At 43.8% G+C, this 72089-nt stretch overlaps 1 protein-coding gene across 1 annotated transcript; it reads left to right on the top strand.

Moving 5' to 3' along the window:
- The first annotated feature begins 13077 nt into the window (after positions 1-13077).
- Positions 13078-65984, top strand: LOC141270599 (uncharacterized). The gene is made up of 10 exons (XM_073680679.1): positions 13078-13149; positions 16949-17098; positions 17222-17401; positions 17484-17607; positions 17691-17788; positions 17987-18077; positions 29908-30765; positions 48772-48782; positions 50637-50643; positions 63528-65984. The coding sequence occupies exons 2-10, from the start codon at positions 17042-17044 to the stop codon at positions 63992-63994; spliced, it is 1893 nt and encodes a 630-aa protein (XP_073536780.1). The 5' UTR covers positions 13078-13149; positions 16949-17041; the 3' UTR covers positions 63995-65984.
- The last annotated feature ends 6105 nt before the right edge of the window (positions 65985-72089 follow it).

The following is a 72089-nucleotide window of genomic DNA, read 5'->3' as shown; positions in this document are numbered from 1 at the left end:
TGGTTTAGTAGTTGGGTTTTTGTGGACGGGAAAACATTGGTTTTATTACCTGTGTTTCTGTTGTACGATAGGCTAACCTTGCTTATATATTGATCCGCCTCGGCGTCTTTAGGTATTGCTACAAAATATACTTTTTATTAGGCCAGCCGGCCTGCGGAAGCGTATTGTTCGTATACATTATAATACAAAATAAAGAAGATTGTTAAGATATAGGTTAAACATCCTTTAATATTATATTTCTTTATTTTATATATATATATTTATATATATTTATATATATTTATATATATATATATATATATATATATATATATATATATATATACTGTTCAAAAAAATAAAGGGAACACTTAAACAACAGAATATAACTCCAAGTGAATCAAACTTCTGTGAAATCAAACTGTCCACTTAGGAAGCAACACTGATTGACAATCAATTTCACATGCTGTTGTGCAAATGGAATAGACAATAGATGGAAATTATTGGCAATTATCAAGACGCCCTCAATAAAGGAGTGGTTCTGCAGGTGGGGACCACAGACCACATCTCAGTACCAGTGCTTTCTGGCTGATGTTTTGGTCACTTTTGAATGTTGGTTGTGCTTTCACACTCGTGGTAGCATGAGATGGACTCTACAACCCACAGAAGTTGCTTAGGTAGTGCAGCTCATCCAGGATGTCACATCAATGCGAGCTGTGGCAAGAAGGTTTGCTGTATCTGTCAGTGTAGTGTCCAGAGGCTGGAGGCGCTACCAGGAAACAGACCAGTACACCAGGAGACGTGGAGGGGGCCGTAGGAGGGCAACAACCCAGCAGCAGGACCGCTACCTCCTTTGTGCAAGGAGGAACAGGAGGAGCACTGCCAGAGCCCTGCAAAATGACTTCCAGCAGGCCACAAACGTGCATGTGTCTGCACAAATGGTTAGAAACCGACTCCATGAGGGTGGTATGAGGGCCCGACGTCCACAGATGGGGATTGTGCTCAAAGCCCAACACCATGCAGGACGCTTGGCATTTGCCACAGAACACCAGGATTGGCAAAGTCGCCACTGGCACCTTGTGCTCCTCACAGATGAAAGCAGGTTCACACTGAGTACATGTGACAGACGTGACAGAGTCTGGAGACGCTATGGAGAGCGATCTGCTGCCTGCAACATCCTTCAGCATGACCGGTTTGGCAGTGGGTCAGTAATGGTGTGGGGTGGCATTTCTTTGGAGGGCCGCACATGTGCTCGCCAGAGGTAGCCTGACTGCCATTAGGTACCGAGATGAGATCCTCAGACCCCTTGTGAGACCATATGCTGGTGCGGTTGGCCCTGGGTTCCTCCTAATGCAGGACAATGCCAGACCTCATGTGGCTGGAGTGTGTCAGCAGTTCCTGCAAGATGAAGGCATTGAAGCTATGGACTGGCCCACCCAGACTTGAATCCGATTGAGCACATCTGGGAAATCATGTCTCGCTCCATCCACCAACATCACGTTGCACCATAGACTGTCCAGGAGTTGGCGGATGCTTTTGTCCAGGTCTGGGAGGATATCCCACAGGAGACCATCCGCAACCTCATCAGGAGCATGCCTAGGCGTTGTAGGGAGGTCACACAGGCACGTGGAGGCCACACACAATACTGAGCCTCATTTTGACTTGTTTTAAGGACATTACATCAAAGTTGGATCAGCCTGTAGTGTGTTTTTCCACTTTAATTTTGGGGGTGACTCCAAATCCAGGCCTCCATTGGTTAATACATTTGATTTCCGTTGATGATTTTTGTGTGATTTTGTTGTCAGCACATTCAACTTTGTACAGAACAAAGTATTCAATGAGAATATTTCATTCATTCAGGTCTAGGATGTGTTATTTGAGTGTTCCCTTTATTTTTTTTGAGCATTGTATATATATATATATATATATATATATATATATATATATATATATATATATATTTATATATATATATATATTTTTTTTTTGTATATATGGTGGTGCCAGAATTCATGTTCTTGTCATAATACCATGTTGGTTTCTCCTTACTATGTACTTCCTAGATATTTTGGCACAATTAATTATCCTCAAGCTCCTCAGGTATGTGAACCATGCCATCCATCAGTGCTTTGCACTCACTGAAGTGCATCTTTGATGCGGTCAGATGCTTCAGTGTTGCTAGTAGACCATCTGGCCTCACTGATACGTCTCTGAAGATGGACACTCCTACAATGGTGATTACTTTTCATGGACATCTGGGTGAAGACCACCATGTGGATGCTTTGCTGATTACACAACACGGCTGCACTATGTACGCCTGCTTCCTCCCCAAGGGGATCACACAGCATCCGGTAATTATCTTTTAATTTGCTTTGCTTATATAAAGCCCACAGAACCTTTATTGCCTAGCACTTTTCCTGATGAAGCTGTAACAATATCCATAAAAGATGGTGCATTATTATGCAGTTATGTCTACCTTTTGATATGCCACCTTGGCCCATGTTTGCATCTGACTATGTGCAGTTCAGGTTGTTCCATTGATATTTTATATATTTTTATACATATACACCAGTAAAACTTGTTTTTACTTAGGTGTGCGCAGCATTAGTGTATTGCTAATTTCTCCCTCATGTCATATGTTCCTTGATACACGATGCAGCACCCTGTAGTGGTTATTCAGGCTGTGCACTCATTTTTTTTTTGTTCCTAACTTGGTGCAGATTAGCCCAGTCGTTTGGTTATGCATAACAAACAGACAACAGAATTTAATTTATTTAGTCATGACCAAAAGTGTTGACACCCTTGTCATTGTTTCAGAAAATTAAGTATTTCTCCCAGAAAGATATAGCAACTACAAATGTTTTGTTATACACGTTTATTTCCTTTGTCTGTATTGGAACAACACAAAAAAAACCTGAGAAAAAGGCAAATTGGACATAATTTCCCACAAAACCCCAAAAATGGGCCGGACAAAATTGTTGGCACTCTCAACTTAATATTTGGTTGCACACCCTTTGGAATAAATAACTGCAATCAATTGATTCCTATAACCATCAACAAGCTTCTTACAACTCTCATCTGGATATTTGACCGCTCTTCTTTTGCGAACTGCTCTAGGCCTCTCTTATTTGAAAGTGCCTTCTCCCAACAGCAATTTTAAGCTGCAAACCCAGCTTTCTCACACTGGGCACTACATTGTGACTAAAAATCCATTGGTAAAATTCAGATTTCATGATGCACACAGTCAAGGCACCCAGTGCCAGAGGCAGCAAAGCAACCCCAAAACATCTTTCAACCTCCACTATATTTGACTGTAGGTACTGTGTTCTTTTCTTAGTAGGTCTTCCGTTTTCGGTAAACACTCCAAAGACATACTGATAGGGTATTTAGATTGTACCCCAATGCGGACAGTGCTGATATTGTCTGTGAAGCGCTGTGGAATTAGTGGTGCTATATAAGTGAGTAAAATAAATAAATTCTCTTCCCTCTCCTCTCCAGAAGTACAATCCCCACTCCACAAACTTGCACACCCTTGTAGAAGTCTCAAACACCTTAATTTACACTCACTTTCTGAGTCCCTTCTCCCTCTTGGAAACATAGGTTCCTTACACAATGCAGATACTACCACTACTTTATATAACACCACAACAGCTCTTGAATCAGTGGCCCCCCTCACACATACCAAAGCTTGCACAATCAACAGGCAACCTTGGCACACCAGCCTGACTAAAGAATTGAGGCGGGCTTCCAGGGTTGCTGAGCGAAGATGGAAAAGATACCATTCCAACGAGCACTTCATCACATTTAAATAGTCCTTCACCACTTAATTCCACACACACTGCAGCTAAACAAAGCTACTAGCTACTACAAACTACTCATCTCTCATCTCGTCCCAATCACACAACCCTAAACAGCTATTCAACACTTTCAATTACCTCCTCCGTCCCCCAGCACCCCCTCCCTCTCCTCTTATCTCAGCTGAAGACTTTGCCTCATTCTTCAACCAGTAGTTTGATAACATCAGAGAAAGCTTTGGCCTACAGTCCCCACAGCCCCTCCTCATAACTACTCAGCCCTCCTCCTCCAAAACCAGCTTCTCCATCATTGCGAAAGATCAATTTTCCTCTCTCCAGATCACATCTCACCACCTGTGCACTTGACCTGATCCCATCCAACCTCATCTCAAACCTCACCACAGTCCTCATCCAACTCTAACCCATCTCATTAACCTGTCACTAACAACTGGTGTCTTCCCCCTCATGCTTCAAACATGCCTCGATCACACCCACCCTCAAAAAAGCCCTCCCTTGACCCATCCTCTTTGTCTAACTATTGCCCCATATCACTTCTTCCCTATGCGTCAAAGCTACTGGAACAACAAGTCTATCTTGAACTGTCCTCCCACCTCTCCTGCTCCCTCTTTGACTGTTCTTCCTGCTCCCTCTTCGACCGCTTACAATCTGGCTTCCGACTGCATTATTCCACTGAAACTGCCCTGACTAAAGTCAGCAATGACATACTAATCACTAAATCCAAGCGATACTACTCTGTCCTCCTCCTCATGGACCTGTCCTCTGCCTTTGAAACAGTGGAACATTCCCTCTTACTACAGATTATCTCATCTCTTGACATCACAGACTTGGCCCTATCTTGGATCTCTTCATACCTAACAGTCCGGACATTCAGTGTCTCCCACTCACACACCACCTCCTAATTTGTGTCCCTAGGTTCAGTTCTAGGACCCTTGCTCTTCTCCATTGTTAACAAGTCACTAGCAAAGTACTGGAGAGATATGTATCACTGAGGTTGTTAGCTTCAGTGATACGAACCTCTGTAAAAAAAAAAAAAAGCTCCAGCACACTTAAGTGCTGAGAGGGGTTAATCAGCCATGTTAAGGACTGCATTTTTTTTGTGAACACCTCGAGAGTGGGTGGAGTTTAGAAGGTAAATGATCAGCTTTCTGAATCAGTGGGGGAGTGGTTTGTCTGCAGTTGAGAGCTCAGAGCTGGATGTTTGTGTAAAGGAAAGCTGAACCTTTATATGTTGGTTCCTGAGCGGGCGGATCCCCGCAGGGACACAGACTGTGCGATACATTATGTTTTCTTGTTAGGCCAGAAAGGCTGTGTTTATTTTGTTAACCCTGCACTGGTCTATGCAGTATTATTAATACACCAGTGGAAGATTTAAAAAGACAGAGTTCCTGTGTCTACCTCTATATGCAGCTGAGTGAGCCAATGTACCACACCATCTACATCTTCGGCCTGAGACAGTTCATAGAGTCCCATGGCTTTTAGTATCATCTCTATGCTGATGAAACACAGATCTACCTCTCTGGACCTGCTATCATCTCCTTACTAACCAGAATCCCAAAATGTCTGTCCGCTATTTCATCCTTCTTCTCTGCTAAATTTCTAAAACTTAACATGGATAAAACAGAATTCATCATCTTTCCCACAACTCACTGAACCCCCTCAACAGACCTATCCATTAAAATCAATGGCTGCTCTCTCTCACTAGTCCAGTAAGCTCGCTGCCTCGTAATAACCCTTGACTCTGGTCTTTCCTTCAAACTACATATCCAAGCCCTTTCTACTTCCTGCTGACTCCACACAAAAATATTTCCCAGATCTGTACATTCCTTAATCAAGAATCTGAAAAAACACTAGTGCATGCCCTCATCATCTCCCGCTTTGACTACTGCAACCTCATGTGCTGTAGCCTTCCATCTAACACTCGCGCACACCTCCAAGCTATCCTAAGCTCTGCTGCCTGACCAATCCACCTATTCCCCCACTTTTCTTCTGCCTCTCCTCTCTGTTAATCCTTTCACTGGCTCCCCAATGCCTAGAGACTCCAGTTCAAAACCATATCCATAACATACAAAGCCATCCACAACCTGTCTCCTCCATACATCTGTGACCTAGTTTTTTGGTACTTACCTACATGCAACCTCCGATCCTCACAAGATCTCCTTCTCTACTCCCTTGTACTCCCCTCTACCCACAATCTCATACAAGATTTTTCCTGTGCATCCCCCTACTCTCTACCCCAACATATCAGATTCTTGCCTACTGTGGAAACCTTCAAAAGGAACCTGAAGACCTACCTCTTCAGACAAGCTGGCAACCTGCAGTAACCCTCGTTCCACCATACCGCATGACCAACCCTCGTTCCACCAAAACCTAAGACATACAGCTCCACATGGCATTGGTTGCCATGTGGAGCTGTATGTTCTAGGTTTTGCCGTTTTTACTTGCACTTTACCCCCTTTTTTGTGCTTGTCACTATTTATAAATAAACTTTGATATACCTTCTAAAACTCAGAGGCTTCTCTATCGTTGTTTGTTTTGTGTTTTTCTCACCCATCCCTTGTAGACTATGAGCCCTAACGGGCAGGGACCTCTCTACTCCTGTACCAGTTGGTGACTTGTAATGTTCTAGATTATTGTACTTGTTTTTTAACTGCACACCCCTTTTCACATTTAAAGCACCACAGAATAAATGGCACTATAATAATAAATAATAATAGTACTTTTATGTCTGTCAGAGGCCGTAGTCTCAAAAAAGACTACCTCTACTAGCCACTCCATCTGTCAGATTCCAAAGGAATCCCAGCCTTTGACAATTAACCCCTGTACAGGGATCTGGTGTTACAGCAGGGTCCAGTGGATTGTTTCCATGGGGGAGCTGCTGTCTGGAAAAGTGAACCAGAGGCAAGATAGCCGGGTCAGAACCAGGAGGACAATCAAGGCACACAATCAGAAGACAAAGAATGGTCAGGAAACAGGCCGTGGTCAGACAACAGGAATTCAATAAGCAAAGCAAGAGCAGATAGCACAAGACAAAGCTCACAGAAATGAGCCAAGAATTAAAGGGAACCCGTCATGTTCTATCTACTATGTAAACTGCCCCCATAGCGTTGTTAGTGATGTAATGTGCATCACTAACCAGCTTTTTTCATTAAAATTGGTGGTAATATAATGAGTAGTGTTGAGCGAGTATGTTCTATTAACCCTTTCGCCGAGTATGCTCAGGCCGAGCTCCGAGTATTTACAGCTGCTCGGTGATATGGTTGAATCGCTCCCGTTCCCGTGTGCATGATTTGCGACTGTTTGACAGCTTTATTACATGGGAGGAATGTCTATTTCTTACACATTCCTCACATGTAATAAAGCTGTCAAACAGTTGCAAATCATGCACACGGGAGCGATTCAAACATATCACCGAGCAGCTGTAAATACTCGGAGCTCGGCCCGAGCATACTCGGAACAGAACATACTCGCTCAACACTAATAATGAGTCTATAACATTTTATATACTTATATCCTACCTGCTCGTTTCAGTCATAGGGATGTGATCCTCGTATTCAGTCAGGGGTGGCGCTGCATCAGTCAAGGCTGGCGCCACCCATGCATTTGAATTTTGCTCCTGGATAGTGCTGATGTACAGTACAGACCAAAAGTTTGGACACACCTTCTCATTTAAAGATTTTTCTGTATTTTCATGACTATGAAAATTGTACATTCACACTGAAGGCATCAAAACTATGAATTAACACATGTGGAATTATATACTTAACAAAAAAGTGTGAAACAACTGAAAATATGTCTTATATTCTACGTTCTTCAAAGTAGCCACCTTTTGCTTTGATGACTGCTTTGCACACTCTTGGCATTCTCTTGATGAGCTTCAAGAGGTAGTCACCGGAAATGGTTTTCATTTCACAGGTGTGCCCTGTCAGGTTTAATAAGTGGGATTTCTTGCCTTATTAATGGGGTTGGGACCATCAGTTGTGTTGTGCAGAAGTCAGGTGGATACACAGCTGATAGTCCTACTGAATAGACCGTTAGAATTTGTATTATGGCAAGAAAAAAGCAGCTAAGTAAAGAAAAACGAGTGGCCATCATTACTTTAAGAAATGAAGGTCAGTCAGTGCGAAAAATTGGGAAAACTTTGAAAGTGTCCCCAAGTGCAGTTGCAAAAACCATCAAGAGCTACAAAGAAACTGGCTCACATGAGGACCGCCCCAGGAAAGGAAGACCAAGAGTCACCTCTGCTTCTGAGGATAAGTTTATCTGAGTCACCAGCCTCAGAAATAGCAGGTTAACAGCAGATCAGATTAGAGACCAGGTCAATGCCACACAGAGTTCTAGCAGCAGACACATCTCTTCAACAACTGTTAAGAGGAGACTTTGTGCAGCAGTACTTCATGGTAAAATAGCTGCTAGGAAACCACTGCTAAGGACAGGCAACAAGCAGAAGAGACTTGTTTGGGCTAAAGAACACAAGGAATGGACATTAGAGCAGTGGAAATCTGTGCTTTGGTCTGATAAGTCCAAATTTGAGATCTTTGGTTCCAACCACCGTGTCTTTGTGCGATGCAGAAAAGGTGAACGGATGGACTCTACATGCCTAGTTCCCACCGTGAAGCATGGAGGAGGAGGTGTGATGGTGTGGGGGTGCTTTTCTGGTGACACTGCACTGTTAGGGATTTATTCAAAACTGAAGGCATACTGAACCAGCATGGCTACCACAGCATCTTGCAGCGGCATGCTATTCCATCCGGTTTGCGTTTAGTTGGACCATCATTTATTTTTCAACAGGACAATGACCCCAAACACACCTCCAGGCTGTGTAAGGGCTATTTGACCAGGAAGGAGAGTGATGGGGGGCTACACCAGATGACCTGGCCTCCACAGTCACCAGACCTGAACCCAATCGAGATGGTTTGGGGTGAGCTGGACCGCAGAGTGAAGGCAAAAGGACTAACAAGTGCTAAGCATCTCTGGGAACTCCTTCAAGATTGTTGGAAGACCATTTCCGGTGACTACCTCTTGAAGCTCATCAAGAGAATGCCAAGAGTGTGCAAAGCAGTCATCAAAGCAAAAGGTGGCTACTTTGAAGAACCTAGAATATAAGACATATTTTCAGTTGTTTCACACTTTTTTGTTAAGTATATAATTCCACATGTGTTAATTCATAGTTTTGATGCCTTCAGTGTGAATGTACAATTTTCATAGTCAAGAAAATACAGAAAAATCTTTAAATGAGAAGGTGTGTCCAAACTTTTGGTCTGTACTGTAAGTGGGGCCCTTACGCAGTTTTACATGGCCAGCTGCGGCTCCCTGCACTTTTTTCAGTGAGGCTGTGTAGTTCCCAGCTTCACTGAGCATGCGCTGTGACGAGCGGCTTCGGCCGCACACAGTGAAGCTGGGAACTTCATTGCGCACGTGCGGGGAGTCGCTCATCACAGTGCATGCGCAGTGAAGCTGGGAAATACACAGCCTCACTGCGCACGTGCGGGGAGCCACTCGTCACAGCGCATGTGCAGTGCAGCTGGGAACTACACAGCCTCACTGCGCATGCACGGGGAGACGCTCGTCACAGCGCATGCGCAATGAAGCTGGGAACTTCACTGCGCACGCATGGGGAGAAGCTCGTCATAGCGCATGCGCAGTGAAGCAGGGGACTACACAGCCTCACTGCGCACGTACGGGGAGCCGCTCGTCACAGCGCATGTGCAGTGCAGCTGGGAACTACACAGCCTCAGTGTGCACGCACGGGGAGACGCTCGTCACAGCGCATGCGCAATGAAGCTGGGAACTTCACTGCGTACGCATGGGGAGCCGCTCGTCATAGCGCATGCGCAGGGAACTACACTGGCTCCCTGCGCATGCGCAGGGAGCCCCGACTGGCCATGTAAAACTGCGCAAGTGCCCCACTTACATCAGCGCTAGCTAGTCGCAAGATTCAAATGTGTGGGTGGCGCCAGCCCTGACTGATGCGGCGCCACCCATGACTGAATACGAAAATCACACCCCTATGACTGAAACGAGCTGGTAGGATATAAGTATAAAAAATTTTATAGACTCATTATATTACCACCAATTTTAATGAAAAACATTGCGCCACTAACAACGCTATGGGGGCAGTTTACATAGTAGGACATGACCGGTTCCCTTTAACCATTTATAGGATCACACTTGGGTACTGTCCTTGTTATGACAGGAATCTTTGCATGAGCAGGACAGAGATACATCTGTACATAACAGTGCATTTCTACGTACCTGTATTCTAGAGGGGAAATAATAGTCAGATTTTGTTCTACCTAGATTACTAAAAATAATGAAAAACAATTACAAAAATGCCATTTTTTCTTCTTTTCTTGTGACTTGGCCTCACCAGAAATTGAACCCCCAACCTGTATCATTGCATCTAAAACAATAAGCCACAACCTGCACTAATCAGTATGGGAGAATTTGGTGTATTGCAGACTCTGAATCCACAGGCAGATTATACTGCACATGGAGATGCACTACTATATGCAATGTACAGTATATCTATGTCCCTGCATACTTGAGGTAAAGAAAAAGTCTTGATTTTTTTTTTCTTCCTATAAAATTACCAAAAATATTGAAAAACAATAGTCATTTTAATGTGCTTTTTTTAAAAAAAAAATAATAAACATCACAAATCAGCAAATAACAGACATATATGTGTCCCTTTTATTGTAACAACCTGCACAACACAGCGATTAGATTATTTATGGTGATTGGTAAATGGCGTAAAAAAATTACTTGATTGATTTGTTGGTTCTTATATGTGACCTATGAGGCTTGAAGCTTGATGTGGTCCATGGTGGAGATTCCCAAAGAATGAAAGATCTGCCCCAACAATTTTTAAGTCGGCTTAAATACCATTTCCCCCCATAGACTTACAGTACATTAGTTACTATTTTTTGTTGCCTCATATGATGGCATGCTTCTGTCCTGGTAACTGCTACCATATTAGAAGAACTCCACTGACTTGTGCAATATGCATTTTAGTTATTTGCATATTACACAATTTTGGAACATTTAAAACCTATAGCTATGACCTTTTGAGTACTGTATTTGTTATCCCCAAATAGCCATTTTGCCATTTGAGTCCTATAGTTCTGACAAACAGAACAGATATCTCAGAATAAGGCCATGTTTACATGTTCAGTGTTTGGTCAGTGTTTTACATCAGTATTTGTAAGCCAAAACCAGAAGAAAGATGCAGAAGCGGTCCACCTGTTTCTATGCTACTTTTCCTCTGTTCCACTCCTAATTTGGGCTTTCAAATATTGATGTAAAATACTGAACGTGTCCTAACTCAGTCACTTACTAAATCCAAAAGTATTTGCTTGAGACCCTAAGCATGTTAGATTTTAATACTGTATATACAGGTGCTTCTCACTAAATTTAGAATATCATCAAAAAGTTATTTTATTTCAGTTCTTCAATACAAAAAGTGAAACTCCTATATTATATAGAGTCATTACAAACAGAGTGATCTATTTCAAGTGTTTATTTCTGTTAATGTTGATGATTATGGCTTACAGCCAATGAAAACACAGAAGTCATTATCTCAGTACATTAGAATACTTTATAACAACAGCTTGAAAAATGTTTTTAAAATCCGAAATGTTGGCCTACGGAAATGTATGTTCAGTAAATGCACTCAATACTTGGTCGGGGCTCCTTTTGCATCAATTACTGCATCAATCGCACACACGCGGCTCCGCACACCTCGTACACACACGGCTCCGCTCCGTACACCTCGTACACACGCGGCTCCGCTCCGTACACCTCGTACACACGCGGCTCCGCTCCGTACACCTCGTACACACGCGGCTCCGCTCCGTACACCTCGTACACACGCGGCTCCGCTCCGTACACCTCGTACCCACGCGGCTCCGCTCCGTACACCTCGTACACACGCGGCTCCGCTCCGTACACCTCGTACACACGCGGCTCCGCTCCGTACACCTCGTACACACGCGGCTCTGCTCCGTACACCTCGTACACATGGCTCCGCTCCGTACGCCTCGTACACGCACGGCTCCGCTCCGTACACCTCGTACACACGTGGCTCCGCTCCGAACACCTCGTACACACGCGGCTCCGCTCCGTACACCTCGTACACACGCGCCTCCGCTCCGTACACCTCGTACACACGCGCCTCCGCTCCGTACACCTCGTACACGCGGCTCCGCTCCGTACACCTCGTACACACGCGGCTCCGCTCCGTACACCTCGTACACGCGCGGCTCCGCTTCGTACACCTCGTACACGCGCGGCTCCGCTCCGTACACCTCGTACACACGCGGCTCCGCTCCGTACACCTCGTACACACGCGGCTCTGCTCCGTACGCCTCGTACACACGCGGCTCTGCTCCGTACACCTCGTACACACGCGGCTCTGCTCCGTACACCTCGTACACACGCGGCTCTGCTCCGTACACCTCGTACACACGCGGCTCTGCTCCGTACACCTCGTACACACGCGGCTCCGCTCCGTACACCTCGTACACACGCGGCTCCGCTCCGTACACCTCGTACACACGCGGCTCCGCTCCGTACACCTCGTACACACGCGGCTCCGCTCCGTACACCTCGTACCCACGCGGCTCCGCTCCGTACACCTCGTACACACGCGGCTCCGCTCCGTACACCTCGTACACACGCGGCTCCGCTCCGTACACCTCGTACACACGCGGCTCTGCTCCGTACACCTCGTACACATGGCTCCGCTCCGTACGCCTCGTACACGCACGGCTCCGCTCCGTACACCTCGTACACACGTGGCTCCGCTCCGAACACCTCGTACACACGCGGCTCCGCTCCGTACACCTCGTACACACGCGCCTCCGCTCCGTACACCTCGTACACGCGGCTCCGCTCCGTACACCTCGTACACACGCGGCTCCGCTCCGTACACCTCGTACACGCGCGGCTCCGCTTCGTACACCTCGTACACGCGCGGCTCCGCTCCGTACACCTCGTACACCCGGCTCTGCTCCGTACACCTCGTACACACGCGGCTCCGCTCCGTACACCTCGTACACACGCGGCTCTGCTCCGTACGCCTCGTACACACACGGCTCTGCTCCGTACACCTCATACACACGCGGCTCTGCTCCGTACACCTCGTACACACACGGCTCTGCTACATCCACACTGTAAACCCCTCCTGACCCCACACATAACCTTCCCCTCATCCAGCACCATGACAACCAGCACAGCAGAGTCCTGCATCCACTGAGGCCCCTGATCATGTGACCCCTGACTCCTCCCCTCCTGTGACCTCATCACAGGTCCTGTGCACAGAACAGCCATATATGTGGTGGCGGCTCTGCAGGTGGAGGTATGTGGAGACCCCGTTATTCTCTGTCAGGATTAGCCGTTATTCACACTCGGCCATTTTCCTCAGTATATAATAAATGTCCTTTATCGTCTTTGTGATGTTTAGTTTTCCATCATGTTTCCCTGTTTTCTCCTTGAATAAACCCGTCCTCCCCTCCCCCAGGTGCTGGTCGCTGGGGTCTGACCTGTGGACCCCCAGAGATCCTGAGATCGGGCTCTGCAGTCTTGGATGGATGGGAGGTTTGTGCTCGGCCTCCCCTCCCCCAGGTGCTGGTGGCTGGGGTCTGACCTGTGGACCCCCAGAGATCCTGAGATCGGGCTCTGCAGTCCTGGATGGATGGGAGGTTTGTGCTCGTCCTCCCCTCCCCCAGGTGCTGATTGCTGGGGTCTGACCTGTGGACCCCCAGAGATCCTCAGATCGGGCTCTGCAGTACTGGATGGATGGGAGGTTTGTGCTCGGCCTCCCCTCCCCCAGGTGCTGGTCGCTGGGGTCTGACCTGTGGACCCACAGAGATCCTGAGATCGGGCTCTGCAGTCCTGGATGGATGGGAGGTTTGTGCTCGTCCTCCCCTCCCCCGGGTGCTGATTGCTGGGGTCTGACCTGTGGACCCCCAGAGATCCTGAGATCGGGCTCTGCAGTCCTGGATGGATGGGAGGTTTGTGCTCGGCCTCCGCTCCCCCAGGTGCTGATTGCTGGGGTCTGACCTGTGGACCCCCAGAGATCCTGAGATCGGGCTCTGCAGTCCTGGATGGATGGGAGGTTTGTGCTCGGCCTCCGCTCCATTCATTATGGGACTGCAGGGAACGGCCGAGTGCTGCAGGATTCTCCGGGGTTGCACCATTAGGCCACGGCCCCACTATCAGTATTTGGTCAGTATTTTTTCTCAGGAGTGGGAACCAAAACCAGGTGAGGAACAATCAGAAAAAAAGTATAATAGAAACAAGTCACCAATTCTGCATTTATCACCCACTCGAGCGCAGTTTGATGTTTCATAGACTTGTATGGATGCGTGTGATTCGCTTATCGTAGCAAGCTTGAATTGGCATGAGAAAAAAAATTGCAGATCTGCATTGCCCCATAGTATAACATTGGGCCGAGTGCTATCCAATAAAACATCGGATAGCACTCGGCCGTGTTATACACTCATGTGAGCGAGCCCTAATAGTTGCCCTGTGGACAAATTCAACCTCCTGAGCTGTGGTTATCTGCAGCTTCTCCAGCATGACCATGGGTTTCTTGGCTGCTTCACTAATTAGTCCTCTCCTTGCTTGGGATGTCAGTTTAGGTGGACGGCCAGGTCTTGGTAGGTTTGCAGTTGTGCCATACTCCTTACATTTTTAGATGATGGATTGAACAGTGCTGCGTGAGGTGTTCTGAGCTTGGGCTATTTTTAATATATACCCTAACCCTGCTTTACTCTTCAACTTTATCCCTGACCTGTCTTGTGTGTTACATGGTTTTCATGATACTGTTTTATCTCTAAAGTTCTCAAGCAAATCTCTGAGGCTTTCACAGAACAGCTGTAGTTACACTACCGTTCAAAAGTTTGGGGTCACCATTTTCTGTTTTCCATGAAAACTCATACTTTTATTTATCAAATGAGTTGCAAAATGAATAGAAAATATAGTCCAGACATTGACAAGGTTAGAAATAATGATTTTTATTTGAAAGAATAATTTTCTACTTCAAACTTTGCTTTTGTCAAAGAATGCTCCCTTTGTAGCAATTACAGCATTGTAGACCTTTGGCGTTCTAGATGTTAATTTCCTGAGGTAATCTTGAGAAATTTCACCCCATGCTTCCTGAAGCCCCTCCCACAAGTTGGATTGGCTTGATGGGCACTTTTTGCGTACCATACGGTCAAGCTGCTCCCACAACAGCTGAATGGGGTTGAGATCTGGTGACTGCGCTGGCCACTCCATTACAGATAGAATACCAGCTGCCTGCTTCTTCCCTAAATAGTTCATGCATAATTTGGAGGTGTGCTTTGGGTCATTGTCCTGTTGTAGGATGAAATTGGCTCCAATCAAGCTCTGTCCACAGGGTATGGCATGGCGTTGCAAAATGGAGTGATAGCCTTCCTTATTCAAAATCCCATTTACCTTGTACAAATCGCCCACTTTACCAGCACCAAAGCAACCCCAGACCATCACATTACCTCCACCATGCTTGACAGATGGCATCAGGCACTCTTCCAGCATCTTTTCAGTTGTTCTGCATCTCACAAATGTTCTTCTGTGTGATCCAAACACCTCAAACTGTGATTCGTCTGTCCATAAAACTTTTTTCTAATCTTCCTCTGTCCAATGTCTGTGTTCTTTTGCCCATATAAATCTTTTCCTTTTATTAGCCAGTCTCAGATATGGCTTTTTCTTTGCCACTTTGCCCTGAAGGCCAGCATCCCGGTGTCGCCTCTTCACTGTAGACGTTGACACTGGCGTTTTGCATGTACTATTTAATGAAACTGCCAGTTGAGGAGCTGTGAGGTGTCGATTTCTCAAACTAGAGACTCTAATGTACTTGTCTTGTTGCTCAGTTGTGCAGCGGGGCCTCCCACTTCTCTTTCTCCTCTGGTTAGAGCCTGTTTGTGCTCTCCTCTGAAGGGAGTAGTACACACCATTGTAGGAAATCTTTAGTTTCTTGGCAATCTCTCGCATGGAAAAGCCTTCATTTCTAAGAACAAGAATAGACTGTCAAGTTTCACATAAGTTCTCTTTTTCTGGCCATTTTGAGAGTTTCATAGAACAAACAAATGTAGTTCTCCAGATTCTCAACTAGCTCAAAGGAAGGTCAATTTTATAGCTTCTCAAATCAGCCAAACCGTTTTCAGCTGGGCTAACATACTTGTGCAAGGGATTTATAGGGTTTTCTAAACATCCATTAGCCTTCTTACACAGTTAGCAAACACAATGTACCATTAAAACACTGGAGTGGTGGTTGTTGGAAATGGGCCTCTATACACCTATGTAGATATTGCAATAAAAACAAGACGTTTGCAGCTAGAATAGTCATTCACCACATTAACAATGTATAGAGTGTATTTCTGATTCATTTAATGTTAGCTTCATTGAAAAAAAAAAAGTGCTTTTCTTTCAAAAATAATGAAATTTCTAAATGACCCCAAACTTTTGAACGGTAGTGTATATTTAGGAGAAATTACACATAGATGGACTCAATGTACTAATTATGTGACTTCTGGAGGCAATTGGTCACTCAGGATTTTATTTCGGATAATCAGATAACAGGGAGCTGAATCCAAATGCAGGTCACAATTTTTAGATTTATATTTTTAAAACAATTTAAAAAACATGGGTCATTTCCTTTACACATCACAAATACTTGCTACTTTGTATATCACATAAAATCCATTTAAGTTTGCGGGTGTAAAATAAAAAAATGTGAAAAATTTCACCGGGTACAAATTACTTTTCAAGGCCCTGTATGTAGTGCTGCCTTATATATTACCAAGGGGATGAAACCATAAAATCACAGAGGTTGTTAGGAGGTTTCTGAAGCAATTCCCAGCAAGCAGTCTGTAAAAAATGAGTAGCACACAGATGCCACCTAAATGCTGCCCATTCTTTTTTCAAATCCATTCATTTGAATGGCCAAGTTTAGTCTGCAAACTGGCCCAGAGTAGAATATTTCTTACTCTTTTTTTTTTATGTGAACAGGGCATAACTACATTGTTGCATCATTTTTGCTGCAAGTAATTTAATATAAAGTCTCCAGTAATTGTATTATTGCAAGAGATTATTTATGAAGTTACATATCAGCTTATCTTCTTCTTTTCATTCAGATATCTACAATATCGTATTCTCTCAGTGTAGATCTTCTGTATAAGAGAATTTTTTTGATTGACCTATCAACGATCGAAAGGAAAACTGACAAGATGGCAGAGAGGCTATTACACCTGACCCTAGAGATCCTCTTTCAGCTTACTGGAGAGGTGAGAGATTCTGATGACGTCACATTACATCATTCTTAGGAATAACAGATGGACAGAACTGGAGAGGTGAGGACTCTGGAAATATCTGTAGGGAGATTTATTAATGTGTCTCTCCATAACCAGGATTACACAGTAGTGAAGAAGACCTCTAGTGAGTGCTGTCAGGACCCTGTGTCTGAGAGGTGGGGAAGACCTCTGAGCCCAATCAGGGGGTCTTCACCTCACCCCCTGATACATGAGGACTTCAATGACCAGAAGATCCTAGAACTCACCTACAAGATGATTGAGCTGCTGACTGGAGAGGTGACACTGCTGGGAATGCTGGGACATTATACTGTAACACTATGAAGGGATCGGGGTATGACGATATCATTGTATATGTCAGGTTCCTATAAGGTGTCAGGATGTTGCCATCTATTTCTCCATGGAAGAGTGGGAGTATTTAGAAGGAAACAAAGGTCTGTACAAGGACGTCATGATGGAGGTTCCCCAGCCCCTCACATCACCAGGTAATAGACAGGACTGAATACACGCGGCCTATAATTATCTGTATGTAAAGAATGAATTCAGTCCCTGTATGTGTTTCCACCAGTTCTATCCAGTAAGAGAACAACACCAGAGAGATGTCCCCGTCCTCTTCTTCCACAGGACTGTAAACAAGAAGAACCCGATGTTCCTCAGCATCATCAGGTAGATGGAGAGAAGGTGTCATGAGATCTCCCCTATGATGTGTAGACAGCTGTGAAGGTCTTGTTCTCAGTCTTGTTTTATCCACCAGTATTATATGTTTTATACTTGTGTAATGAGAACGGTGGAGATGGCCGACTTAGAGCTGATCATAGATGTGACTTCTCCATCTGTCTGTGACTTTTACAATATTTGTTTCAGGGTGAAGAGTTGAACAATATTGACACTACAGAGACATATGTGTGTGGAGATGATTGGTATAAAGTGGAGATTCTTTCAGTTGACAGCGCAGGTGAGTAATTGCATCTACATTTTTCTTATTCACTGATTGGTACAAATATGTGTTTGATTCTGTTGAATTCGTACTATGTTCTGCATTGCTATGTATGCCAAATGAAAAACAATGCTTAATTTTAGCTGTGAGAAATACAATTTTTTGGGGCATCTGTTAATGTTTTGCTTATTTTTCATTCTGTGCTGGGTAGGCATTACTTTTGAGAGGACATTGGGAGTTGTGAAAAAGCAATGATTCCTTTTAACCGTCCAAAAATTATCCCTTTCTGGGAGTTTTTTGTTAGATGTATCCTGTGCAGGGCAGGGTTCCATCTCTGGGGCAGCGCAGTATGGAACATAACAGACAGTCAAAAGATTTCTGGCCGTTTAAGGATATTATCAACAGCAGTAGTACAGTTTGAAACATAATGGACAGGCAGGAGATGTCTTTAGCACTGGCTGTTTATTCAGTACAATTTGGATCATGATGAACAGGCAGGCATTGGTAGGTGCATCATTGGCTTGTTGATCAAGAACCAGTTCCCCATGTCCCCACTGGTAGATCTAATCATTGGAGATAGCTCTGTCCTGGCCAAGCTTGGCTACCTTTCCATACGACCGCTGCCCTTTGCTGTGCTCCGCTTCCGAGTTTTAAAAGTTGCCTGATGCGTCTCTGTGACATAATTTTCCTAGGCCAATTAGGGTATGTGCACACCGTCAGGAATGGTAGCGCTTTGAACGGAGCATACTTGATGCTACGTTCAAAGCGCTGCAAACAGTTGAAGCCGCATGTGTTTATTGAACACATGCGTCTTCACTGCATCCTATACATTGCGCTGGTAGAATTTCTCTTGCGAAGACCAGCATCTCCACAAGAGAAATTGACATGCTGTGGTCTGTCAAGACGCGCCGCATGTCCGTCTCCGCGGGTGAGTCACAGGAGCACGGGAACGCATAGTGGGCATGGGATTTGTACAAATCCCATCCACTATGCTGTAACATCTGGCCGCTGCAAGTGTGCTGTGTCCAATCTGCAGCGTTTACTGATCATCTGCACATACCCTTAGAGACACATCCTAGTCTTAGTGTTCAGACTTCAGAGTTCAGTTGACTGTTCATATTATGCAGTTATTTTTCAACTTTCCTGTTATTCCTGCAGCCTCTCAGTCCTGACAGTTAACCCTCTACTAGCCACCTGGATTAATACTTTGGTTGCATTAAGCATACAAACTGTCGTTGTTCATATTGTGCATTTATATTTGTAAAGTGCTGGTGGTTCTTCTACCTCCCTGTGTGTTACTTTGGAATAGCCATTTCCCTCTGTTCTGGGTCTATGGTCTACCCTGAGCCCTCCAGCCGACTGTGCCAACGCTTTGGGTCCGTGTGCCCACCTTGACCTGCGACTTCCTGAAACTACCTTATAAGTGAGCGGAACTAACTGTATGTGACAGAATTGGTGGAGCATTGACTCTGCAGGAAGTGGAGAGGGACCTGCAGGTCAGACATACAGACAGCAGGTATCTGCTGGGTGAAAGCTACCGCAGGCTCAGTATACAGCTTATCCTGGTAATACTTAAGGTTTTCCTTCCTTTCAAAAGCACTAAAAATTCTCATATTTTGCTTTTATAGCGAGGGTCTAACGGCATGGACATATCCATTAGTTATCACTTCGCTTGATACGAAAGTTACACCTTTGCAACATAGAAGCCACCAGTGTGACTAAAGACCATGTGAATTCACTCTCCTCCTCAGTATAGGACATGTAGTCATCCTAGTCAGTGTCTTCATTATCAAACTTAAAATGGGTGTAAGCTACATTGCCTGCATGAGCCTGGGACAACTCAATGTTGGCATGCAAATCCACCTGTTACTCCTAGTCCTCAAGTCCTAGTTCCTGATGTCAATTGTACTGCAAGGTAATTTCTATAAAAAATAGTGTTAAAACAATTACATATTTTGGCTAATGTCCCACAATGATTTTTTGATGATGTAAGAAATGCCGTGTCTTACATTTCCAGCAAAGTGGATAGGATTTATAGAAATCTCACGCTCACTGTGCTTTTTTTTATTATTTTTTTGCATCAAAATTTGACCTGTGGCGCATGTTTCTAATCTGCAATATGTCAATTTCTATTGCGGGTACGCTGAGTATTATGTGCAGAGTTTCCTCATAGGATAGAATTAAATGTGGAATGTCCGAAGGTAAAGAACACACATGTTTTTTTGGGAGTTTCCGCTTGCTTGTAATCCGCACATGACTGGCTTTGACAAAATTTTATTAATACAAATACCAGGAAGTATCAAAAACTAAGCAACTTTATTTAATCTTGACACACCGAAAAGAGACGAAAACCACAGTGTTAAAAACGCACTAAAAACGTACAGTCATGGCTGAAAATGTTGGCTCCCTTGAAATTGTTCCAGAAAATGAAGTTTCTCCCAGAAAATTTATGCAATTTAGACATGTTTTGTTATATTCATTTATTTCCTTTGTGTGTATTGGAACAACACAGGAAAAATGCCAAATTGGGTTTCACACAAAACCCCCAAAATGGGCCGGCCAAAATTGTTGGTACCTTTTTAAAATTGTGGGTAAACAACATTGTTTCAATCATGTGATGCTCATTCAAACTCACCTGTGGCAAGTAACAGGTGTGGGCAATATGAAAATCACACCTGAAACTAGATAAAAAGGGGAGAAGTTGACTCAATCTTTGCATTGTGTGTCTATGTGTGCCACACTAAGCATGGAGAACAGAAAGAGAAGAAGAAAACTGTATGAGAACTTAAGGACCAAATTTGTTGAACAATATCAACAATCTCAAGGTTACAAGTCCATCTCCAGAGATCTTGATGTTCCATTGGCCACTGTGTGCAACATAATCAAGAAGTTTACAACACATGGCACTGTAGCTAATCTCCCTGAATGTGGACGGCAGAGAAAAATTCATGAAAGGTTGCAACGCTGGATAGTCTGGATAGTGGATAAGCAGTCCCAATCAAGTTCCAAAAAAATTCAAGCTGTCCTGCAGTCTCATGGTGAATCAGTGTCAGCGCGACCTATCCGTCGTCATTTTAACTAAATAAAACGCTACAGCAGGAGGCCCAGGAGGAACCCCACTGCTGACACAGAGACGTGAAAAAGCTAGATTGCAGTTTGCAAAAATGTACATGAGTAAGCCAAAATCCTTTTGTAAAAGCGTCTTGTGGACAGAAGAGACCAAGGTAGAGTTTTTTGACAAAGCACATCATTCTGCTCTTTACTGAAAACGGAATGAGGCCTACAAAGAAAAGAACAAAGTACATACAGTCAAATATGGTGGAGGTTCAGAGATGTTTTGGTGATGCTTTGCTGCCTCTGGCACTGGATGCCTTCACACTGTACAAGGCATCATGAAATTTGTAGATTACCAAAGGATTTTGGGTTGCAATGTAGTGCCCAGTGTAAGAAAGCTGGGTTTGTGTCCTAGGTCTTCCAGCAGAACAATGACCCCAAACATACCCTGAAATAGATGGAGATAGATGGAAACAAAGTAATGGAGAGTTCTGAAGTTGCCAGCAATGAGTCCAGATCTAAATCCCATTGAACACCTGTGTTGAGATTTTAATATTGCTGTTAGGGGAAGACACCCTTGAAATAAGAGAGACCTGGAGCAGTTTGCAAAAGAAGAGTGGTCCAAAATTCCAGTTGAGAGGTGTAAGAAGCTTGTTGATGGTTATAGGAACCGATTGATTGCAGTTATTTATTCCAAAGGATGTGCAGCCAAATATTAAGTTGAGGGTGCAAACAATTTTGTCCGGCCCATTTTTGGGGTTTTGTGTGAAATTGTCTAATTAGCCTTTTTTTCTCTGTGTTTTTTAGTTGTTCCAATATTCATAAAGGAAATAAACATGTGTACAGTCATGGCCAAAAGTTTTGAGAATGACACCAAAATTATATTTTCACATGATCTGCTGGCCTCTGGTTTTTATTAGTGTTTGTCTGATGTTTATATCACATACAGAAATATAATTGCAATCATATTATGAGTACCAATAGGTTATATTGACAGTTAGAATGAGTTAATGCAGCAAGTCAATATTTGCAGTGTTGCCCCTTCTTCAAGACCTCTGTAATTCTCCCTGGCATGCTCTCAATCAACTTTTGGACCAAATCCTGACTGATAGCAGTCCATTCTTGCATAATCAATGCTTGCATTTTGCCAGAATTTGTTGGTTTTTGTTTGTCCACCCGTCTCTTGATGATTGACCACAAGTTCTCAATGGGATTAAGATCTGGGGAGTTTCCAGGCCATGGACCCAAAATCTCTATGTTTTGTTCCATGAGTCATTTAGTTATCACCTTTGCTTTATGGCAAGGTGCTCCTTCATGCTGGAAAAGGCATTGTTGGGCGCCAAACTGCTCTTGGACGGTTGGGAGAAGTTGCTCTTGGAGGACATTCTGGTACCATTCTTTATTCATGGCTGTGTTTTTAGGCAAGACTGTGAGTGAGCCGATTCCCTTGGCTGAGAAGCAACCCCACACATGAATGGTTTCAGGATGCTTTGCAGTTGGCATGAGACAAGACTGGTGGTAGCGCTCACCTCTTCTTCTCTGAATAAGCTGTTTTCCAGATGTCCCAAACAATCGAAAAGGGGATTCATCAGAGAAAATGACTTTGCCCCAGTCCTCAGCAGTCCACTCCCTGTACCTTTTGCAGAATATCAGTCGGTCCCTGATGTTTTTTCTGGAGAGAAGTGGCTTCTTTGCTGCCCTCCTTGAAACCAGCCCTTGCTCAAAGAGTCTCCGCCTCACAGTGCGTGCAGAAGCACTCACACCAGCCTGCTGCCATTCCTGAGCAAGCTTGGCACTGCTGGTAGTCCGATCCCGCAGCTGAAACAGTTTTAAGATACGGTCCTGGCGCTTGCTGGTCTTTCTTGGGCGCCGTGGAGCCTTTTTGACAACAATGGAAGCTCTCTCCTTGAAGTTCTTGATGATGCGATAGATTGTTGACTGAGGTGCAATCTTTTTAGCTGCGATACTCTTCCCTGTTAGGCCATTTTTGTGCAGTGCAATGATGGCTGCACGTGTTTCTTTAGAGATAACCATGGTTAACTGAAGAGAAACAATGATACCAAGAACCAGCCTCCTTTTAAAGTGTCCAGTGATGTCATTCTTACTTAATCATGACTGATTGATCGCCAGCCCTGTCCTCATCAACACCCACACCTGTGTTAATGGATCAATCACTAAAATGATGTTAGCTGCTCCTTTTAAGGCAGGACTGCAATGATGTTGAAATGTGTTTTGGGGGTTAAAGTTCATTTTCTGGGCAAATATTGACTTTGCAAGTACAGTAATTGCTGTTAAGCTGATCACTCTTTAACATTCAGGAGTATATGCAAATTGCCATTACAAAAAATGAAGCAGTAAACTTAGTAATTTTTCCAATTTGTCTCATTCTCAATACTTTTGGCCATGACTGTATAACAAAACATATGTAATTGCAATAATTTTATAGGAGAAATATTTCATTTTCTGGAACAATTGCAAGGGTGCCAACACTTTTGGCCATGACTGAATGTAAAAAAAAATCAGTTGAAAACGCAACAAAAAAATGCAAGTAACCTAATTTACCTAATTGGTGCAGAAATGGTAATGCTGAAAATCTGCAACATCAAATGCTCTTCGTGGGAACATAGCCTCAATGTCTTGTTTATCATTGCTACCCAAAAAAGAATTAAATAGTGATGAAAACGTTTCATATACTACAAAATGAACTATTGAAAACTACAGCTTGTCCCAAAAAAAAATAAGCCACCATACATCTCTGCTGACTTAATTGTAAGACTTATGGCTCTCAGAATATGGCAAAACAAAAACTATTTTTTTTTTCAAGAAAGTATTATTTGTACAAAAGTAATAACACATAAAACTGTATAAATTTGGTATTGCCATATTCGTACTGACTCACAAGTAACACTTTATTTGCACAACACGGCGAATAGCGTAAAATTTAAAACGCAAAAAAAAAGTGGCAGAAGTGTTTTTTATTTTATATTCCTTTCCATTAACACCTTTCCGACATGGAGCGTATTAGTGCGCACCACGTCGGAACCCCAGGTTCAGCGCGGGCTCCGGCGCTGAGTCCGCACTGAACCGGGCACATATCAGCTGTATGAATCAGCTGACATGTGCCTGCAACAGCCGCGGGTGGAATCGCGATCCACCTGCGGCTGTTAACCAGTTAAATGCCGCTGTCAGTCTCTGACAGCGGCATTTAACTCGCGCTTCCGTCACTGACGCCACCCATCGGTGACCCCGGCAGGTGATGGCAGGTCACCGATGGGTTGGCATGACAATCCGGGGTCTGCAGCAGACCCCTGTGGTTGTCATGTCTAGATTGCAGTGAGCGCTGCCCAGTGGTCGTCGCTCATAGCAAGTGAGCATTTCTGCTAGATACAGGTGATCTGTATGCAGTAGAAACGATCAGGAAACTGCAGCTGCTAGTCTCCTATGGAGACTATTGAAGCAAGCAGAAAGTGTAAAAAAAAAAAAAAAAAAAGTTTTTAAAAATATAAAAAAAATATAAAAGTTTAAATCATCCCCCTTTTGCCCCATTCAAAATAAAACAATTAAAAAAAACACCTACACATATTTGGTATTGCCACACTCAGAATCGCCCGATCTATCAATATAAAAAAAGATTCAGTGAACGTGGTAAAAAAAATAAAAAAGAACAACTGTGGTATTGCACTTTTTTTTTTTGCAATTTCACCGCATTTGGATTTTTTTACTGGTTTTCCAGTACACGATATGGTAGAACCAGTGATGGCGTTCAAAACTGGCTGTGACGCCAAGGAGTTAAAATAACTTTGTACCACGAAATCCATGATATTTGCCATGCAGAGAGATTGTTTTAGATTGCATGTGGAAAAGGTGGAGAAGTGCTGCCTGTTAGAACCAGACCTGCTCAATCATGGAGATGTCATTATCACCTGGCTTCATTGTGGTTTATCATCATCATTGACCCATGGCTGTAATCCAAGGGTGCAGTGTTCTGCACAGTGTAAATTCTCCACTGAACATTTCATTAGAAAAATTTAGTGACAAGTACATTGAAACATAAAGCTATAAAAGAAAAAGTTAAGCATTAGAAGACAAAAAAAAATTGTACAACCTCTTGGCTTAATATCATAATATATGATTCCTTGCATTGAAGACTACAGTTTGAACACCTATCTTTGGCAGCTAGTAATTGAATTTTAATACAATTTGTTTCCAAAGACAGGATTTATGAAAAACTGTAATATTAGCTAATCACCGCGCTGGCACACTGAGTTCCGGAATGGTAGAGCAATACATTACCTTAAGATAGTGTTTATTAAATATATTAAAAATAGTATTAGACTTACCGGTAATTCGGTTTCTAATAACCCACCACGACAGCACCAAAGGAGGATGTCACCCCACCCTAATAGGGACAGGAAACACAAAGAGGTTAAATAGCCCCTCCCTCATCCTCCCTCCTGTGTTTTTATAAAGGACCACACAAGTATGGATGCTTCAAATTATATTTATTCAAATTAAATGATTGGCTAACCAAGCCTGGGAGGGAATTACCAGTGCTGTCGTGGAGGGTTACTAGAAACCGAATTACCGGTAAGTCTAATTCTATTTTCTCCAATAACCCCACGACAGCACCAAAGGAGGAGTACCAAAGACTTATGTTTATGGAGGTACAATGGCCTGAAGCACTTTCCGCCCAAAGGCCAAGTCTTTAATGGACATTAAATTAAGTTTGTAATGCTTGGTGAAGGTATGGACCGAGGACCATGTAGCTGCTCTACATATCTGCTCGAGGGAAGCGCTAGCCTTCTCTGCCCAGGAGACGGACATGGCTCTAGTAGAGTGTGCTTTCAGTTTCTCTGGTGGTGAGAGATTTTGGATCTGATATGATTCCACAATTGCTTTCTTGATCCAAGTGGCGATGGTACCCTTTGAGACCTTCTTCCCTCTGTTCTGACCAAATGGCTGAATAAAGAGGTTCTGATCCTTCCTCCAGGCCTCTGTTTTTTGGAGGTAGTGAAGAACAACCCGCCTTACGTCCAAAGTATGGTATTCTTCTTCCCTTTTATTTTTTGGGTCTTGACAGAAGGAAGGAAGAATTATCTCTTGAGACCTATGAAAGTCTGAGACTACCTTTGGCAAGAAAGATGGGTCCAGCTGTAGAATAATCCTATCATCCAGGATTCTCAGATATGGGTCATTCACGGAGAAGGCTGGGATTTCTCCCACTCTCCTGGCAGTGGTAATCGCTACTAGAAATGTTGTTTTCCAGGCTAATTTATCCAGCTCTATTGAGTCCAAAGGTTCAAACGGTGGTAGTGTCAGACCTTTAAGGACGATATTAAGATCCCAGGAGGGAACGTGATTAATTATTCTGGGACGCAGGCGAGTAGCTGCTGTCATGAACCTTTTTACCCATCGGTGTTCGGCTAGGGTTTGGTCGAAATAAATACTCAGTGCCGCGATCTGAACCTTGAGGGTGCTGGGTCTAAGGCCCTTCTCCAGCCCTTCTTGTAGAGAATCCAAGATCTGGGTCATGTCAGGATGCCGAAGATCTGGTATATTTGGTTTATACCATGTTAGGAAGGTCTTCCATATCTTGCTGTATATGGAGTTTGTGATTTGTCTCCTACTTTTTTGTAGGGTATGAATTACTCGATCTGAGAGTCCTTTGGCCTTCAGGATTGTGAACTCAGAAGCCAGGCCGCTAGATGAAGGTTCTCTGGATCTGGATGGAGTATTGGACCCTGATGGAGAAGGTTCTTGATTGCTGGCAGAATAAGGGGTCCCTCTATGCTTAAACTGTTTAGTGCACAGAACCAGCTCCTTTTGGGCCAAAGTGGGGCTATCAAAATTATCTTGACCTCCTCGGTCCTTACTTTCTGTAGCAATGGCTAGCAATGGAATTGGGGGAAAAGCGTAAGCCAGATGGAAACGCCACGGGTGAGCGAACGCATCTATCCCCAGGCATACGTCGTCTGGGTCTAGGGAAAATATTTTTCTGCCTTGGTGTTCTGGCGTCTTGCAAAGAGGTCCACCTCCGGACCACCCCATTGTCTGGTCAGCATGTGAAAAATGTCTGAGTCCAGCTCCCATTCCCCCGGATGGATATTCCTTCTGCTCAGAAAATCGGCCTGGATGTTGTCTGAGCCTTTTATGTGCAGACCTGATAAGGAACAAAGATGTCCTTCTGCCCAGAAGAATATTCTTGCCGAGATACTTTTTAGATTCTCTTACCTTTTACTCCCTTGATGGGACAGGTGAGCTACGGTAGTCATATTGTCTGAATAGACTTTTACGTGTTTGCCCGTAATGATTGGAGCCGACATTTTGAGTGCCTCCTCCACTGCCTTTAACTCGCGGAAGTTGGAGGATCTCCTGCTGGTCTCTTCTGTCCAGACCCCTTGGAAGGGGGTTTGAGCCACAATGGCTCCCCATCCCATCTTGCTGGCGTCTACCGTGACTGTTATCAGAGGGAACTGAGACCATGGAACCCCTGTTCCTAGGTTTTTTGGGCTGAGCCACCATGATAGGGATGTCTTCACATAATGAGGGATCATGATCTTCCTGTTTAGGGAGTCTGGGGATCCGTCCCACTGTGCAAGAATATGGGTTTGCAACACCCTGGTGTGAGCCTGAGCCCAGGCTACGGATTGGATGCAGGCTGTCATGGAGCCGAGGGTTGACATGTTAGACCTTAGGGACACTCTGTTCAGGGCCTTCAGATTCGATATCTTGGATCTCAAAAGTATCTGTTTGTCTTTCGGTAGGAAGGAGGTTTGTCTGGCGGAGTCTAGTAGAACACCTAGAAATGTTTTTTTCTGTGGCAGGGACCTGGTCTTTTGATGATTTATCAACCACCCTTGGGGGGTGGTCAGGATTTGGATTGTTCTCTGCAGATCTTCCTGGAGTGATTCCACCGAGGGACCTACTAGTAAGAAGTCGTCGAGGTAGGGAATGATGCAGATTTTTTCTTTTCTGATTGAAGCCACTACCTCTGACATAATTTTGGTGAATATTCTTGGTGCTGAGGATATCCCGAACGGCAATATGTTGAATTGAAAATGCAACGTCTGATTCTCTTGAACCACCGCAAACCTTAGAAATTTCCAGTATGTTGGACGTGATAGTATGCGTCCTGTAAGTCGATGGTTGCCATCATATATCCTTGTCCTGTCAAGGGAACTGCTGATCTGATGGACTCCATTTTGAATGTTCGGTAGATGATGTATTGGTTTAAGGGTTTCAGATTTATTATTATTCTGTAGGTGCCGTTTGGTTTCTTTATCATAAACAGGCGTGAATAGTGGCCTGTGTGACTTTCTGTTTTTGGGACCGGTGAAATAGCCCCCAAGGATAGTAGGTCTTTTAGGCCGGACATTAGTGCGGTTCTTAATCTCAGGGAGGTTAGACGAGTTATCCTTAGTTTTCTGGGAGGATATGAGGAGAATTCGATCTTTACCCCTTTTTGAATTACCTTCAAGACCCATTGATTGGAGCAGATCTTTTGCCACTGGGGAAGGTATTTCATGATTCGTCCCCCCACTGCTCTGGTGTCACCGCTTCTGTTGTCGCTGTCCTTTTTGGGAAAAAAATATTCCTATCTTTTTCTTTTTTTTTTTTCCTTCTCTCTATTGAGAGCCCAAACGGACCGGAAGTTACTTAAGGGACCCTTTTCTGGCGTCCCACGTCACTTTCCGGCCTTTTCCAAGTTACTGCGTTCCAGGGTGGAATGCACACCGGAAGTGACGTTATCGGTGGTCCGCGTCACTTCCAGGATTCAGCATGTGCCTCTCCGCTATGGAGACTGCCGGAGGCCGCCATGAGAGGGGGGAGGAGCGGGGCTGGAGAGCTCGAGGAGGCCTCCAGCCCGACACCCACCGGACCTTATCCGCAGGCGAAAACTCGGTGGGGACAGGGGTCCCGAGTCCCGGAGGAGACGGGAGCAGCATAAGGGAAGGAGAAGAAAAACTGCCCGGTCCCAGCTGCCCGGCTTAAAGGTATGCTAGGTGTCTGCCGCCGGCACAGAGCACCCTGGATGACCTCTACATCCCAATAGGGACAGGAAAAAACACTGGAGGGAGGATGAGGGAGGGGCTATTTAACCTCTTTGTGTTTCCTGTCCCTATTAGGGTGGGGTGACATCCTCCTTTGGTGCTGTCGTGGGGGGCTATTGGAGGAGACATTTTTTTTTTAAAAATTGCAAGAATTGGTAAAGGATTAGGAAAAAATGTAGTATGATATAAAATATAACATATAATACATAAATATCCACAGCGTTGGTCCACTTGAGATTAAAATAATTAGAGCGAAAGGGGAGATGATGCTGTTAATTCATATATTAAGATTGAACCATATAAGCTCAGATGGTGCAGTGTTGGGAACACGGTGGAGGTTACGAGACTTGTAAGGGATCCAGAGCCAGTGGATGCCTATAAGAATTATATGGACCTGTTAGTAACCTAATAAAAAGTAAAACGAGAAGGAATTATTTAGAGAAAATTAGAAGAGTATATTATATATCATACTACATATTTTCCTAATCCTTTACCAATTCTTGCAATTTTTAAAAAAAATGTTTAATATATTTAATAAACACTATTTTAAGGTACTGTATTGCTCTACCATTCCTGAACTCAGTGTGTCAGCGCAGTGATTACGTAATATTGCTATTTTCTCTCTCTTTGGGGTATATGGTGCCCCAGACCACTCGGTGCAGGCACACGATGTGTACCTATTAGCTCCCCTAAGCCTATACCTTTACATTTATGAAAAACTAAATATTTTTCTTTCTTGGCAGATGACTGTGGTTCAGAGGGATATCTGACATATACTGATTTTGAAACAGCTGATGATGGCATCACACCATATATATATGAAGGGCATGACATTATTCCAGATATACCGCCAGCCCTTCACAGCAAAAATCTATCATCTATTCCTTATCAACAGGTCTCATCTTCTGATTCATTACAGACTGTTAAGCAAAATAGAAATAACAAAAGAGTTGCTGAACATCAAAAAGCTCAAACAGGGGAGAAGCCATTTTCATGTTCAGAATGTGGGAAATGTTTTACCAAGAAAACAAGTCTTAATGTACATCAGAGAATTCACACAGGGGAGAAGCCATTTTCATGTCAAGAATGTGAGAAATGTTTTACTTCCAAAGGAGATCTAGTTAAACATAAAAGCACTCACACGGGGGTGAAGCCATTTTCATGTTCAGAATGTGGGAAATGTTTTACCAAGAAAACAAGTCTTAATGTACATCAGAGAATTCACACAGGGGAGAAACCATTTTCATGTCACGAATGTGGGAAATGTTTTGCTTACAAAGGAGATCTTGTGAAACATAAAAGCACTCACACAGGGGAGAAGCCATTTTCATGTTCAATATGTGGTAAATCTTATAGCATTAAATCACAACTTGTTAGACATCAGATAAGCCACACAGGGGAAAAGCCATTTCCATGTTCCGTATGTGGGAAATGTTTTAACAAGAAAGAAAATCTTACTGCACATAAGAGAATTCACACAGGGGAGAAGCCATTTTCATGTGCAGATTGTGGGAAATATTTTACCTACAAAACAAATCTTGTTGCACATAAGAAAATTCACACAGGGGAGAAGCCATTTTCTTGTTCAGAATGTGGGAAATGTTTTAACAAGAAAGCAAATTTTTCTGCACATCTGAGAAGTCACACAGGGGAGAAGCCATTTTCATGTCCAGAATGTGGGAAAGGTTTTACCGACAAAACGAATCTTGTTAGACATCAGAGAACTCACACAAGGGAAAAGCCATTTTTATGTCCAGAATGTGGGAAAGATTTTACCAACAAATCAAATCTTGCTGCACATCTGAGAATACACAAAGAGGCAAAGCCATTTTCAGATTGAGAATTGGAAAATGTTTTTCAAAGAAATTATATTTTCTTACACAGCAAAGAAATTACACAGGGTAGTAACCATTTCATACTTTTTAAAATTATTTTATTGATGAAGTGTACAAGAAAAGTTACAGTAAAAGTTAAGTCACAAATCTAAAAGGGAAAGCAATTTAAAGAGAGGCGTCGGACCACCCCTTTAAATCTTGTAACCAATGATTAATAAACAACTGTCTTTAATACTAAGATCCATCTGTTTATATCTATCGTTTGTATTGTCTATGTTAAGATATTGCCATAGGACCTGTATAGTTGAGGGAGAGCTGGTACGATTTGTATTGAAGGAAGAATTACACTCAGCATCTCAGGTTTGTTAAAAACACTTTTTCATTTTTTAAATGAACTTTTTATAGGACACTAGTATAATTACCCAGCATTATATTACTGCATAAGGTTTTCAGAGGACGTTTTACAAATTTGAGCATGTTATCTGGCCACATCATGTAATAGTGTCTGCAGAGCTGAGGAAAACTTGGCTTTTATTTTTAAAACTTTCCTCTCCAATCCAGAAATATTAACTTGTAAAGTTTTGGCTATTATTTATGTTAGTTCAGCTGGGTGTTACCAGAGATTTGTCTCTCGGCGCATGTACTTCCTCAGAATGGGGTTGACGATCATAAGTAGGCAGCATCCTGCAGGATAGAAAAAAACACACCCTGCTTTCATCACTGATATCTGCAGCTTCTATTAAGAGATGCCACAGTGCTATGTATCATTATAAACCCTTCCAGATCTCAACAAATGGCAGTCAGTGTGTGGGGAGGATCAGAATTGAGAGCTATGTGAGATAAGATCTGGAAGTGTTTATAATGATACTGTTTCGTCTCTCATGCTGAGGTGGATCTTTCAAGCCATAGGACCGGGTGAGCACACGGGCCATGGACGTCCAACATGCATGTAAGTTATGCTGGAAACAGCACTGGACTGGCAAAGCCCGACATGGAGCACAACGGAGTTGAGCAGGGTGAGGGGAACAGAGTTCAGACCTGGGACAGGTGTGTTACAATACCCCCTCCTCTTATGGCTCCTCCCAAATGAGTCCATAACAGTCTAAATAGGATGAACTCAAATTGTGATAAAAAGAGCTTTGCAGGTATGATTTCTTGCTCTACAGCAGGGATGTCAAACTCCAACAAACAGAGGGCCAAAATGAAAAACTTGGACAAAGTCGTGGACCAACCAGTATACAGAGTAATGGACCTCACATAGTACTCCATACAGAATAATGGGCCCCACATAGTCCTCCATACAGAATACTGGGCCCCACATAGTCCTCCATACAGAATACTGGGCCCCACATAGTCCTCCATACAGAATAATGGCCCCATATAGGGGTGGTGGGTCTAGTGTCGCCGGCCACATAAAACCACCTGCAGGCCAGATTTGGCATGTATGCTCTAGAGGTATTTTGTGAGAGAACTCCTACCCCAATAGAAGAGGCATCCACTTCAAGGAAGAAAGGTCTGACATCAGGATGGTTCAAGATAGGAGCAGTAGAGAAACCAATCTTGAGTTCTAGAAAGGTTTGAACAACAGTGCAAAGACCCAGGGTTTTCCGTGGGAGCAATACTACTCAGACAACACATGGTGAGGGTAAAATAGCGTGGCAATACTTTATTGAACCACAAAACAGACAATAAACAAAACAGTCCCAGCAAATACCCGAGATGGTACAACATTACACACTCACCCTTCCGCTGGTCCACCTGGGATAGAACAGCTGCGACTTTGGGACTTCCAGGGCCAACTACGTCCACCAGTGGCCCCTCGCTTCTGGCGGTCCCCCACAGAGAGAAGGAAGCAGTCCATTGAGGTACAAGGCCAGGAGACCCAAGGATCCCACCCTGGCCTCTCCAAGAGTTTCCATGGGGCCAGATGACGGCGGGACCCAATTTGGCTTCTCCAAATGTCTCCATGGGTTCCAGTCGACCGGAAGGTCCCACCTGGCAACCTCAAACAACATCCATGGGGCCAGGTGACTTCATCGTCCCAACCTGGTCTCCCCTAATGTATCCATGGGCTCTCTGATGGTCAATGGAGCAGATCTGTATCTTTCCAGTCAGAGCCATATACCCTTAGGCTAGAATCATGTAGAATCTGAATCTGTGTCTATTTGGTTAAAGCCATGCTTCCAAGTTGATTGAGAGAGTCTCTGATCTTTTGATTCTCCTTGTAAAGTCTCTTTTCAATCTGTTTCAAATCTCTGCTACACAGGCACATGTCCCTTAAAATAGTTACAGTTGTCTTTTCAAGTACACATTCACAGGTAAGTGGTTAGGGAAGGCATTACTCACATGGCTGAGGTCTCATTGTTTGAGCTAATCAATTTACATAGTTGGTATAGCAGGGGGCACCTATAAATAAACTAGCTAGCTTAGTATAATATGCAATTAGCATAGTAACAGAGATCATTGTTCACAGAACAAGAGGAGACAACAATCAGGGTTATACAAATAGTATGACCTTCTTGACCAGCCACAGAAATACACTATTGTGTTTATGTTGACTTGTAAATGTATTTCTCTTGGCTTAACAAACCTAATCGTCTGGCTGATTAAGATTATAAGCTGTATCATCACAAGCAGATTCCGACCAGTTTCTGGAATTAGTGTCCTTCTGAGTTAGGATTGTCACTGGAGCAACCACTTGAGAGTAGTGTTTAATAAACTGGCAGTAATAAATAGCAATGTCAAGGAATCTTTGAGAAGCCTTGAGACTGACTGGCTGTGGCCAATCCAGTATGACAGAAACTTTCTCTTCGTTCATATAAAGACCACCAAAAGAGATGATGTAGGCTATAATAACAATTCTTGCCCCTCAAACAGACATTTCTTCAACTTGGCATAGAGGAGATTTTGTTATAGTTTCATTAGAATGGAAAGGACATGAAGGCGACGAGAGTCCAAGTCTCTGGAGAAGATTAAGATGTTGTTCAGGAAGACTAAGACATCATGAAACAGATCTTTTGTGATTTCCTGTATCAATAAGTGTTGAAACATAGTCGGTGCATGGCACAAACAGAAAGGCATCACCAGATATTCATAGTGACCACTGCAGGTGTTGAATGCTGTGCTCCATTCATCGCCCTCTTTGATGTGAATTAAGTTATAAGCACCATGCAGGTCTATCTTATTGAAGACAGTAGCACCTTTAATTCTGTGAAATAACTCCAAGATGAGGGGCAATGGTTAACTGTCTTTCAGAGTGATTTTATTCAAGCCCCAATAACTTATGTACGGTCTCACAGATCCATCTTGTTAACAAAGAAAAGAGAAGAAATCTGTGAAGTCCCCGTAGGCTCCAGGAAATTTGAGGGCAGTAGAGGCAGAGCAAAATTTAGGAGGAGGCTGAGGTATGGGTTTGAGGTAATTGCGAAAAGCACATGGACCCCACTGGGTAATTTGGTCACTAGACAAGTCAATGATGGGTGCATGAAGCCATAGTCACAGAAGTCCCAACAGCACCTGTGCATCAGAGAGTGGCAAAATTAAAAAAATAAATGTCCTCAACGTTTAGTGTCTAGTGCACCAATCTGAAGAGTTTCCTTTCTTTGTCTGGAATTAGATACCACCACCAGAAATTACAGAGCTATTTGCGGAGATTAGCTTTAGATGCTTCTGCAAGGAAAGAAAAGGAATTTCCAGCCTATTGGCCAAAAAGAAGTCCATGAAGTTCTCTGCTGCTCCAGAATGAAAGAATACTTGTCCTGTGAACACAGAGGAACTAACGGAAACAGAAATAGGCACAAGTAATTAATGTTTAGTGAAGGATAGAGTTACTCCCATGGCATTACTTCCCTCCTCACCTATGGGCTGAAGTTTACCCGTTTTTCTTTTAGTTTGGAACAGGTAGTGCGAGAGTGATCCCATTAACCACAAGATAAACATAGTCCTTGTTAAAGGCGACGGGATCTTTCGGCTGGTGACAATCTTTTCCAACTGATAGGTTCTGGTGAGGGGATTTTGAAGAAGCTCTGGAGGAGAGACATGGGAATCCAGAGGTTTTTCCTAGATTGTTCTTTAACATGTAAGTCCACATAGCCAGTGAGAGAAATTTTAAATCGCCAAGTGACGAAGGCAAATCCCTACCTTCAAGTTCATTTTTGACATTACTAGACATGACTGGTGTAGAAGATTGGAGCGCTTGCTTTTCCCAGGCCAATTCAGCACACAGGGTACGGAACTGGATGGCATAATGTACCTCTGATTTAATCCCTTGTTTTAGCCATAGTATGGAATCAGCAGCTGAGTGAACGCAACCTGGTTCATAAAACACTTGATGAAATGTAGTCAGAAAAAATGGTAAAGAATGAGTTATTGGATCATCATATTCTCACAATGGCGCAGTTTACGCTAAAGCAACACCAGACAATAAAGGCAAAATATATGCCTGTTTAGACTGGTCAAAAAAACGTTGAGGATACAATTCAAAGTGTACAGTGCATTGATTCACAAAACCTCGATAGGCTTTATGATCCCCATTAAAACCTACATGGGTAGGCAAATGTAGAGCTGTTTCCCAAGCAGAGTGTTGCGCATTAAGGTGTGGCAGGTGTTGAGGAGCTAGTGGTGAGACTGCAGAACACTGAAGCAGTGCATTCAAATCACATTTTTGATGTCAAAATGTGAGCAGCATGATGTGGAGAACTGTTTAAATACCAATTCTAAATGTATTGGCTGATTCATGGATCAAACACTTGTGAATTTTGTTAGAGAACAGCAAGTTGTGCAAAAAGTACTGAAACATTGAACAGTTGGACATGTACATTCACAAGTTTAGAGAAGGGCACATTAAAAGTTTAGAGTGCATATGAGGTTCATCCTGAAATTTCACCCGAAAGCCAAATATCTCGTGAGTGTGTGTATATTTTATGTATGTATGTATTTATGTACAAGTGCTTCTCACTAAATTAGAATATCATCAAAAAGTTAATTTATTGCAGTTTTTCAATACAAAAAGTGAAGCTCATATATTATATAGAGTCATTACAAACAGAGTGATCTATTTCAAGTGTTTATTTCTGTTAATGTTGATGATTATGGCTTACAGCCAATGAAAACACAAAAGTCATTATCTCAGTAAATTAGAATACTTTATAACACCAGCTTGAAAAATGTTTTTAAAATCTGAAATGTTGGCCTACTGAAAAGTATGTTCAGTAAATGCACTCAATACTTGGTCAGGGTTCCTTTTTCATCAATTACTGCATGAATGTGGAGTGGCATGGAAGCGATCAGTCTGTGGCACTGCTGAGGTGTTATGGAAGCCCAGGTTGCTTTGATAGCAGCCTTCAGCTCATCTGCATTGTTGGGTCTGGTGTGTCTCATCTTCCTCTTGACAATACCCCATCGATTCTCTATAATTGATTCTCTATGGGGTTAAGGGCAGGCGAGTTTACTGGCCAATCAAGCACAGTGATACTGTTGTTTTTAAACCAGATATCGGTACTTTTGGCAGTGTGGACAGGTGCCAAGTTGTGCTAGAGAATGAAATTTCCATCTCCAAAAAGATTGTCGGCAGAGGGAAGCATGAAGTGCTCTAAAATTTCCTGGTAGACGGCTGCGCTGACTTTGGTCTTGATAAAACACAGTGGACCTACACCAGCAGATGACATGGCTCCCCAAACCATCACTGATTGTGGAAACTTCACACTAGACCTCAAGCAGCTTGGATTGTGGCCTCTCCACTCTTCCTCCAGACTCTGGGACCTTGATTTCCAAATGAAATGCAAAATTTACTTTCATCTGAAAACAACACCTTGGACCACTGAGCATCAGTCCAGGTCTTTTTCTCCTTAGCCTAGGTAAGACGCTTCTGGCGTTGTCTATTGGTCATGAGTGGCTTGACACAAGGAATGCAACACTTGTAGCCCATGTCCTGTATACCTCTGTGTGTGGTAGCTCTTGAAGCAATGACTCCAGCAGCAGTCCACTCCTTCTGAATCTCCCCCAAATTTTTGAATGGCCTTTTCTTAACAATCCTTTCAAAGCAGCGGTTATCCCGGTTGCTTGTGCACCTTTTTCTACCACACTTTTTCCTTCCACTCAACTTGCCATTAATATGCTTGGATATAGCACTCTGTGAACAGCCAGCTTCATTAGCAATGACCTTTTGTGGCTTACCCTCTTTGTGGAGTGTGTCAATGACTGCCTTCTGGACATCTGTAAAGTCAGCAGTCTTCCCCATGATTGTGGAGCCTACTGAAACAGACTAAGGGACCTTTTTAAACGCATAGGAAGCCTTAACAGGTGTTTTTTGTTAATTACTCTAATTTAACGAGAAATAAACACTTGAAATAGATCTGTTTGTAACCGACTCCGTTTGTAATGACTATATAATATAATAATGAGTTTCACTTTTTGTATTGAAGAACTGAAATAAATTAACTTTTTGATGATATTCTAATTTAGTGAGAAGCACTTGCGTGCGTGTGTGTGTGTGTGTGTGTGTGTGTGTATATATATATATATATATATATATATATATATATATTTATATGTGTGTGTGTGTGTGTGTGTGTATATGTGTGTGTGTATATATATATATATATATATATATATATGTATACACACACTGCTCAAAAAAATAAAGGGAACACTCAAATAACACATCCTAGATCTGAATGAATGAAATATTCTCATTGAATACTTTGTTCTGTACAATGTTGAATGTGCTGACAACAAAATCACACAAAAATCATCAATGGAAATCAAATTTATTAACCAATGGAGGCCTGGACTTGGAGTCACCCCCAAAATTAAAGTGGAAAAACACACTACAGGTTGATCCAACTTTGATGTACTGTCCTTAAAACAAGTCAAAATGAGGCTCAGTATTGTGTGTGGCCTCCACGTGCCTGTATGACCTCCCTACAACACCTGGGCATGCTTCTGATGAGGTTGCAGATGGTCTCCTGTGAGATCTCCTCCCAGACCTGGACTAAAGCATCTGCCAACTTCTGGACAGTCTGTGGTGCAACGTGACGTTGGTGGATGGAGCGAGACATGATATCCCAGATGTGGTCAATCGGATTCAGGTCTGGGGAACGGGCAGGCCAGTCCATAGATTCAATGCCTTCATCTTGCAGGAACTGCTGACACACTCCAGCCACATGAGGTCTGGCATTGTCCTGCATTAGGAGGACCCCAGGGCCAACCACACCAGCATATGGTCTCACAATGGGTCTGAGGATCTCATCTTGGTGCCTAATGGCAGTCAGGCTACCTCTGGCGAGCACATGGAGGGCTGTGTGGCCCTCCAAAGAAATGCCACCCCACACCATTACTGACCCACTGCCAAACCGGTAATGCTGAAGGATGTTGCAGGCTGCAGATCGCTCTCCACGGCGTCTCCAGACTCTGTCACGTCTGTCACATGTGCTCAGTGTGAACCTGCTTTCATCTGTGAAGAGCACAGGGCGCCAGTGGCGACTTTGCCAATCCTGGTGTTCTGTGGCAAATGCCAAGCGTCCTGCACGGTGTTGGGTTGTGAGCACAACCCCCATCTGTGGACATCGGGCCTTCATACCACCCTCATGGAGTCGGTTTCTAACCGTTTGTGCAGACACATGCACATTTGTGGCCTGCTGGAGGTCATTTTGCAGGGCTCTGTTAGTGCTCCTCCTGTTCCTCCTTGCAGAAAGGAGGAGGTAACGGTCCTGCTGCTGGGTTGTTGCCCTCCTATGGTTCCCTCCACATCTCCTGGTATCTGCTCCATGCTTTGGACACTGTGCTGACAGACACAGCTACCCTTCTTGCCACAGCTCGCACTGATGTGCCATCCTGGATGAACTTCACTACCTGAGCAACTTCTGTGGGTTGTACTGTAGACACCACCTCATGCGAGTGTACCTCTAGGGGTGAGAGCAATGGCAAAATGAAAAAGTGACCAAAACAACAGCCAAAAAAGGATGAGAACAGCGAAATGGTCTGTGGTCACCACCTGCAGAGCCACTCCTTAATAGGGGGTATCTTGCTAATTGCCTATCATTTCTACCAGTTGTCTGTTCCATTTGCACAACAGCAGGAGAAATTGATTCACAATCAATGTTGCTTCATAACTGGACAGGTAAATTTCACAGACGTGTTATTGACATGGAGTTACATTGTGTTGTTTAAGTGTTCCCTTTATTTTTTTGTATATAGGTATATACACCCATATTTATGTTGCATTACATATCTTACACCTCTAAGCCAGGCTAGGGGGCACCTATAGATACCTCTATTGTAGTAAAAAGTCAAAGATATCAATATACCAGTATGATGTGCCCACTTCTCATGATCAGGATTATCCCAGCAGTAACTAGGACTCAAGGTCGGACTACCTTAGACACGTCCGTCATTTCAGTCTAAAAGGTACATATATTGGAAAAGGAAAATATTGGATGTATACAATCCGCTCTCCTGGCGTTTATTACATTGTGATGACTTTGTGAGGTAGCATTGATGCACAATGTATAGTGTAGGAGACTTATTGTTAGCTGCAGGGGAGAGGATTACATGGTATTCCAAACCTTCTTTTCATTCTACTTTGTAAAAAAACAGGATGGGAGTCCTCCATCTATCGTGCTACAGTAGAATTTGCAACATAATCCCTCTTATGTTACCTGGTATATTGTACTCGGTTTTCATCCTTAAATAATAATAAGCACGCTGATGCAAAATGGTTGTCGTCTGTCATACACTTTGCTACTCTTCCCTATGAGGTGGAATTTGGATTTATGGATTCAGAAAAGATTTTTTTTTGCCATTTGGTGAGTGCTGCATTTTGCCTTCTACTATTGCTGGACCCTTAACTAGTGATCTTTTATTGAAATAAATTATTGATTTAACACAAATTTCTGCCACTACATCAAGCCCTTCACAGGGAATTCTTACCAAACATGATGGGAGTAAACAATGACTCTTTGGATATTATTTTTACGTCAGTCAGAGGTCGTAGCCTCAAAAAGACTACCTCCATCTGTCAGATTCCAAAAGAATCCCAGCCTTCACCAATTAACCTTTGTGCAGGGATCTGGTGTTACAGCAGGGTCCAGTGGATTGCTTCCATGAGAGAGCTGCTGTCCGGAGCAGCAAACTAGAGGCAAGTTAGCCAGTTCAGAAACAGGAAGGCAATCAAGGCACAAAATCAGAAGACAAAGAATGGTCAGGAAACAGGCTGTGATCAAACAACAGGAATTCAATAAGCAAAGCAAAAGCAGATAGCACAATACAGAGCCAGGAAAGAGAAGCTTCAACTGGCAATGAGAGTCAGAGGTTGAGGGATTTAAACAGATAACAGCTCTGCCTAGAGCTTACAGAAAGGAGGCAATAATTAACCCCATAGCTGCTTGACTAAGCACCAACCAATCCAAGAACTGAACCACCGCCGCTCCGCATTGTCCTCAACAAACGCATGGCACCTCTCAGTGACCGAAGTGGAAACATAGGAGACAAGCACTGGCCTGGATGTTACTATTAGATCCAGTAATAAAAGGATCCTCTTTCTGCATTCAAGCAGTGGCAGCACATAGACATAGGACAAATGACGAGGAGGATGATACTCTTTCTCTCTGTTGTGCCCCTGCTAATTCTCCTGTCCTAACAAGGCAAGTACCCAAGTGTGGTCCTATAAATGCCCCTAGATATGGTAGGGATATCTAGGGGCATTTATAGGATCACACTTAGGTACTGTCCTTGTTATGACAGGAGTCTTTGCAGGGGCACGACAGAGATACATCTGTACAAAGCAGTTCATTTCTATGTACCTGTATTCTAGTGGGAAAATAAAAGTCAGATTGTGTTCTTTCTATAAGATTACTAAAAAAAATAATGAAAAAAAAATAACAAAAATGTCATTTTTTCTTCTTTTCTTGTGACTTCCTCCCCGGGAATTGAACACACAACCTGTATCATTGTAGACAGCAGCTAAAACAATGAGCCACAGCCTGCACTAATTAGTATGGGATAATTTAGTGTATTGCAGGCTCTGAATCCACAGGCAGATTATACTGGTACATAGGGATGCACTAATATACAGCTCTGGCAAAAATTAAGAGACGACTGCACAGTTTCCTGAAAATCACCATATCTACATGTCTGACAGTCATTCTATTCCAGTGTCAGCTGAATTCCAACCAAAGTCCTACTCATTCTTCTTAATGTGCTTCTGATCACCTGAACCAAATCTTATGTAACGAGGGAAAGTATAAAAAACACTGCTGTGGTCTTCACAATCATCTTGCAATAGGACAAGCTGGATGGCAAAACAAGTGCTAGGAATAGCCCAAAAGTAATTTGAATGAAAAAATAACTTGTAACCATGCCAAAGGAGTTGAAAAGAAAAGTCTTGAGTGAGGAAAAGGGCGGCTCAACTCTGGCTTTACCAGCAAAGGGATACAGTGAGCGCCATGTTGCCTCCATCCTTAAAATTTCGAAGACGGCAGTCCATGACAACAAAGTCAAGCAGCAGACATTAGGGACAACAAAGCTACAGACCGGCAGAGGGCGAAAGCGACTCTCCACTGACCGGGATGACCGTCATCTTATTCGAATGTCACTCAGCAACCGCAGGATGACATCAAGTGACCTACAAAAGGAATGGCAAATGGCAGCTGGGGTGAAGTGCACGGCAAGAACAGTTCGTAACAGGCTCCAAGAGGCAGGCCTCAAGTCATGTAAAGCTAGAAAAAAGCATGTCATCAATGAGAAGCAAAGGAGAGCCAGGCTGAAGTTTGCCAAAGACCATAAGGATTGGACCATAGAGGGTCTGGAGTAAAGTAATCTTCTCTGATGAGTCTAATTTTCAGCTTTGCCCAACACCTGGTCATCTAATGGTTAGACAGAGACCTGGAGAGGCATACAAGCTACAGTGTCTTGCATCCACTGTGAAATTTGGTGGAGGATCGGTGATGATCTGGGGATGCTTCAGCAAGTCTGGAATTGGGCAGGTTAATCTTTGCGAAGGACGTATGAATCAAGCCGCATACAAGGTTATCCTTGAAAAACACTTGCTTCCTTCTGCTCAGGTAATGTTCCCCAACTCTGAGGACTGGTTTTCCCAGGAGGACAATGCCCCATGCCACACAACTAGGTCAATCAATGTGTGGATGAAGGAGCACCACATCAAGACCCTGTCATTGCCAGCCCAATCTCCAGACCCGAACCCCATTCAAAACCTCTGGAATGTAATCAAGAGGAAGATGGATATTCACAAGCCATCAAACAAAGAAGAACTGCTTACATTTTTGTTGCAGGATTGGCATAAGGTCACCCAAAAGCAGCGTGAAAGACTGGTGGAAAGCAGCCAAGACGCATGAAAGCTGTGATTAAAAATCATCGTTATTCCACCAAATATTGATTTCTGAACTCTTCCTGAGTTAAAACACGAGTATTGTAGTTTCTAAATGAATAAGAACTTGTTTTCTTTCCAGTATTTGAGGTCTGAAAGCACTGTTTCTTTTTTATTATTTTGGCGATTTCTCATTTGCTGCAAATAAATACAAAATTTTTAGCTTTGAATTTCGGAGACATGTTGTCAGTAGTTTATAGAATAAAACAACAATGTACATTTTACTCAAAAATATACCTATAAAGAGAAAAATCAGAGAAAATTAAAATTTTGCAGTGGTCTCTTAATTTTTCCAGAGCTGTATATAATATATCTCTATGTCCCTGTATACCTGAGGTAAAGAAAAAGTCTGTTTTTTTTTCTTCCTCTAAAATTAGTAAAACATAATGAAAAACAATTACAATAATGTCATTTTAATGAGCTTTCTTTTTAAAAATAAACATCACAAATCAGCAAATATCAGACATTTGTGTCCCTGTAATTGTAACGGCCTGCACAACACAGCGATCAGATTATTTATTGTGATCTGTAAATAGTGTAAAAACAATGGCGTGATTGATGAACTTTTCATTAAACCCATTAAAAAAATTTGAATAAAAATGTAACACTGAGGTAGTGTTCACAAGAGGTGTAAATGCTGCTTTTGTTCTACACATTTTCTGCAGGTGTCCGCACCACAGGACTCAAAAACAATCTTCTCTGATTATTGCGTGTTTGCTATATTTCTTTTAGGCGTTTTCCCTCTTTGATGCGTTTTTGGTGCAGATTGAAGCTGCGTTTTGATGCTTTTTTAATACTACAGAAAAGCTTTGATTCTGCATTTAAAAATGCAATGGCATTTTTTTTACAAGTGTTTTTCTCAGGCTCCACTTAGAAGCCTATAGAGAAAAAAATCACAAAAACTGCACAGTTCAGTAGCATCTTTAGATGCCCCGAGGGCAGAGATTTTCACCCTCTTTCTGTTCTGTATAAGTCGGGAGGTGTGAGCTGTCCTTCAGCTCATCGTTACCCACCATCTCCTGTCCGGCTGTTTCAGGACCTGCAGCTTCTGAGCTTTTCTCCATTGTAGGAAGCTTAAGAGCGATGAGCAAATACCGATCAGCTTCTTCCCCTGCCCTGATCAGAGACATGAGCGGCCGCACAGAGATCGGGGGCGAGATGTGATTGTATTTCTTGTGGAAAGTCTCATGGAGAAGACGAGAGCTGACAGCATCTATAGCAAAATAATGGAAGGGACAGATACACACGGCTCTGCTACATACGCTCCGTACACACGCGGCTCCGCTCCGTACACCTCGTACATACATGCGGCTCCGCTCCATACACCTCGTACACACACGTGGCTCAGCTCCGTACAGGCGCGTGGGTCCGCTCCGTACACCTCGTACACACACGTGGCTCCACTCCGTACACCCTGTGCACACGAGGCTCCGCTCCATACATCCCGTGCACGCGAGGTTCCGCTCCGCACACCCCGTGCACGTGAGGCTCGGCACACGCGAGGCTCCGCTCCGTACTCCCCGTGCACGCGAGGCTCTGCTCCATGCACGCGAGGCTCTGCTCACCTCGTGCACACACAGTTCCGCTCCGTACACCTCGTACACACATGGCTCCGCTACATACACTCTGTACACCTTGTACATACACGAAGCTCCGGTCCGCACACCCCGTGCACGTGAGGCTCCGCACACCCGAGGCTCCGCTCCGTACTCCCCGTGCACGCGAGGCTCCGCTCCATGCACCCCGTGCACGTGAGGCTCTGCTCACCTCGTACACACACAGTTCCGCTCCGTACACCTCGTACACACATGGCTCCGCTACATACACTCTGTACACCTCTTACATACACGCGGCTCCGGTCCGTACACCTTGTACATACACGCGGCTCCGCTCCGTACACCTCTTACATACACGCGGCTCCGGTCCGTACACCTTGTACATACACGCGGCTCCGCTCCGTACACCTCGTACATACACGCGGCTCCGCTCCGTACACCTCGTACATACACGCGGCTCCGCTCCGTACACCTCGTACATACACGCGGCTCCGCTCCGTACACCTCGTACATACACGCGGCTCCGCTCCGTACACCTCGTACATATACGCGGCTCCGCTCCGTACACCTCGTACATATACGCGGCTCCGCTCCGTACACCTCGTACATATACGCGGCTCCGCTCCGTACACCTCGTACATATACGCGGCTCCGCTCCGTACACCTTGTACATACACGCGGCTCCGCTCCGTACACCTTGTACATACACGCGGCTCCGCTCCGTACACCTCTTACATACACGCGGCTCCGCTCCGTACACCTCTTACATACACGCGGCTCCGCTCCGTACACCTTGTACATACACGCGGCTCCGCTTCGTACACCTCGTACACACATGGCTCCGCTACATACACTCTGTACACCTTGTACATACACGCGGTTCCGCTCCGTACACCTCGTACATACACGCGGTTCCGCTCCGTACACCTCGTACATACACGCGGTTCCGCTCCGTACACCTCGTACATACACGCGGCTCCGCTCCGTACACCTCGTACATACACGCGGCTCCGCTCCGTACACCTCGTACATACACGCGGCTCCGCTCCGTACACCTCGTACACACACGGCTCCGCTCCGTACACCTCGTACACACGCGGCTCCGCTCCGTACACCTCGTACATACACGCGGCTCCGCTCCGTACACCTCGTACATACACGCGGCTCCGCTCCGTACACCTCGTACATACACGCGGCTCCGCTCCGTACACCTCGTACACACACGGCTCCGCTCCGTACACCTCGTACACACGCGGCTCCGCTCCGTACACCTCGTACACACGCGGCTCCGCTCCATACACCTCGTACACACACGGCTCCGCTCCGTACACCTCGTACACACACGGCTCCGCTCCGTACACCTCGTACACACACGGCTCCGCTCCGTACACCTCGTACACGCGCGGCTCTGCTCCGTACACCTCTTACACGCGTGGCTCTGCTCCGTACACCTCTTACACGCGTGGCTCCGCTCCGTACACCTCGTACACGCGCGGCTCCGCTCCGTACATCTCGTACACGCGCGGCTCCGCTCCGTACGCCTCGTACACGCCCGGCTCCGCTCCGTACGCCTCTTACACGCGTGGCTCTGCTCCGTACACCTCGTACACACGCGGCTCCGCTCCGTACACCTCGTACACACGCGGCTCCGCTCCGTACACCTCGTACACACACGGCTCCGCTCCGTACACCTCGTACACGCGCGGCTCCGCTCCGTACGCCTCGTACACACGCGGCTCCGCTCCGTACACCTCGTACACACGCGGCTCCGCTCTGTACACCTCGTACACAGGCGGATCTGCTCCGTACACCTCGTACACACACGGCTCTGCTCCGTACACCTCGTACACGCGTGGCTCTGCTCCGTACACCTCGTACACACACGGCTCTGCTCCGTACACCTCGTACACACACGGCTCTGCTCCGTACGCCTCGTACACAGGCGGCTCTGCTCCGTACACCTCGTACACACACGGCTCTGCTCCGTACACCTCGTACACGCGGCTCCGCTCCGTACACCTCGTACACACGCGGCTCCGCTCCGTACACCTCGTACACGCGCGGCTCCGCTCCGTACGCCTCGTACACACGCGGCTCCGCTCCGTACGCCTCGTACACACGCGGCTCTGCTCCGTACACCTCGTACACACACGGCTCTGCTCCGTACACCTCGTACACACACGCGGCTCCGCTCCGTACACCTCGTACATACACGCGGCTCCGCTCCGTACACCTCTTACATACACGCGGCTCCGGTCCGTACACCTTGTACATACACGCGGCTCCGCTCCGTACACCTCTTACATACACGCGGCTCCGGTCCGTACACCTTGTACATACACGCGGCTCCGCTCCGTACACCTCGTACATACACGCGGCTCCGCTCCGTACACCTCGTACACACGCGGCTCCGCTCCGTACACCTCGTACACACACGGCTCCGCTCCGTACACCTCGTACACGCGCGGCTCCGCTCCGTACGCCTCGTACACACGCGGCTCCGCTCCGTACACCTCGTACACACGCGGCTCCGCTCTGTACACCTCGTACACAGGCGGATCTGCTCCGTACACCTCGTACACACACGGCTCTGCTCCGTACACCTCGTACACGCGTGGCTCTGCTCCGTACACCTCGTACACACACGGCTCTGCTCCGTACACCTCGTACACACACGGCTCTGCTCCGTACGCCTCGTACACAGGCGGCTCTGCTCCGTACACCTCGTACACACACGGCTCTGCTCCGTACACCTCGTACACGCGGCTCCGCTCCGTACACCTCGTACACACGCGGCTCCGCTCCGTACACCTCGTACACACGCGGCTCCGCTCCGTACACCTCGTACACGCGCGGCTCCGCTCCGTACGCCTCGTACACACGCGGCTCCGCTCCGTACGCCTCGTACACACGCGGCTCTGCTCCGTACACCTCGTACACACACGGCTCTGCTCCGTACACCTCGTACACGCGCGGCTCCGCTCCGTACACCTCGTACACGCGCGGCTCCGCTCCGTACGCCTCGTACACGCGCGGCTCTGCTCCGTACGCCTCGTACACGCGCGGCTCCGCTCCGTACACCTCGTACACGCGCGGCTCCGCTCCGTACGCCTCGTACACACGCGGCTCTGCTACATCCACACTGTAAACCCCTCCTGACCCCACACATAAACTTCAGCTCATCCAGCACCATGACAACCAGCACAGCAGAGTCCTGCATCCACTGAGGCCCCTGATCATGTGACCCCTGACTCCTCCCCTCCTGTGACCTCATCACAGGTCCTGTGCGCACAGAACAGCCATATATGTGGTGGCGGCTCTGCAGGTGGAGGTATGTGGAGTTTTTTTTCCCCACATTTAGTGCTTGAAAAAAAATTCAGTACTGTTTTTTTTGTTTTTTTTTTCAAATCTGGTTTGTTGCCATTTTCTGAGACATATATATATTTTTTAATCCATCTGAAGGTTTATTTCTAGTGGCAAAAAGAAAATGCATCATTACTGATAACAATGATAAGTCTACGAGTGCAGATAATGTAGTAGATGTCACCTGCAGTCCTATGTAACACCACAGAAAAATCAGTGATAAATCCATGAGTATCCATGTACATGTGGGGCACAGTAAATGGGTAAATCTCTGGCTTAGAATTATTCATTGTCTATGGGATTACAGGAAATACATCAGCACTCTACTTGGCTTTCTCTGGTAGTCCTATGCACAATAAAAGGATGTGCACCTTCACTCACACATATCTCTGTAGTATTAATATAGGTCAGATCTTCACCCTGAAACAAATATTGTAAAAGTCACAGACAGATGGAGAAGTCCCATCTATGATCAGCTCTAATCCTGCCATCTCCACTGTTCTCATTACACAAGTATAAAACATATAATACTGGTGGATAACACAAGACTGAGCACAAGACCTTCACAGCCATCTACACATCATAGGGGAGATCTCATGACACCTTCTCTCTATCTAGATATTACACAAGTATAAAGCATAATACTGGATAATGTCATGCGACCTAAAGGTCCTGGTATGTCCTTCAGTCTTTACATAGACTGAGCGGTGGATGAGAGGGATTTGAATGTATACTGATCCACCATTATATTGAACTGTGTACTGTATGTGTGCTGGGGACCACAGATGCAGTTGAGGTAAATACATACGCACGACCTCCCGGGACAGCTTCCCAAATTTGGGACAATCTTACTGGATCCGGGATACTGGGAGGTATATATCTTGTAGAATATGAAAACAAAATAAACCCTATTTAGAATTGAAAATGACATACGCCTTTCTAACTACTGACATACATATACGATAGCTTGCAAAAGTATTCACCCCCTTGGCTTCTTACCAATTTTGTTACATTACAACCTATGTATATTTTTGTAATCTGATTTGTGTGTGATGCATCAGCACTAAATTGTCTAAGTTGGTGAAGTGAGAAAAATATAGGTATAAAGTAAATTTACGGGATCAAATAACTAAAAATTGGCATGTGCATGTGTGTTCACCCCTTTTCCTATGAAGCCCCTAAAAATTTCTTAACCTCACTCAACTTTCCCCTCTCCAGTCCATCTTTAATGCAGCAGCCAAGGTCGTCTATCTGGCTAATCGTTACTCGGATGCTTACACTCTGTGTCAGTCATTGGCTGCCCATACATTATAGGATCCAATTTAAGTTGCTTGTTCTCACCCACAAAGCCCTCCACCCCCTACGTCTCTTCCCTCATTTCTTTTTACCGGCCTACCCATTCTCTACGCTCTGCAAGCAACTTTCGACTAACATCCGCACTAATCCGTACCTCCCACTCCCGGCTCCTAGACTTCTCCCGAGTTGCTTTTGTTCTTTGGAATGCTCTACCCCAAGAAATTAGGATGATCCACAACTTACATAGTTTTAAGCGCTCCCTTAAAAACACATCTGTTTAGGTCGGCCTATCACATTCCCTAATCAAAGTCCCTTTATATATAGCCCATTCACTATTTCCCTGAATATAATTCTCCATCAAACTCCACCACAACCAAAAGCACTACAAATACTGGCTGGTGATGAGCTCATGCAGCCTTTATCTATCCCTCATTCCCTCAAGATGACTGGACCATCATTGTAAATAAGCCCCTGTACTTTGTGTCACCCCCACCTCATTGTAGACTGTAAGCTCTTACAAGCAGGGTCATCATTGTTTTTGCTTTAATTATTGTATTATCTTTAACTTTGTTACTGTTGTATGTGAACCTCTGAATTGTAAAGCGCTGCGGAATATGTTGGTGCTATATAAATACAGATTATGATTATTTCTGGTCCAAGCAATTACCTTCATAAGTCACATGCTAAGTGAAAGGAAGTCCACCTGTGTGCAATCTAAGTGTCACATGGTCTGTCAGTATATAAACTTTACCTTTTCTGAAAGGCAACACAATTGAGAAAGAGGCACCACTAACCAAACAACACCACGAAGACCAGGAGATCTCCCAACAAGTCAGGGACAAAGTTGTTGAGAATTTCAAGTCAGGGTTGGGTTATAAAAAAGTAACCAATCTCTGATGATCCCCCGGAGCACCATCAAATCCATTATCATCAAATGGAAAGAATATGGTACCACAACAAACCTGCCAAGAGAGGGCATTAATCAGAGGCAGCACAGAGACTATAGATAACCTTGAAGGAATTACAGAATTCCCAAGCAGAGACTGGAGTATCTGTCCATATGACCACAATAAGCTGTACACTTCATAGACGTAGCCTTTATGGAAGAGTGGACAGAAAAAAGCCTTTACTTAGACACAAAAAATGAAAGGCTCATTTTGAATTTGCCAAAAGACGTGTGAGACTCCCCAAATGTATGGTGGAAGGTGCTGTGGTCAGATGAGACCAAAATGTAATCTTTTGGCCACCAAGGTAAATGCTATGTGAAACAGTGAAACGTGGTGGCAGCATCATGCTGTGGGGATATTTTTCGGCAGCAGGGACAGGGAAACTAGTCCGAATAGAGGGGAAGATGGATGGTTTGAAGTACAAGGATATTCTTGAGCAAAACCTGTTTCAGTCTGTCAGTGATTTGAGACTGAGACAGAGGTTCACCTTCCAACAAGACAATGACCCAAGGCATACTGCTAAAGCAATACTCGGTGGTTTAAGGGGAAACATGTAAATGTTTTGGAGTGGCCTAGTCAAAGCCCAGACCTTAATCCAATTGAGAATCTGTGGTTAGACTTGAAGATTGCTGTTCACCAGAGGAAAACATCTAACTTGAAGGAGCTGGAACAGTTTTGCCTTGAGAAATGGGCAAAAATCCCAGTGGCAAGATGTGAAATGTTCATAGAGACTAATTCAAAAAGACTTGCAGCTATAATTGCCACAAAAGGAGGCTCTAAAAAGTACTGACTTTAGGGGGTGAAAAGTTATGCACACTGAAGTTTTCAGTTATTTTGTCCTATTTGTTTCCTTCAGAATAAAAAAAACAAATGTTCACAGTTGTAGGCATGTTCTTTACATGAACTGATGCAAACCGTCATAAAAAAATAACAGTGAGGGCGAAAATACTTTTGCAAGCCACTGTATGTCACACAATTAACTTGGGTGTATGGAGCCGCCTCAGGAGCTGAGCCAACACCAGACAGGGCAGGTATTGGAGGTGTGACATACAGCCTATAGTAATAGTGATGGGAATGACCAGTGGGCTTGAGCATTCCAGTGACCATCATCTCCCCACCCCTACAAAGTAATTGTAGGCTCTAGGTTGCCATGTCTGTCGGCACCATCTTTGTACTCCTATGATGGCCAGCTACATAAAAAAAAATAGAAAATGCTATCCCCAATTTAAAAGTACCATATTTGGTATCACCCACGTACAAAAATTTCCAATATATGAGTGTACAAAATAACTCTTCTGCAAAGTCATTCTGTTATGATGGATGCATGGATGTTTAGCATTGTCTTGACAAAATATGCAAGACCTTTCTTGAAATAGACGTCTGGATGAAGCAGATGTTGTCCTAAAACCTTTATATAATGTAAAGCTTCGATAGTGCCTTTAACCCCTTTACGACCCATGGCGTATTAGTACGCCTTGGGCCATCACCCCCGGTTCAGTGAGGGCTCCGGCGCTGAGCCCGCACTGAACCGAGCACATGTCAGCTGATTCTTACAGCTGACATGTGCCCGCAACAGCCGCGGGTGGAATCGCGATCCACCCGCAGCTGTTAACATGTTAAATGCCGCTGTCAATCTCCGACAGCGGCATTTAACTCGCGCTTCCGGGAACCGCGTCACTTACCCCGCCCATCGGCGACCCCGTCACGTGATCGTGGGTCGCCGATGGGTGGGCATGACAACCCTGGGTCTGCAGCAGACACCAGTGGTTGTCATGAGCTGGTCGCTATGACCACCACCTAGTGGTCGGCGCTCATAGCACAGGACCATTTCTGCTTCATGCAGGGGATCTGCTCGTCCCCTGTATGTAGCAGAGCCGATCAAACAAGTGCTGCTTCTAGTCTCCTATGGAGACTATAGAAGCAAGCAAAAAGTGAAAAAAAAATGTTTTAAAAGATATTAAAAAAATAAAAAAAAATATAAAAGTTTAAATCACCCGCCCTTTCGCCCCATACAAAATAAAATAATAATAAAAAAACCTCACATACACACATTTGGTATCGCCGCGTTCAGAATCGCCCGATCTATCAACATAAAAAAATTATTAATCCGATCGGTAAACGGCGTAAAGAGAAAAAAAATATAAACGCCAGAATTACGTTTTTTGGTCGCCGCAAAATTGCAATAAAATGCAATAACGGGCGATAAAAACATCGGATCTACCCCAAAATGGCATCAATAAAAACTTCAGCTCGGTGCGCAAAAAATAATCCCTCACCTGGCCCCAGATCCCAAAAAATGGAGACGCTACGGGTCTCGGAAAATGGCACCATTTTTATTTTTTTTTTTTACCAAACTTTGGAATTTTTTTTCACCACTTAAATAAAAAAGAACCTATACATGTTTGGTGTCTACAAACTCGTAATGACCTGGAGAATAATAATGGCAGGTCAGTTTTAGCATTCAGTGAACGTGGTAAAAAAATTTAAAAAAACATCTGTGGTATTGCACTTTTTTTGCAATTTCACCGCGCTTGGAATTTTTTTCCCGTTTTCCTGTACACGATATGGTAAAACTAGTAATGGTGTTGAAAAGTACAACTCGTCCCGCAAAAAATAAGCCCTCACACGGCCATATTGACCAAGCTGGTCTTATTATGCTGAGAAGGGGCCCATATCTATGGACCTTCTCAGCCTATTAACATCAGCCCCCAGCTGTCTGCTTTGCCTTTGGTGGTTATTAAAAATGGGGGGACCCTAAAAAAACTGACGTAGTTTCCCGTTATTTTTAATAACCAGCTAAGGCAAAGCTGACAGCTGGGGGCTGATATTAATAGGATTGGAAGGGCCATGGATATTGGCCCCTTCCCAGTCTAATAAGGCCAGCCCCTAGCCTCCCCAGAAATGGCGCATCCATTAGATACACCAATTCTGACGCTTAGTCTCGGCTCTTCCCGATTGCCCTGCGGTGGCAATCTGGGTAATGGGATTGTAGGGCTGATGTCAGCAGCTGGCGCTGACATCAAGCCCACAGGTTAGTAATGGAGAGGTGTTTGTCAGACACCCCCATTACTAACCCAGTAGTCAAAAGAAATAAACACACACACACAAAACAATCTTTATTTGGGAAAAAAACCTCCCCAACAATCCCCCCCTCCCCCATTTATTGAAAAAAAAAAAAAACCTTTGATCCGCTGTAGTCCAAATGGAGTTCCCACAATGATCCCTGTTGTCGTCTTCCAGTGTATGGTGCCCCATTTAGAGAACAGGGCTCCACAGACGGGAGCAGCAGCCACAGCTGGGTCTCACGCTGTACTCCACCTATTCTCGCAGAGTACAGCGTGAAAGCCGGAATGATGAGCGGTGACATGACCGCGAGTAACTTATGCAGCCTTGTTCTCGAGGCTGCATAGGTCACTCGCGCTCATGTCCCACTGGCAATGACGTTAGTAACGTGAGACCCGGCAGTGGCAGCTGCTTCAGTCTACGGAACCGCGTTCTCTGAATACACAGAGAGCGCAAATTAAAAGTTTGGACAAAGTTGCAGACCAACATTGATATTTATTTAAAAAATTGTCTACAGTCGTGAAAGTGTTTATGGTCAATAAGTATGCTTCTCAACTGTACATGATAGTTCAGAGAAGGACAAAATCTTGCAAAAAACCAAGCTCAATAGTGTTCCCAAAAACACATGTATTGACATAATTAAGGGACTGCTTGCATCATATAAGAATCTCAGTGGAGACAAGCTTCAACATAGTTTTTTTAAGGTTGAAGGAAGACTAAGTCCATCTAGTTCAACCCATAGCCTAACATGTTGATCCAGAGGAAGGCAAAAAAAAACCATGTGGCAACACTAAGCTCCACATTGGGGAAAAAAATTCTTTGCTGACTCCATACGGCAATCAGACTAGTACCCTGGATCAACGCCCTATCAAGGAATCTAGTATATATAACCTGTAATATTATACTTTTCAAGAAAGGCATCCATGCCCTTCTTAAATTTTAGTAGTGAATCACTCATTACAACATCATGCGGCAGAGAGTTCCATAGTCTCACTGCTCTTACAGTAAAGAATCCCCGTCTGTGATTATGATTAAACCTTCTTTCCTCCAGACGTAGAAGAAGCCCCCTTGTCCTCGTCTCAGGCTTCAGAGTCAGTAGAAAGGTCTTTGTACTGTCCTCTCATATACTTGTACATAGTAATAAGATCACCCCTAAGCCTTCATTTTTCCAAACTAAATAACCCCAAGGGTAATAACCTGTCTTGGTATTGCAGACCCCCAGTCCTCTAATAACCTTGGTCGCTCTTCTCTGCACCCTCTCTTAGTTCCGCTATGTCTTTCTTATACATCGGAGACCAGAACTGTACACAGTATTCTAAGTGTGGTCGCACTAGTGACTTGTATAGAGGTAAAATTATGTTCTCCTCATGAGCATCTATGCCTCTTTTAATGCATCCCATTATTTTATTTGCCTTTGCAGCAGCTGCCTGACACTGGCCACCAAACTTGAACTTGTCGTCCACCAATACACCCAGGTCTTTTTCAGTTACAGTTTTGCCCAGTGTTTTACTATTAAGCATATAATTATACATTTTATTTCCTCTACCCAAGTGCATTACCTTACATTTATCCCCATTAAAGCTCATTTGCCATTTATCAGCCCAAGCTTCTAGTTTACATAGATCCTCCTGTAATATAAAATTGTCCTCCTCTGTATTGATTACCCTGCAGAGTTTAGACTCATCTGCAAATATTGAAATACTACTCTGTATGCCCCCTACAAGGTCATCAATAAATATGTTAAAAATAAGCGGGCCCAATACTGACCCTTGTGGTACCCCACTGTTAACTGAGACCCAGTCTGAGTGTGCTCCATTAATAACCACCCTTTGTTTCCCATCACTGAGCCAATTCTTAACCCACATACATATATGTTCCCCTATCCCCATTGTTCTCATTTTATCAAAAGCTTTTGAAAAGTCCATATACACAACAACCACTGCATTTCCTTGGTCCAGTCCGGAACTTACCTCTTCATAAAAGCTGATCAGATTACTCTGACAGGAACAGTCCCTCGTAAACCCATGTTGATATTGGGTCATGAGGTTATTCTTCTTAAGATACTCTAGTATAGCATCTCTTAGGAAACTCTCTAGGATTTTACCCACAGTAGAGGTTAAGCTTACTGGCCTATAATTTCCAAGTTCAGTTTTTGTCCCCTTTTTGAATATTGGCACCACATTTGCTATACGCCAGTCCTGTGGTACAGACCCTGTTATTATGGAATCTTTAAAGATTAAAAATAATGGTCTGTCTATTACTTTACTTAATTCCTGCAGTACTCGCGGGTGTATCCCATCCGGGCTCGGGGATTTAAGATATTTTAAGATTCAAGATAAAGTTTAACTGGTTTCCCTTTCTAGCTTTGTTAGTGGTTGGATGTGTAATCCAAGTTCAAAGGACTGAGGCATGTTTGGCCTGAATAGTGGACTCATGTTACAGCAGCTGAGAAGAAAAAGCACTTTTCTTGAACACATTGAAGCATAGAGCAGCAGCTAGAGTTATATGACCTCGTCTTTCCAGAGCTCATCGTGGAGTGATGAGATGTATATAAACTAACTGTTAGTATATTTTATTGACTGTAAAAACTGTTATGCTAGGCTGTATTGGAAAATAGCTCCAAAATTATGTAAATTTATTTATAACTCCCGTAATTTCAAGATAAGCATCTCTGTCAGACCTCAAGATGTATAATGTGCTCTACTACGTTATTGCTTTATATCTGAATCACATCTCTAGTAATTGTATTATTTACATGGAATTCTTTATGATGTTACATCAGCTCAACTTGTTCCCCTTCAGGTTCCTACAATATCGGATTCTCTCAGTGGAGATCTTTCATATAATGGCATTGTCCTGATTGACCCTTGAGGAAAGGATAAGGACAGGGACAAGATGGTGGAGAGGATATTACACCTCACCCTAGAGATCCTCTTTCGACTTACTGGAGAGGTGAGAGATTCTGATGACATCACATTACATCATTCTTATCTATGGGAATAACACATGGACAGAACTAGAGAGGTGAGGACTCTGGAAATGTCTGTAGTGAGATTAATGTGTCTCTCCATAACCAGGATTACACGGTGGTGAAGAAGATCTCTAGTGAGAGCTGTCAGGACCCTGTTTCTGAGGGATGGGGAAAATCCCTGAGTCCAATCACTGGGCCTCCACCTCACCCCCTGATACATGAGGACATCGATGACCAGAAGATCCTAGAACTCACCTACAGGATCATTGAGCTGCTGACTGGAGAGGTGACACTGCTGGGAATGCTGGATCATTATACAGTACCGCTATGAAGGGATCGGGGGTTGACGGTATCATTGTATGTGTCAGGTTCCTATAAGGTGTCAGGATGTCACCATCTATTTCTCCATGGAGGAGTGGGAGTATTTAGAAGGACACAAAGATCTGTACAAGGACATCATGATGGAGGGTCCCCAGCCCCTCACATTACCAGGTAATATATAGGACTAAATACACAATGCCTATAATTATCTGTATGTAAAGAATGAATTCAGTCCCTGTATGTGTTTCCTCCAGTTTTATCCAGTAAGAGGACAAGACCAGAGAGATGTCCCCATCCTCTTCTTCCACAGGACTGTAAACAAGAAGATCCCAATGTTCCTCAGGATCATCAGGTAAATGGAGAGAAGGTGTCATGAGATCCCCCTATGATGTGTAGACGCTGTGAAGGTCTTGTGCTGAGTCTTGTTTTATCCACAAGTATTATATGTTTTATACTTGTGTAATGAGAACGGTGGAGATGGCAGGATTAGAGCTGATCATAGATGTGACTTCTCCATCTGTCTGTGACTTTTACAATATTTGTTTCAGGGTGAAGATCTGACCCATGTTAATATTACAGAGACATATATGGGGGGTGATGAGCGGTGTAAAGCGGAGATTCCTACAGATAACCGCCCAGGTGAGTAGTAACCATAAAATACAGAGAAGTCACACATTCTTCTACTGGGAATATATATATATGTGACACGCAGAAGTAGTGCTGTTGCAGAGTGTGACATGCAGGAGTAGTGCTGTTGCTTTAAAAGCATTCAGCAACTGTTAGCAGTAACACAAGCACATGAGACACGAAGTTTTGTCTCCAGAAGCATCCAGCAACTAGAGGGGTTAACACAGTCACAGGAGAAGGGGAATGTTTTAGCAGAGCCCCAGGGGGATTGTGGGGAAGTTGTTTACTGTCTGGCTGGAGCAGAAGAGAAAGGTGGTTTGTGTGTTCTGCATCTGACAGAAGCGCCCCTGCAAGTGAAAAGGATTCAAGTCAGGTGTGAAACTAAGCACAGGTCAGGTAGAGTTCCTGAACTAGCAGTGCAGAGTATTGTCATGCAGAAAGATAAGGACTGTAAGAAATGGTGTCACAGGGATCATCTCCCTCAGCAACCCTCCCCCCCCTCCTCCATCTCACTGTGCTGTAAAGAATGCTGTGTTCATTAATGTGTCTTTGCATTAGAACTGTGCTGTCCTGTAATACTGGGAAGACTGTGAACTGCTGTCCTGCTAAGGAAACTGTACTGTTTGTCACTAGAACCTGTTGCTCATAAGACTTAACTTGCACTGGCTGTGCTGCTTCTTATTAAATGCTACTGTTCTACGGTTTATGAGGACACTTGTCAAGTGTGTCTGGTCAGCAAGTGAAACAACCTACGTGTCTGTGCCTGAGGGTCAATACCCCTGTGTGCCTGAGAGAAGCTGCAGCATATGGTCTATGGTCGCCCTGAGTAACGGTTCCCCAGGATTCATGTAACCTCTCTCGCCCCTATCTGAACCTTGCGGTGTGCGTGTAACATGTACACTGCTCAAAATAATAAAGGGAACACTTAAACAACACAATGTAACTTGAAGTCAATCACACTTCTGTGAAATCAACCTGTCCAGTTATGAAGCAACACTGATTGTAAATCAATTTCTCGTGCTGTTGTGCAAACGGAACAGACAACTGGTAGAATTGATAGGCAATTAGCAAGATACCCCCTATAAAGGAGTGGTTCTGCAGGTGGTGACCACAGACCGTTTCTCTGTTCTCATCCTTTTTGGCTGTTGTTTGGGTCACTTATGCATTCTGTCATTTCTTCATGCCTAGAGGTACAGTAACACGAGGCAAAGGCTACAACCGCTGTTTTTTTTGCCCTCTTACGGCCCCCTTCACATCTCCTGGGGTACTGGCCTGTCTCTTGGTATTTGCTTCATGCTCTGGACCCTGTGCTGACAGACACAGCTACCCTTCTTGCATTGATGTGCCATCCTGGATGAGCTGCACTATCTGAGCAACTTCTGTGGGTTATAGACACCGCCTCATGCTACTGCACCTCTAGGGGTGAGAGCAATGACAAAATGCAAAAGTGACCAAAACAACGGTCAAAAAGAATGAGAATAGAGAAATGGTGTGTGGTCACCACCTTCAGAACCACTCTTTTATAGGGGGTGTCTTGCTAATTGCCTATCATTTCTACTTGTTGTTTAAATGTTCCCTTTATTTTTTTGAGTAGTGTATATAAAAAGCTGGGTGACACGTGTCTTTTAAAAAAAGAACTCTTAACAAAAGAATAAAATAAAATTACTTCGGCAGGTGGGTGGAAAGTCTTCTGTTCTTTTACATGAATAGGACAATACTGCCCGAGTGCAGAGGTTTTTATACCTGCATTTCCTCCTGCTCCCTCCTCAGATACTAGTCAGGATCTGTCTTCATTTGAGGGTGAAACTGTCTCCATGGTCATCCAGATCTTCATGTTGAATTTGTGTCACATGACACACTTATCACATTATTATAGCAAAAAAAAACCTGAATAATTAGAAACTGATAACAGCCTTTTTTTTTGTAAAAAAAAACAAAAACAAAACAATTAATAGACAATTTTTCCACGAGCCTCTTATGCTAATTCGGCCTGGGTTCATCATTCACCAGCTGCTATGTTATTTGTTTTAAGTTCTAAGTGTTGTCAGTTTTTTAGCTTTATTTTCACTCCTTAAGCCAAAACACACATAACATGCATTAATATGTTATACTGGTGTAGATGACAACACATGTTTAACCCCTTTACAACCCAAGGTGGTTTGCACGTTAATGACCAGGCTAATTTTTACAATTCTGACCACTGTCATTTTATGAGGTAATTACTCTGGAACGCTTCAACGGATCCCCCTGATTCTGTGATTGTTTTTTCGTGACATATTGTACTTCATGATTGTGGTAAAATTTCTTCGATATCACTTGCATTTATTTGTGAAAAAAACGGAAATTTGGTGAAAATTTAGAAAATTTTGCAATTTTCAAAATTTGAATTTTTATGCCCTTAAATCAGAGAGATATGTCACTCAAAAGAGTTAATAAATCACATTTCCCACATGTCTACTTTACATCAGCACAATTTTGGAACCAAAATTTTTTTTTATTAGGGAGCTATAAGGGTTAAAAGTTGACCAGCGATTTCTCATTTTTCCAACAAAATTTCCAAAACCATTTTTTTAGGGACCACATCACATTTGAAGTCACTTTGAGGGGCCTTTATGACAGAAAATACCAAAAAGTGACACCATTCTAAAAACTGCACCCCTCAAGGTGCTCAAAACCACATTCAAGAACTTTATTAACCCTTCAGGTGCTTCACAGGAATTTTTGGAATGTGGAAGAAAAAAATGAACATTTAACTTTTTTCACAAAAATGTTACTTTAGAACCAATTTTTTTATTTTTGTAGGGGTAACAGAAAAAAATGGACCCCAAAATTTGTTGTGCAATTTCCCCTGGGCACGCAGATACCCCATATGTGGGGAAAAAACACTGTTTGGGCGCATGGCAGAGTTCGGAAGGAAAGGAGCGCCATTTGACTTTTTGATTGTAAAATTTGCTTGAACGCCATGTTGCGTTTGGAGAGCCCCTGATGTGCCTAAACAGTGGAAACCACCCACAAGTGACACCATTTTGGAAACTAGACCCCTCAGGGAACTTATCTAGATGTGTGGTGAGCACCTTGAACCCCCAGGTGCTTCACAGAAGTTTATAACATTAAGCCGTAAAAATTAAATGTTCACATTTTTCCCACAAAAATGTTTTTCAGCCCCCAATTTTGCATTTTCATAAGGGTAACAGGAGAAATTGCACCATGCAGATTGTTGTGCAATTTCTCCTGAGTAAGCAGATACCCCATATGTGGGGGAAAACCACTGCTTGGGCATACGGCAGGGTTCGGAAGGGAAGGAGCACCATTTGACTTTTTGAATGTAAAATTTGCTTGAATAATTAGCGGATGTGCCCCTGATGTGCCTAAACAGTGGAAATCCCCCACAAGTGACACAATTTTGGAAACTAGACCCCTCAGGGAACTTATCTAGATGTGTGGTGAGCACCCTGAACCCCCAAGTCCTTTACAGAAGTTTATAACATGGAGCCGTGAAAATAATAAAATCAAACTTTTTCCACAAAAATTGTTTTAGCCCCAATTTTTTTATTTTCACAAGGGTAAGAGGAGAAAATGGACCCCAAAAAACTTTTGTGCAATTTCTCCTGAGTACACCAATACCCCATATGTGGGGAAAATACAGTGTTTGGGCGCACGGCAGAGTTCAGAAGGGAAGGAGCACGGTGTGACTTTTTGAACGCAAAATTGGCTGGAATCGAGAGCGGACGCCATGTCGCGTTTGGAGAGCCCCTGATGTGCCTAAATAGTGGAAACTCTTCACAAGTGACCTCATTTTGGAAACTACGCCCCTCAAGGATTTTATCTAGGGGTATAGTGAACATTTTGAACCCAGAGGTACGACACAGAATTTGATAACATTAGGTCATCATATTAAATAAGTTATCATTAGTCTTGAGCGCAAGTGCTCGCTATTTCTTGAGTTTGCATCAGGTACTCAGGTATGCACCATGTATCACGGGTGCTCGAGTGACATGCTCGAGTCCCCGCCCGCATGTTTCACGGTTATTAGACACCCAAAAAAAACATGCGGGGATTGCTCGTGCATGGCAGGCAATCACCGCGAGTTTTTTTGGCCGCAAAGCATATGGGGCGGAGACTCGAGCATGTCACTCGAGCACCCGCGATACTCAATACATACCCGAGCCCCCGATGCCAACTCAAGTAGCGAGCACTTGCGCTCAACACTAGTTGCCATATCGTCATCTTTTTTTTTTTTACTTTTGAAAAAAATCCCAACCCTAGCCCAACCCCAACCCTAACCCCAACCCTAGCCCAACGCCAACCCTAACCCCAACCCTAACCCTAGTCCAACCCTAACCCTAGCCCAACCCTAACCCCAACCCTAGAGTTTATTTTTTGCGCCGATCCTCGTGCGGTATAAGTGATTAGACGACTTTATTCTTCGGGTTGGTGCGATTACAGAGATACCAGAATCATATCGGGTTTTTATGATTGACAGCTGTCACACACTAAAAGTTGTTTTTTTTGTAAAATCTAGTTTTTGCATCGCCATATTTTGAAAGCTATAATTTTTCCATATTTTGGCCGACAGAGTCATGTGACGGCTTGTTTTTTGCGGGATGAGTTGACGTTTTTATCGGTGACATTTTCAGGCACGTGCCATTTTTTGATCGCTTTCTATTCCGATTTTTGGGAGGCAGAATAAACAAAAACCAACAATTCAGGAATTGTTTTTTTATTATTTTTTTTATTCTGTTCCGTGTGTGGTAAAATTGATAAGGTAGCTTTATTCTTCGGGTCAGTACGTTTACAGCGGTACCACATTTATATTGTTTGTCTATGTTTTGGCGCTTTTACATAATAAAAGCAATTTTAGAGAAAAAAAATATTTTTTTGCATCTCTTTACTCTGAGAGCTATAACTTTTTTATTTTTCGGCTGATGGAGCTGTATGGTGGCTTGTTTTTTGCAGGATGAGATGACGTTTTCAGCGGTACCATTTTTATTTATATTCGTCTTTCTAATCGCGTGTTATTCAATTTTTTTTTTGCCGGTATGGTGATAAAGCATTGTTTTCTGCTTCGTTTTTTTTATTTTTTTTACCGTGTTCACTGATGGGGTAAACTAGTGGGACAATTTTATAAGTGAGGTCGTACCGGATGCGGCGATACCAAATATGTGTACTTTTATTGTTTTTTTTTCATAATAATATTTATTGATGGGTACATTATATTTTTATTTTTGGTGGATTATTTATTTATTTTTTTTTTTTATATTTTTACAATTTTTTTTTTTTTTTTTTCACTTTCTGACACTTTTTTTACTTTTATACTTTGTCCCACTATGGACTGCGCATGACCAAAATATCTTTCTGCTGTCTGGTGACCCGGATGTTGTCATGAAGACATCGGGTCATCATGGCAACATCCGGGAAGCCGCGGCAGACAGCGCTGGAGGCCGGAAGAGGAGGTGAGTATTGCGATCACCTCCCCTTGCCACCGCAATGCTGCGATCGACTTTGATCACAGCATTGCGGGGGTTAATGTGCCGGGAGCGGTGCGGGACCGCTCCCTGCACATAGTACCGGGTGTCAGCTGTGACAATCAGCTGACACCCGGCGGCGATCGCGCCCGCACAGCCTGTGTGCGCACGCGATCGCGATGACGTACTAATAAGGGTCAGGCTCTTAAAGCCCAGGGCACTGACACGTATTAATACGTCTTGGGCTTTAAAGGGGTTAATATGGAGGTAAAAATACAACTGGAATATGGACATTAAATCAACCTGTTCCGGATCTGGGTGGTGGAAACTCTGTGCTGTGATACAAGGAGGGACCAAAGGGGCGTAACTAAGTGCCTACCCGGACCGACCCTGGCCACACGGCGGCTTAGTTGACTCCGTGAACCAAGGAGGAACCGGGAAGGTGAACCAGGTGCCACTCTAGGACCGACCTTGTGTGAAAGCAGGCGACTCCCACGGGACTGATGGCCAAAGCTGACAGGCACAGCAGATGAGCACAGCTGGTAGACAGGCAGGTGATGCGGGTACGGCAGATAGGCAGGTGGGCACGGCTGATAGACAGACTGGCGGGCACTGCTGATAGGCAGGAAGGCGGGCACAGCTGATAGACAGGCTGGCGGGCACTGGAACCTGAGGGCTGAGAGTGTTAGCACACAAACAACAACCTTGCACAGGCACCTCCATTTTGGTGCCTTATATAAGGGCAGTCCTCCGGCCATTGGCTGGGGACTCTTTAGGACGTCGTGCGCGGCTCCTTTGAAAGGGAGGGAGCACCCTAAATACAGTGCCCGGGGAACTGCGCGTGGCGCGCGCACCCCGGCCAGATGCAGCAGGGGAGCCGGAGGATGCCGGACCAGGACCACGGAGGTGAGGGGATCGGCGATAGGAGAACGAGGCTGATTTCTTCAATATCTGTTGTCAGTGCTGAAGAGGGATTTTGCCCAGTTTGGGGACTAAGAAGCCATTATCTTCTGTTATGTTCATGTAAAATTTTGCATCACTTTCTTTGTTAAATAAGTAAATCTGGCTGCATGCCTTGTAATTTGTACCAACATTTCACTTATAAATTTTATAAAATATCAGTATAAAGTTTAGATGATATTATTTAAAAATAATTAGTTTTACTCTTGGCAGATGACTGTCCCTGGAGCTCAGAGGGATATTGGATATCTTTAGATTGTGGAGCAGATGATCGTGGTCTCACACAAGATACATATGAAGAGCATGTGCTAATTCCAAATATAGCCCTTCACAGCAACGATCTATCATGTGAACCTTTTGAACAAGTCCTCTCTTCTGATTCATTACAGACAAATAAATGTGACATAAGAGGTGTCATAAATCAAAGAGGTCACACAGCGCAAAAGCCATTTTCATGTTCAGAATGTGGGAAATGTTTTACCTGGAAATCATATCTTGTGAAACATCAGAGAAGTCACACAGGGGAGAAGCCAATTTCTTGCGACGAATGTGGGAAATGCTTTAGAGATAAAACAGATCTTTTTAGACATCAGAGAATTCACACAGGTGCAAAGCCTTATTCATGTTCAGAATGTGGGAAATGCTTTAAACAGAAATGGGGGCTTGTTAAACACAAGAGAATTCACACAGGAGCAAAGCCGTATTCATGTTCAGAGTGCGGGAAACATTATAATGATAAATCAAACCTTATTAGACATCAGTGGGTTCACACAGGAGTGAAGCCTTTTTCATGCTCCCAATGTGGGAAACTTTTTACCAAAAAATCATCTCTGGAAACGCATCAAAATATTCACACTGGAGAAAAGCCCTATTCATGTTCAGAATGTGGAAAATGTTTTATCCAGAATTCTGATCTTCTAAGACATCAAAGAACTCACACAGGGAAGAAGCCATACTCATGCCCAGAATGCGATAAAAGTTTTACCAAGAAATCATTCCTTTATAGCCATCAAAAAACTCACACAGAGCAGAAGACACTTTAACATACTGTATGTGGAAAGTGTTTTATCCAAAAGCCAGATCTAAATAGCCGTAAAACAACAAGTCCCATCTCTTTAAACATCAAAGAACGTACACAGAAGGTAACCTTTTTTCTTACATTTGTTTTATGACATAGGCACTATTACGGAGGGTTGAAGGAGCATGATCTTAGAATTAACACCAAAACTAATCTCTGAATTTCACACAGAGATATCACAACTTTTCCTTATTCATAAGACATATCAGAAGCTCAGCTTTCTTCATAAGATAACAATTTGTTTTTGATGCTAACAGCCCAATATGTTGTATGGAAAATGCCCATATTATGGGAGTGCCGATTAGAGATGAGAAGATTTGATCAAATTAAAATTCACCAAATCACGTGGATTTTCTGGAAAATTGCAGCTAAGTAATTATTTTCAAATTGAATGTGCCTTATTATGATCTTGGGTATCTCTAGACCCCAAAAAATAAAATAAAAGTAAAATGTAAAAAAAATTATATTCACCTCACAGCTCACCGGTCTGGCCCCACCACTGCTTGCAGTCTGTTAATCAGCACTGCCTTTTCTTTTCCTTGTCACAAGCTCCATCTCCTGGCCTCTTCATCTTGCCGTAGTATTTCTGGCTTGTTTAGGACTAGGCTTTGGAGGTTACTGTGCGTTGCGTGTCATAATGTCACACTGCCAGAAATCTCGGCCTAGAGTGAACAGGCTGGAGTTACTACGGCAAAAAAAAGAGGAAGACGGCAGGGAGTGACAAACAGCAATAAACAAGCCCTCAGATGGCTATGTGGAACGAAAAGTAAAAAAGTTATGGCTCCTGGAAGAAGGGATGGAAAAAAATGAAAGGTTGGGAAGATGGTAAATCATTATTTAAAGGACAGCATTTTGTGATTTTTGGGTAATCTTTGTCAAATATTAAAAGCAGTTTAATGACCTGAAATGTTCACGCAAGGCAAAAATGCGAAACTATTAGAAATTAGGTGAGGGGCATCTTAATTCATTACCAATCTATATAAATAAAAATGTAAATGTTTGTTTGTTAAATCTTTGAAAGTTCTTCACCGATTGCTTTGAAATTTTGACACAACGTTGCATTCTAATACGCGCATGTTTTTATATACCTACTGTTTTTATATACCAGCTGTTGGACGTAAAAGCAACAGCGAGAGGGGGGTGTTACGAGCTCAGTCCCCTCAGTCAGACTCTCCCCGGCCGCCCGGCATTTCCCCCCCCTTAGTGACATTTCATTCATAAACCCTTCTCCCCCTCCTTCATTAGCCCCAGCCGCTGCCTGTGCTCTGCTCCTTTCGTGTCTCCTGTGGGAACTGGGGTGAAGGGGAATGACCGTCTGTTCGAGGCCGAAAGACGCTGCTGCTCATCGCCTGAGAGGCGGCCGCCTCTGCTCTCCGGCACCGCTGCTGTGGCTTCTTCTCTGGCAGGTGAGTCTTATTTCCGACCATGCAACAACAAGCGGGGGAGGGAGGGAAGGACAGAGGGAGGCTGCAGGGAGAGGCGCAGGACGCAGCCTCTGCTCTGGGCACTGAGCTGGGCCCGAGCCTCGCAACAGTGGGCGGACAGCGAGCAAGTGCAAATCTCACTGCGCCACCGGCGGGATCTGCGCTGTGATCTGGCCAGTACCGGCCCGGGACATGTCAAATGGATCACCCCCTCCTCCTCTGCTGCCTGCCTTCATCTCTGCGCCCCCTCCGGTCACATTCCCTCTGTACTAGGGAATTGCATAACTAGCAATCCTTGACATGCCCGGCTCCATTGGATTGGTGTTTGCAATCACAATCAACAAAGCTCAAGGCCAATCTTTAGAATTTTGCGGTTTAAATCTAGACACGGATTGCTTCTCACATGGACAGTTATATGCTGCGTGTTCTAGAGTCGGCAAATCAGATAATCTCTATATCTACACAGACAATGGAACAACAAAAAATATTGTATATCCACAAGCATTGTGAAATTAAATATTTTAGAAACGTGCGCTTTCTCTTTTCATTCTTTTCCATTTAACAACACTGAGCCACAGCAACGCGTGGCCGGGTACATCTAGTCATTAATAAAAATTTTCAGGTAATGTTCGGCTAAAGTTTGTTAAAAAATATAAACCGTGCTGAAGCTCTCCCTTCGTGGGTCAACCAGTGATCCCAGTGTCTGACATTGGCTGCGGCAGTGACATCAGGTTGACCGCACGCCAGCCAATCAGTGTTCCTCTCTACACTGACAGAGCCGCCGAGCTAAGTAATTAGCTGCCGTGATGTCCGTGCCGCAACCAATGCCAGATAACGGGAGCAGCAGTTGCGGAAACTCAACGGTGGACCCGGTGGGGGGAGGGTGAGTACTGCTTGTTTTTTTATTTTTTAACAAACGCTTTAAGTTAAAGCCTCAGAACCTATAGAGTTGAGACAGCTAATTTTTGTGTATAAATATTGACTTACGTTAAGGATCACAGAATTTTTTTTGTTAAGACACTTTGGCCCCAATTTGTTAAGACTGGCTTTGTGAATGCTATGCTTAATGAAAGGGGCACACGAGTAAGGTGCACCTACTTCATTAAGAGGCACACGCCACTTAATGAAAGGTGCATCTTTTAACTGTCGTCAGTGACTGGAGCAGGCAATATTTACACTACCTAAGTGGCTTAAATTTTTGTGAATTACACAGGTGAGTATAGCCTCACCCTATCCCTGTTTCACATATTTAGTCAAGGCTGGATGGGACTACCATAAAAACGTCAAAAGTTTAAATTGTTAGGGCAAAAATTTAGCAATAAATGTTTTTCTTGAATTGGTGCTTTTATTTTCATAATTATCCTTCCATAGGAAATAATTGTAATAACCATATTACATCACTGAACCAAGCTAGGGAGCCTTCTTTCCATCTCCTCACTATAACTTTGCATGCTTTGAAAAGACTCTCATGTCGCAATATATGGGTATGATGTTGCCACTGGTTTTTATCAATAAGAGCTATTAGGCATATCCCACAGCTAACTGGAAGTAGGTATTGAACCACCTCAGAAATAAAATCAGTTATTCCAGTAACCAAAGATTGTACTTGAAGAACCGAATTTACCCACCTAAAGCCACCATCAGTCTCCTTATTGGACGCTTTTAAGTACTTTGTGGGATGTTTGAACTCTCTAAGGAACCAAGGAAGGACTGAGACTTCTACATCCTAGCACAGGAGTGAAGCTAAACTTTCATCTCATCTTCATTGTGGCGACCAATATCTACCACATATTGAGCCAGAAGTTAAAATTGAACTGACAACACTCAATGGACCTCCTAATCCACTCCCTTCATATGACGGGAAGCCAGCAAAGAAAAAATAAATAAATCGAGAAATCTACGGCAGCTGTGACAAAGCTGTGGTCTAATGTTCTAAGCCTTCCAAGGCATAGTAATTGCAATGGGCGGAAAGAAAAAATGTGATGAGGCCTGTCATATTAAGCAAGGAAATGGGGAAACATGATAATTGGTGAAATACCCCATCTGTGACCACAGTTCCATCCTCAGTCTGAACAAGAACCAAGAGACCAAACAACTTCCCCCTGCATCCTAAATAGAATCTGTCAATGGTGGGTTGCTTGCTGTAGTTTTGATAATATCTCTTTTTAACCCATGTAGAGCCGGAACATGTCATTAATCATGTTTGAGTTGATGATCTGATGGAAAACCTTGAAAAATTCTTCAGTACATGGGAGTGCCAGTCTGTCTATTTCCTTTCTAGACCTTTCACAGCTTACTAACTCCTACACATGAACACTGAAATTCACTGAACCTGGTCTTCTTCCGACTTTGCTCGGTGCATTATTTTACTACTCCATAATAAAAAGAAACATAACATACAATGCTCTACTATGCATATAAAATGTTGTGTATTATGTACTCACATATTCAAATGTAAACATCATATACTTTCACCATATTCACCCATGGTGTATGGCAATCCCGGTAAAAGGTATAAGTTCAATTTCTTCACATGTTGACCATGCTGAGACGCTGCAAGGTAGATCAGAACACTTGTGCGATGTTTTGGGGGGGCGTTCTTCAAACAATTGCAGGATAACCTATTTCACAGTTATGTGGCCATCAACAATTATTTGGCAATTTGTATTTTGGATTATTAATTTTATTATTGAGCTGTTGGCCAATCCAAATTTAAAAAAGCAAAAGTGTGGTTTTGTCTTTCTTAAGAGACAATGATTATTATGCAACTAATTTGAGAGCTCAAATTTTCTCAATTGTTTGTTTTCATTGGTTATAGTGAGAATAATAACCAAAACAACTAAATGTGCAAATATAATTTTCTGACATTTCCATAAAGAATATCAGTGAACAATATAGCGACCCTTCTTTTTAAAAACTGTCATAACCTCTATCATTGGAGTCTGTCATTTACTTCAACTATTGACTATCAACTTTTTAGGCAGCATCAACCACAGCCTCCCAAACACTTATCAGAGAGGGTACTGTTCTCCTTTACAGTAACTCTCACGTTTAATAAGGCCCACAAGTTATCACTGGTGTTTAGGTCGAGTGAGGAAGGGGCTAGGTTATTACTCTTTCATCTTTAAGGCCTCTCCTAGCACCGGGCTGTTGAGATTTTGAAGCTACAATAGAACATTGTCCTACAGAACAATCAAGATTTTCTTGCAATATTTGGATAGCAATTTCCTGGCCACATAAAGAAAGCGTGCAATAGCAATCTTGCTTAAATCATCTGTAGGTAAATCCTCTGCAAAGCCCAGAATGCTAATTGCAGAGGATCTTTTGATATCATACTCCCATTCAGCAATTCAATAAGATCGGTTCAGCCTCCTCACCTCAGACGTGTCAGGATTCCTGTTGTCTTTCTACAGTTTGACCACTAGTGGCTGCTATTGCTCAGCTTCATAATTGTGCTGCTATTCCACTCCTTACCCATACCATTGGAGGCTGCTGTTATGTTCTGTAATTGCTCTTTACTAAGATGGAAGATTCTGAACCTTTAGAATCCATCTTGTTTCCTGTTTGGGTCTACTTAAAGCCACATGGATACCTCACTCATTGCTTGAGTACTGTGTCTAGTTCAGTCTCCAGCTCCTTGTTCTGAGAACTATCTTACCCAGACTGTTTCCACTTCTCTACGGACTGTTGTTACATCTCCTACTGCTACTTGCAAGAAATTCTGCTTCTGCCTGCTGTTTCTTGCTCGTGCTCCTCCGGCTACTGGATTCTGGCAGTGCTAACACTGTCGTAGTCGTAACACAGTGTCTCTGAGCACTGAACATCGAACACCTTGTACTTCTGTGTCTTGCTCAGTGGTGGTCGGGCTTAGCCGCCTCACCTCGGTCGTGTCTCTGAGCACTGAACGCCATGTACTTCTGGGCTCTCCAGGGAGGCTACAGTGTTGGATTATGACAGAACTGGAGGATAATGGCTCCTAGTGGTTTCACGTTTCTTTCTTCTAGTATCAGTGATATGGAGGAGGGTGGAGGTGGGGAAGATCAGGATGGAGAAGTACGTAGCTTGTAAAATGTTACAAGAGGGGGTAGGGGTAAAAGTGCCGGGGAGCCCGCACCTGATCTGACAGAACCTAGTAAATATGCCTGTTTGGTGGATATTAGGAAAGCAAGCCCAGGACTCGGATCACTACAGCAGGACGTTGCTCTTAGCAACCAGGAAAATGACCGCTGTAGGAAGGAGGGAAATAGGAGTGCAGCAAAGGCAAAACAGATGTTGGTGGTAGGGGACTCTATAATGAGGCGGACAGACAGGATCATCTGCCGCCAAGACCGTGAATGCCGAACAGTGTGTTGTCTGCCGGGTGCTCGGGTTCGACATATTGCAGATCGGATAGACAGATTGCTGGGTGGGAACGGGGAAAACCCAGCGGTGATGGTACACATCGGTACCAATAACAAAGTTAGAGGGAGGTGGAAGGTCCTTAAAAATGATTACAGGGAACTAGGAGAGAAGCTTAAGGCCATGACCTCTAAGGTGGTGTTTTTAGAAATACTGCCGGTGCCACGAACATCACTAGAAAGACCGAGGGAGCTTAGGAAGATAAATAAGTGGCTTAGACATTGGTGCAGGAAGGAAGGGTTTGGGTTCATGGAGAACTGTGCCGACTTCTCTGTTGGTTACAGGCTCTACGGTAGGGACAGGCTGCATCTTAATGGGGAGGGTGCAGCTCTGCTGGGGGAAAAATGGTCAGATGGAGAAGCTTTTATACTAGAATCTGGGGGGAGGGAGGGTAGTTGTGCCAATAAAGGGGAGACAGAGTAAGACAGTAGGGGTTAATGAGGATTTAGGAGGGCTGGGATATGCAAGGAAAATAGGGAGCTGAGTAGTAGTAACAAATGATCTAATGGTTTTAAATGTCTGCTGGCAAATGCAAGAAGTCTTGCAAACAAAATGAATGAACTGGAGACTCTTATGTCGGTCACAGAATATGATGTGGTGGGCATTACGGAAACTTGGCTGGATGAAAGCCATGACTGGGTGACAAACGTAGACGGTTACACTACATTTAGAAAAGACGGAAAAGCCAAAAAAGGTGGAGTGGTGTGCATTTTCGTAAGATCCAACTTAAAACCTGTGCTCAATGACAACATTGGGGAGAGCTTTGACAATGTAAAGTAAGTATGGGAAAATGTACATGGGGATGGCAACAATGGAAAGCTGCTATTGGAGTTTGCTACAAGCCTCCTAATATGACTGAAGCAGTATAGGATGAAATGCTGCAACAAATTAAAAATGCAGCAAATAATAATAGGGTCCTCATTATAAGAGATTTTAACTATCCAGACATTCAAAAGGACATAAAATCTTCTGGTTGTGCTAAAAGCTGCAAGTTCTTATCCACAGTGCAAGACAATTACCTCTCGCAGCTGGTAGATGAACCAACGAGGGGAGGTAATCTGCTGGATCTGGTTCTGACAAATAGATCAGATACAATATCAGATCTACAGGTCTGGGATCATTTGGGAAGCAGTGAACATAATACGGTAAGTTTCAATGTAATTTTCAAACAAACATTCAAAAGGGGAAATGCAAAAACCTGGAACTTTAGGAAAGCTGATTTCAACAAATTAAGGGAAGAGCTTAATCGTTTAGACTGTGACCATGTCATGGTAACTGGGGATACTGAACATAAATGGGGCATGTTTAAGGAAATACTACTAGAATCCGGTAGAAAATGTATACCTTCTGGTAATAAAATGTCCAGGAATAAAAAGAAACCATTATGGATAAATAAGAGATTACAAAGTTTAATAAGACAAAAACAAAAGACATTCAAATTCTTGAATGCCGAGAATACAGAAATAGCATTTCAGGAGTATAAAGACCTAAATAAGAAGTGTAAAAAAGAAATCAAGCTAGCAAAATTATCTACAGAGAAACAAATCACCAGAAAAATTAAAATATATCTCCAAAATTATTATAAAATACATCAATGCCAAAAAGAAAAAAACAGATGGTATTGGCCCTTTAAAAGACGATAATAATAAGATAATTATAGAGGACAAAGAAAAGGCTGAGATATTAAACAGACATTTTTTATCCATGTTCACCTATGAACTTTCTGTTCCAGGAATCTTTCAACAAGGCAAAAATCAAAGTTCACCACTTGATATAACTAGTTTAACACAAAAAGAAGTACGCCTGCGTCTGAGCAAATGAAACATTGACAAATCCCCCGCTCAGATGGCATTTATCCACAGATACTGAGGGAATTGAGCTAAGTAATTGACAGACGGATATATCTTATATTCTTAGACTCTTTTGTAACAGGGGTAGTGCCATAAGACTGGAGGATAGCTGATGTGGTACCGATATTTAAGAAACGGAAGAAGGTGGATCCGGTAAGTCTGACATCAGTAATGTGCAAAGTTTTTGAGGGCATCATAAGAGATGACCTGCAGACATATATCGCAAAGAATAACATAATAAATGTTAACCAGCACGGATTCATGAAAAATAGGTCGTGTCTAACAAACATGCTGGGTTTCTATGAAGAGGTAAGTGCAAATCTGGATGTTGGTAATGCTCCTGATGTGATTTATCTGGACTTTGGAATTGGCTAAATGACAGGAAGCA

The sequence above is a fragment of the Phyllobates terribilis genome, unplaced genomic scaffold (genome assembly GCF_046119375.1).
Source record: "Phyllobates terribilis strain yellow unplaced genomic scaffold, ASM4611937v1 Scaffold_5__5_contigs__length_657084704, whole genome shotgun sequence".
NCBI lineage: Eukaryota > Metazoa > Chordata > Amphibia > Anura > Dendrobatidae > Phyllobates > Phyllobates terribilis.
Note: the sequence above shows the minus strand (reverse complement) of the source record. Positions and strands in the feature narration are given on the sequence as shown.

Bases quoted from the DNA above. Each gene is read 5' to 3' on its own strand.
- LOC141270599 (XM_073680679.1), top strand. From the start codon at position 17,042: ATGGCAGAGAGGCTATTACACCTGACCCTAGAGATCCTCTTTCAGCTT. The intron at 17,402-17,483 runs GTGACACTGCTG...TGTATATGTCAG, and splicing joins TTGAGCTGCTGACTGGAGAG to GTTCCTATAAGGTGTCAGGA. The intron at 17,789-17,986 runs GTAGATGGAGAG...TATTTGTTTCAG, and splicing joins ATGTTCCTCAGCATCATCAG to GGTGAAGAGTTGAACAATAT.